This window comes from Pan paniscus, chromosome 3 (genome assembly GCF_029289425.2).
Source record: "Pan paniscus chromosome 3, NHGRI_mPanPan1-v2.0_pri, whole genome shotgun sequence".
In the NCBI taxonomy this organism is placed as follows: Eukaryota; Metazoa; Chordata; class Mammalia; order Primates; family Hominidae; genus Pan; species Pan paniscus.
Genome location: NC_073252.2, coordinates 90,257,388 through 90,329,476, shown reverse-complemented (window position 1 = coordinate 90,329,476; position 72,089 = coordinate 90,257,388). Strand labels below are relative to the sequence as shown.

The following is a 72,089-nucleotide window of genomic DNA, read 5'->3' as shown; positions in this document are numbered from 1 at the left end:
CCAGCCCAGTTCTTTTCATCTCACAGGTGACAGCTTCTCTGCTCCCCCAAAGATAAATTTTTAAATGGAGCAAATGTACATCCGGGAAAAAAAATATGGAAGATAAGAGTCAATTAAACTCCCTTTCCCCACACACTTAGAATCCCCCTGCAGTTCCCAGCACACACTCACACTCAGGTCAACTCGAGAGCCCCACGCATCCAGCCACATTCCACGAATCACCGCAAAACAACAGCACAAGTCAGTCGAGGTTCGAGCATCCACATCCTTTCAGAAAACTGAGCAAGTGTGAGGGAAGGGTAGCGGGAAGGGGCAATGAACTGAAGCCACCTCCAACAAGACACACAGAGGGCGGAGAGGGGGAAAGCGAAGGGGAAACATTTGAGAACTGAAACGGTAAAAGTAACCACGAGCTGCACCAACCCTTTCTTACCGATGTGAATGATCGAATCCGCATTCGCCGAGTCCCAGGTTCGAGACCACCAGACGAACAAAACCAAGAGAAAGGGGAAAACTTCCATCTCCTCCTATGCCGATTCTCTTGGAGGATGGATTTTCTTCCAATTTTTTTTTTCAAACAGTCCAAAGAGTTTGAGGTCACGGTGGAGTTTAGCGCAGCTTTTTCTTTTTTTCTAAATTCCTATTGCCAGAGCAAAGCCTTTTATCGTCGCCGAGAAAGGCAGAAGGGAATGACAGAAAGAGCCCAGCCTGAGGAAACCTCCTTCGCAAAGCCGTGTCACTTGGAGGGGAATTTTGGCATCGCCAGAGTTGTTTGCAGTTTGGCTTTTGAAAAATATATCCAGCCTCTACTGCTCTTGGGCAGGGGGAGAGGCTGGGGCTCAGATCAGACCCATCGCTGCGCGGGGGCCGCGGGTCTCCGGTCCCAGCTCCGCTGCAACTTCCAACACCCCCCTCACGCCGGATGTGCCCCCTTCCCCGCACCCTCCCGGACCAAAAAAGACCCCCGCCCCCGCCCCTACAGCCCGCAGAGAATCACTGGTCTTCGCTGCCAGAATCTAAGTGGAAAGGAAAGATTAGGAGATTCCAAACGGAGCAGCCAGATTCCACCAGGGAGGGGGGAAAAAGCCCTCTCCAAGAGGGGTAGAAAAAGTGAACTTCAAGGTAATGCAGATAGTAATGCAGAGAAAATTCCCTTTCTGCGTGAGGCGCGGAACGCAGCTTGGCGAGGCGGGCCCGGGGAGCCGGTTTGCTGGGGCGCGGTGGCGGGGGAGTTGCGCCGGGCGCGAGCAGCGGGGCCGGGCCAGAGGAGGGAAGCCGCCGCGGGCTGCAGGATGCTTTTGGAGCGTTTCGCCTGGCGGGATGCAGGAAGCAAGGAGCGAGCCTGGCAGCTTCAGCACCAGCCCCACGTTGCCTAGAAATGGATCACCTAGGAGAAGGAGCGAGCCTGCGAGAGAGCGGTGCTGTCAGGCGGAGAGAGGGGGAAACCAAGAGAGGAAGAGCTTCTCTCTAATAACCACCTCCTCCCCCTATCTGCAATACAAGGGAGAAACAAAATAGTGCTCTCATTTCCCATGGAATCTTCAACCGGGACTGAGAAAAAGGCAGGACTGTAAAAAGACATTGAAGCTTTTTTTTTCCTTTCTTTCTTTTACGAGGTTAAATGCAACCTAAAAAAGCCACCCCACTTATTTAACCTTGCTATTCTCTAACAGGTATCAGACTTTTTCTAGTCTTTGCCTGGAATTAGTCACATTGGTTGAAAACAAATTAGGGACACCTGGTCACTTAGGGAAATACAGACCTAGAAAGCTTTTAATGAGATTTCAATTATAAAGTTATAAAAAGGAGAGAACGTGCTAATTACCTTTTATACAATGATTTTTTTTTTCTGTCTCCAGTGTATTTTTTAGGCAATCAGGATAGAGAAAGGTTCCTGAAATCCTTTCTATCGATAGAAATTCTTCTCTATCAGGATAGAAAAGATCTTGAAATTAAAATAAAAAAGCAGAATAATTAAATAAAACAGAAAAATGTTTCATAAACATTTGGTCAAAATATTTCATTGAGTAGCTTAATAACCTATGTAGATAAATTCCGAATGAGGAAGTTGGGTACTCTCTTCCATGGAAAAAGCTGAGGAAGTCCTGAATGACAGCCTCTCAGTCTCCAGTGAAAGGATTTTCTGCAAGCTTATTCCTTAAGATAAAATCCTGATCATTGTGACTTCTTTTCTTATAATGATTGACTTATGTCAATCTGGCCTCATTGCAAACTGAAGATTTGTTAACACAATCAAGTGACTAGTCGAGGTCAGGTATTAATATCATAATATTGTTTCAGTTATAATTGGAATTCTTTAGGAATGTTGGATGTGTGGATGTCAAGCTCATTACACAACCTTTCAAAGCCTTACCTCCAAGTTTGGCAAACCTCTTTTCCTCCCGTTCCCTCACTTGAGCCCTTCTCTCTAGCCTTCTGAATTGGGTTACTATTTTTCCAGACACAGTTGTACATTCTCACTTCTGGCTGTTTTCATTCATCTTGTACACTTTTTCCTGAACATTCCAGAAAATGTTTTGCTGCCATATTTTTACTTATGTTAATATTTCTGCTTGGAAAGCACGTATTTGTCCTCCCAACCACTCTCCTTCACCATCTCAAGGGCTAGTTCAAATTCCTTTTGCCCATGAAGTAGTGTCCAGTCCTTTAATGTGGAATAAATCCATCTATCTTCTATGCTGTCGTAACACACCCTATTTTGTATTAGAGTTAGACAGAACTACTACTAAGTTAGATCATAAATGCCTTGAGAGTGAAAACCAAAGCTCATTCACATTTTATTCAACACAGCATTTTACAGAGAACCCCTTTGTTGACTTGAATTTCATCACTTCCTTCTGAATCTGGAACAAACCAGTGCTTCCAAGAAGCATTCACTGATTAATTACTCTCAATTTTGATCATTCTCTTATCTTTTGTTTCCATTAGTAGACATTGACTCAATATTGATTATATTAATGTTGGTGTTAATGTCATTTTACTTTATAAAGTGTTTTGATGCAATTCCATAGATTATACTTTGCTTATTCAGATAATGAATTGAAAGAAGAGATGCACTCCCCATAGCTTCCTTCAAATATTATTTACAGTGACATTCTAAAAATTGGTAAGTCATTATGTATTCTATCAAGAAAAATTATAACCACTTAACATGGAAAGAACACCATGATATCTTAGAATAAGATAACTAGGAAGAACTTCAGAGCATTAACTAGTCCAGTCCTGGCTAATGAGTATCTGTCCTGGAGAAAGTCAAATATTGTATAGTCATATTCATACTATTTCCCCTCTTGGAAATGTTTTAGTGTACTGTGAGCAAAGCATTTTCATTATTCCCAAATCCTCCAGTTTAGTAGTTTTCAAATGTAGATTCACTTTGAAATAATCTGAGAAGCTTTTTAAAATGGTCACTTAAGGCTAATTTAATCAGAATCTCTGGAGTTTGGGACACAGCCTGTAATATATTCTAAAAGCCTCTATAGAGGGCTCTGCTATGCAGCCATAGTTCAGAATCACTGTTCTAATACTCAGACATTTAAATGAGTCTGGGTGACACATCACAAAAAGCCCTTAAGGTATAATGACCACTCCTGCCAATCAGAAGAAACAGTAGAACAACAAGTTTTGGCTTTCCAAAAGTTACACAAGAAAGTTAGTATAAATTTAACATTGGCTGTTTGATTTTTCAAGAATAACAATCAGTCTTTTTACCGTTGAAATAATTTCTACATTCAATGATTCCTAATTAATAAATATATAATAAATATATATTAACTATATTTTCTACTATTTTAGAAAATTGTCTGTCATAATGTAATATGTAGTTAGCTGGATACAAATATTTATAATATGTGAGTTAGATGTTAAATTCCAGAAGAAAAAATATGAATTCACTAGCTGTGCATATTAAATGTTTTAATGACAGCTATCTGTTGGTCTCATTAAGGCTGCTTAACTTTAATTCAAGCCTTATTATATGGAAATAAGTGATGTACCTGGCCCACTGTACTTAAATTCAAACCTTGTGAAATTCTGGCATGTATTGGCAGGAAAATACCCTCATTAACTAAAGTTTTATAACAAATGATTAACTATTTAAAATAAAATGTAAGTAAATCATGTTTGTTGAGTTTATTCTTCCAAGGTGGAGACTGTTACTTCATTCAGGCATTGATCATGATTTGAACATCAATTATTTGAAGAAATGATAGATTATCTGAACTACCCCAAGATTTAAACTAATATGCCTATTTTTCTTTGAAAAACAGAATTTTTGAGAAAAACTGATTTGCATTGGTGGGGGAACTACAAATGCTGACTGCTTCAATCATGCACAATTGTGGAAAGAAAGCAAGGTAATAGAATAGAAATTCTTGGAACATATAATTATTTCATTTTCACTGTTAAAACTGCTAAGAATACCAATGCTTAAATTTTAAAAATCAGCTGCTCATTGTTATAACAGCAGTAAATCAACTTACATTGGTCAATTTTAACGAACTGTTCAATTATATTTTAATGACTCATGAGTTTTATTTTTAGTATAAAGATCTATGCATTTATGAGTCAACTTATTTGAAACTTAAAAGAGTTGGTTTTTAAAATAATATCATCAAAATGGGACACAATAAATTCTGATCATTATTTCTAATTCTTTATGATTATATTATTCATATTACAAATATGGCTAGTCACACAAAAGATTCCAAGTACATTTCAACCTTAATATGAACATGAAAGGAAAACTGTTAAAAGGCAAAGACTGATATCTATAGATGCAAGTAGTTGTGATAAATGGCTGTAAAATTGTAATTGGGATATTTATTTGCAGATGTGAAAACATAAATTCCCTTTGGTTGAGGGACTGAAAGAGTAACTTTTGTACTCAGCACATCAAAGAAGTTCAGAGCTCATTGAGGCTTCAGGGGCTTTCTCATTCAGTGTCTTGGTTTTCTAGACAATGATGGGAAAATTGAGTTCCAGAAGTTGTACTAATATTTGTTGGAAGGCTTAAACTTAGAAAGCACATGTTTTGACTTTTAAATAAGCTTTGAAAAAATACTTAAATTACATATTCCTGTATAACATATTTACACTGGCCTTATCTTGACCTCATTTTTTTCAGGTCAACTTCACACTGACTTACCACTTACCACTCTGTCAAACTATTTTGTCTGTGACACTAGTGGAAATCTTATCCTCAGTAATAGCTTATATCTCTCCCTTCCCTTCATTCGCCTTCCCTCCCCCCTCCCCTCCCCTCCCCTCCCTTCCTTCCTTCTTTCCTTCCTTCCTTCCTCTCTTCATCTCTCCCTTTCTTCTTCCCTTCCCTTCCTTTCCTTTTCCTTCCCTCTTCCCTCCCTTCTAAAATAAACTCATAATCTCTTTCTTCTTTTCAAAGCTTTCTGTAAATCTATGAAACTGTAAATCTATATGCCCTATCAGACAATGCCATATTATCTTCTAACTCAATTAGATATAAATTCTAATACAATTTTGCAATTTAAATGATTAATAAATATGAATGCTTTACCAAACTTATCTGTTATTAAGGTTGATTCAAGTGAAAAACTTCTAATTTTAAAGTTTTCTTACTGTCTATACATTGGCAATGATACTGAACTTTTAGAAACAGGGATTCATTAATAGTCCTTTTAGGTACCTTATCTTTTCTGTCCAAATGTTGACGTGGCATTTCAAGAGAAATGTTGATAAGCATCAAACAACTGATTGATGGAGAACAAATGATGACTTTAACCCAAAAGGGGCACATTATTGAGATTGGCCCCTCAATACATTATATCCTGTCCCCACAAGATGGCAGCCATGCTTGATGTAGATTTAATCAGCTTACTTTTTGAATGTCTCTACTTTTAACAATTTACAAGGATATTTTTAACTCATACTAATCAAATAGCTATAATGAAGCAAACTTTATATTTTAAGGTTTTTTTTGTTAACTTGAATTTCTGAAGTTTTATTTCTTCTGGTTCTCCTAAACCTTTCACATAGAAGTAATAGGTTTCTATTAGAAGGCTCCAATAAATATCTGTTTTATTCATATTTTCTCTAGTTTGATCACTTGCTTAGGAATTAAAGACCAATAGAACGATCTTTAATAATATGCCACTCACTCCTGAGTTAAAGGATGGTTAGAAAACTGAGACATTATTTTGTGATTCAAATTTCTGGTATAAATATTAAAGTTTCAAAAATGAGTTAATATAACTATTTGCTTTTTAAAGAATACATATCTTATATATCTTGAAATAAGAAATTACACTTTGCCATGGGAAAGAAATTTTCTGTCAATTATTTCACTGATCTTTTTCATGTGGCATATTAGTTGAGGCAAATGTCTGAGTATATCAAAAGCCAAAAACAATTGTATTATGTCAACTATAGTGTACATTAGCATTTTAAATCCTAAAAAAATCAAATTTTATTTTCTCATAATTAACTTTTATTTACAACATTTTTTGTAACATACTTGTCTAGACACATAAGTGGCTCCGTATAGAGTATACTTATGGAATATGCCACAGATAAACTGTACATTTTGGTATAAAATATATTGTATTTTATAGTAGCACAAGTCATGAAGAAAGTGTAAATAGAGAAACAAAAGCTTGATTTATATACATATGTATAATATATATATATTGACTTTGAAGATTTTAAAGGAGTCATAGAAAACATTTCATTTCTTAGTGGATAGCTACATAATTTATTTAGAATTAAATACAATAGATTCCTTATTCCTCATTGGTTCTGCAAACTGGTGGTGAATTTAAGCATTTAACAGATTATGAATAGATGAATGAATTAAGGAGTGAAGAAAAGGATAAAATAAAAATTTTTAAATATTGTGGAATATTACCCATGCGGCATTAATACAAAATCATCTTAATTCCAAAATAAACAGATAACTGAGGTATCAAAGTTTTCTGTTCATAAGATTATTTTGCCTATTTATCAGTCCCATAGTTTACAACACAAATAGTGGTTATTCATTTGGTCTAGAACAGATGGAAGATATTTTCAAAGGGTTCTTTGGAATATGTCAATAAAAATTATCTCAGCAATAGAAGCCAAAATATGAATCTCTGCCCAAATTTAACTTGAACTATTTGTAGTATGGTTTATGTGACTAAAGAGAATGCTGAGTTGGGGGTGGTTGGACACTAAATTTAGGGTTAGATTTCACAGAATTTACCTGAAGTTTGTTAATATAAAATTACATTGTCAACATTTTGTTTGCTCTCCTTTTTCTAAACTTTGCTGCTTTTTCACATTTTTTATTTCATCAAGAGAGTTTAACTATAATTAGACACAACAAAATCAAAATTGTGAAAATAAGACAATATTTAAACATTTTTAAATGCCAGTGTGTTTAAAAAATATCTAAACTAGCATTTCCCACATTGAGCTCTATGGAATACTGTTCATGGGAAAAATAAAAAAAAATAAAGGAGGCTTCGTGGTCACATAAGATTGTAAAGTGCTAAATAGATATTTTCTTCTCTTACAGATCTACAGTGCAAATTAATATATTAAAAGTCAAGAGAAGTCTACTAGGAAACAAATCATTAACCTGTATTTAACCTAGTATATCCCAAATGTTTTTAGCCCTCAATTTCCCTTTTTATAATACATACTGAACACTCTTTGTTACACTGTTGCAATGCATTTTCTAAATTCCAAAAGTAAAATTATTATTTTTGTTGTTGTTGTTGATTTCTCTTCTGTTTTTTGATATTTCTATTAGCCAGATCACAAATCTGTATGCTGGAATATCATATCTGGAGAGAAATTCTGGTTTGTGCTGTAATAGAAATTTCTAATCTCCGTTTTGAACTTCTGTGATGGAAGAAAGATCTATCACTAAGCAATAAACATGTTTTCATTTTAAAATGCTTTATAGATTTTTGCTTATGATTAGGATATAAAAATTTAAAAACATTGTTGTGATCCTAACAGTTAGAAAATACTGGATGATATATAAAAATATTATTTTTCTTAAACCCATCAGACAGCTGATGTAATGAGACAACAAAGTAAACTGAGTTCCAAGAAGTAGAAAGCACCTTGGATGTGAGACAGGACATTAAAATTGTTTCATTTTATCAGGGCACAGAAGGGGCTGCTGTAGAAGCACATAAGAAAAAAGCAACCCAAATTTTAATGAATTCCTAAAAGCTTAATGTGGATTACAAAAAAATTAAAACACCTGGGAACACAAACACAGGACATTTTCATTCAATTATAAACTAGTCTATAGATCTTCACAGGAGTTCATGGGAAAGAATGAGGACCAGGGAGGATCGCTAAATGCTAAAGGTATGATGGGGGTAGAATAGCTTCAAACTATAGTCCACTTTCCTGCACCCTTCACTGTAGGTAGAAAAAAGCTTTAAGCTGATTAGGGAGGAGCAACAAACTGTCTTATCCCCAGATCCCAGGCAAAGATCCAGTGCTCTGTGGATCAAAGCAAAACTCATCAGCTTCTGGAGAAGCGTTAGTGAACCTTTCTTTCTGACATCAAGCAAAGATCACTGTTTGGGGGAGAGGGAATGAATCAAAATTGTCTTATCTTATGAAAACTTTTATGGGTCAGGATACTATGATGATATAAAGCAGAGGTGTACTCTTGCTGGAGGCAAAGAGGGGAAAAAAGTATCTCTCCTGTTTCAGGTCCTTCAGAGACACAAGTCTGAATATAGTCCTCTTGGGGAGGAGAGAGACAAGAATAATAATAAAACCCTATTCCTGATACTCAGGCACATAGATGTTGTCTAAGACTGAACCTGCACCTGAAGAACCAAAAGTTTGCTTCCTGCCTCCGTAATGAGTTTAGGATTGAATAAAAAGCAACAGCAGTCTACTTAGAGAGGAAAGAGTATGGATATAGAGACCCTCTATTTGACACAGTCCTGCAATGGATTCTGAAAGAGAGGGAGCACAAAAACTGACAGAAGCCACCAACACCACAGTCCTCACTCAGTCATGTGGTTCAACCAGCCCACACTGAAAAAATTAGAAGACTGGCTGGCAATGAGGGTGAATATATAAAAACAAAGCCCAAACACAACTCAATTATTTACTACCACCCTAAGAGAGGAAGAGTTGTATACATTTCTGGCTATGAATGTTCTTCACCTCGGTCTTTATTGTTCTTGAATTCACAATGTTTAACATCACTCAAAAATTATAAGACAAACAAAATAGCAAGAAACAAACAAGCCATTTTCCAGAGCTAAAACAATCAATAGAAGGAGTTTGAGCTGTTAGTCAGATGTTAAAACTATCAGTCAGGGGATTTATAAAAACTATGATTTGCATATCTACTACTATCTGATCTTTGACAAACCTGACAAAAACAATAAATGGGGAAAGGATTCCCTATTTAATAAATGGTGCTGGGAAAACTGGCTAGCCATATGTAGAAAGCTCAAACTGGATCCCTTCCTTACACCTTATACAAAAATTAATTCAAGATGGATTAAAGACTTACATGTTAGACCTAAAACCATAAAAACCCTAGAAGAAAATCTAGGCATTACCATTCAGGACATAGGCATGAGCAAGGACTTCATGTCTAAAACACCTAAAGCAATGGCAACAAAAGCCAAAATTGACAAATGGGATCTAATTAAACTAAAGAGCTTCTGCACAGCAAAAGAAACTACCATCAGAGTGAACAGGCAACCTACAGAATGGGAGAAAATTTTTTCAATCTACTCATCTGACAAAGGGCTAACATCCAGAATCTACAATGAACTCAAATTTACAAGAAAAAAACAACCCCATCAAGAAGTGGGCGAAGGATATGAACAGACACTTCTCAAAAGAAGACATTTATGCAGCCAAAAAACACATGAAAAAATGCTCATCATCACTGGCCATCAGAGAAATGCAAATCAAAACTACAATGAGATACCATCTCACACCAGTTAGAATGGCGATCATTAAAAAGTCAGGTGCTGGAGAGGATGTGGAGAAATAGGAACATCTTTACACTGTTGGTGGGACTGTAAACTAGTTCAACCATTGTGGAAGTTGGTGTGGTGATTCCTCAGAGATCTAGAACTAGAAATACCATTTGACCCAGCCATCCCATTACTGGGTATATACCCAAAGGATTATAAAACATGCTGCTATAAAGACACATGCACACATATGTTTATTGTGGCACTATTCACAACAGCAAAGACTTGGAACCAGCCCAAATGTCCAGCAATGATAGACTGGATTAAGAAAATGTGGCACATATACACCATGGAATACTATGCAGCCATAAAAAATGATGAGTTCATGTCCTTTGTAGGGACATGGATGAAGCTGGAAATCATCATTCTCAGCAAACTATCACAAGGACAAAAAACCAAACACCGCATGTTCTCACTCATAGGTGGGAATTGAACAATGCGAACACATGGACACAGGAAGGGGAACATCACACACCGGGGCCTGTTGTGGGGTGGGGGAAGGGGGGAGGGATAGCATTAGGAGATATACCTAATGTTAAATGACGAGTTAATGGGTGCAGCACACCAACATGGCACATTTATACATATGTAACTAACCTGCACGTTGTGCACATATACTCTGAAACTTAAAGTATAATAACAAAAAAATATATATGTTAAATGATATAGTGGTAAAGGTTAAGAACATAAATGAAAAGACAGAGATTTCAACAAAAAGATGAAATCTATTCAAATGAATCAAACAAAAATCCCTGAAATTTAAAACAACAACAAATCATGATATCTAAATTGAAGAATTACTTTGAGGGGCTTGTCATTCCTGAGGAAGAAATTTGTGAAATTTAAAGTGGGTTGATATAAACTATCCAAAATAAAACCTAAATATAATTTTATTAAAAAGCTCCCCAGAGTATATAAGAGCTTTGAGACAACATCAAATAGCCAGACATGTGTGTGTAATTTGATTCATAGAGTAAAGAAGAGAATGAGAGAGAAGAAATACCAGAAACATTATAATGGAGGATAAGTTTCCAAATTTATAAAGAAGAAACCAGAGATCCACAAAGCTCAAATCATTTCAAGCAGGATTTTTGAAAAATACGAAAATAAACAAAAAGACTTTGGGAGATTGTGTGGGAAGGCATGATTGGTTTTGAAATGTGAGGACATGATACTTGGGAGGGACCGGGACAGAATGATATGGTTTGGCTTGTCCCCACCCAACTCTCATTAGGATGGTAGCTCCCATAATCCTCACATGTCATGGGAGGAGCCTGGTTGAAGGTAATTGAATCATGGGTCGGGTTTTTCCCGTGCTGTTCTTGTGATAGAGATTGAGTCTCACAAGACCTGAGGATGCCTTTGCTCCTCTTTTGCCTTCTGCCTTGATTGTGAGGCCTCCCCAGCCATGTGAAACTGTGAGAACATTAAACCTCTCTTTCCTTTATAAGTTACCCAGTCTTGGATATGTCTTTATCAGCAGTATGATAATGGAATAATACACCAGAAATCCACAAAGCCCAGATAATTTCAAGCAGGAATTTTTAAGAATACAAAAAAACAAACAAAAAGCACCTAAACACATCATAAACTTTGAAAAAAACAAAAATGAAGAGCCAATTTTGAGAGCAACCAGAGAAAAAATGAAATGCTGCATTACAGGCATAAAGATAAGAATTAGAGAATATTTACGATGAAAAACTATGCAAGGCAGAAGGCAGTGGAGTGACATCTATAAGGTGCTAAAAGGAAAAATAAATTCATCAATTATAACATTAAACCCAGCAAAAAAGTCTTTCATAGAAGAAGGTAACATGAAGGCTTTTCAGAAATTCAAAAGCTAACAGAATGTATGTCCAAAAAACTGCCACTATAAAAAATATGAAAGGTAGATCTATCCATCAAAGATGTATAATACCAAATGAAAATTTGGATTTACAGAAAGAAACAAAAAGCACCAGAGATAGTAAAATAGAAGGTGAATATAAATTAGACATATTTTCTCTTTTGTGATCATTTTAGAATACAATTGATTGCTTAAAGTAAAAAAGAAATGCAAGGCATTGAAGATCTATAACCATTGTCGAAGTGAAATGTGTGACAAAAACAGCACAAAAGATACGAGAGAGAAAATGAAAGCATAATATGTAAGGTAATTACACTATAAACTAAATAGTACAATATTATTCCAGGGTATATTGTGATAAATTAAGGTGTATATTATAAACCAAGAGCAAACAAAAGTATATACCATGAATAATCTAATATGGAGATAAAATAGAAGAATAAAAATATTCATTTAAAAAAATGTAAGAAAACAGAGAAAAACAACAAATGAGCTGATGTGGCAGTGTGGAAAAAAAACAACATTTTAATCTAATCACATCAATAATTACATTAAACATAAATGATCTGAACATTTTAATAAAACGTCTGAAATTGTCAGATTGGATAAAAATGCAAGACTCAACTGTATGCTGTATATGTGAAATCCACTTTAGATGTATAAATATGAATATGTTAAAAGGATCAAAAAATACATATCATGCAAAGATGAATCAAAAGAATGCTGGCGTGACTATACTAATACAAGAAAGTAGACTTCAGAACAAACTTGTTTACTAGTGATAAATAACACTATAGGAAAATAAAGGATTCATTCTTTAAAAAGACACAGCAAATATAAATTTGTATGAATCTCACAAGACATTATAATACATAAACAGAAAGTGATATTACTATAAAGTTCCATATGTTTTGATATGTTGTTTTTGTTTCCTTTCATTTTGAGGTTTTTTAAAATTTCAATATTTATTTATGTGGGATACAGAGTCTTGCTCTGTCACCCAGGGTGGAGTGCAGTGATGAGTTCTCGGCTCACTGCAACCTCTGCCTCCCGGGTTCAAGCGATTCTCCAGCCTCATCCTCCTGAGTAGCTGGGGTTACGGGCATGCGCCACCACGCTAATTTTATTTTTATTTTTATTTTTTGTATTTTTAGTAGAGATGGGTTTTGCCATGTTGGCCAGGCTGGTCTCGAACTCCTGACCCCAGGTGATCCACCCGCCCCAGTCTCCCAAGGTGCTGGGATTACAGGCATGAGCCATGGCACCCGGCCTAAATTCCTTTTTGATTTCCTCTTTGACCTAGTGGTTGTTCAAGAGTGTATTATGTAATTTTTATGCATGCATTAATTGTCCCATTGTCTTACTGTTATTGATTTCTAGATTCATTCCATTGGGGTCAGAAAAGCTATTTGTATAGTTGTGATCTTAAATTTCGTAAGACTTGTTTGTGGCCTAACATGTAATCTATCCTGGAAATGTTCCATGTGCACATGAGAAGAATGTATATTCTTCAGCTATTGGTGGAGAAGTTATGTATAGGTCTGCAGAGTCCATTAGGTCTAAAGTTTTGTGCAAGTCTGCTGTTTTTATTTTACTGGTTTTTGTCTGTATGTTCTATCTATTATTGAAAGTAGGATATTGAAATCTACATCTACATAGCAATTATATTGCTATCAATTTCTCCTTTCAAATCTGTCAATATTTGTTTTATATGGTTAGGTGGTCTAATGTCAATTGCTCACTTACGGGATATTGGAAAAGCAGTAATGGGAGTTTAACCCAAACAATCTAAATTTACATCTCAAGGAACTCAAAAGGATAAACAGACCAAACCCTACTTTAGCAAAAGTAATAAAATAATAAAGATGAAAGTAGACATAAGTCAACTACAGAATAGAAAAGGTATAGAATAAATCAACAAAATCAAGAGTTGCTTTTTTGAAAATAAAAACAAAATAGACAGGTATTTGGATAGACTACCAAAAAAATAAAGAAACTAAAATAAATATACATTGTACAATGGATGCCTCAGAAATAAAAAGTAGTACAGGGGACTATTATAAACAATTATATATTAACAAATTGGGTAACCTAAAGGAAATGGATAAATTCCAAGAAATATACAAGCTACTATGACTGAATCAAGAAGAATGAAAAGCCTGAAAAGACCAATTACTTTTTAAAAATTAAGTGGTAATCAAACCACCCCCCGTCCCACCAACAAAGACTGGGATCAGATGACTTTACAACTAAATTCTGCCAAAGTTTCTAAGAAAAAATGATTCCAATATTTCTTGAACTCTTATAAAAAATAGAAGTAGTGGGAATACTTCTAAACTCATTTAATGAAGCCAGCATCACCCGGATCCCAAAGCTGAACAAAAATGCTACCAAATAAATTTACAGGCTAAAATTTGTGATGAACATTGATGCAAAAGGCCTCAGTAAAATACTAGTAAACTGAATTCAACAATACATGAAAAAGATTATACACCATGTATGACCAAGTGGGATTTCTTCCAAGGATGCTAGGTTGGTTTAACACAGGCAATACAACCAATATGATACACCATATTAAAAGAATTAAAGATAGAAACCACATAATCATCTTAAGAGAAGCAGAAAAAGCAATTGACAGCATTCAACATTATTTCATGGTAAAAATTTTTAAAAATAGGTATTGAAGGAAATTTTCTTAACATAATAAAGGCCATTTATGAAAAGTTCACAGATAATATCAAAATCAAAGGAGAAACACCGATAGATTTTCCTCTAAGCTTCAGTATAAGGCAAAAATCCCATATTCATCACCTGTATTCAACATAGTACCAGAAGTATTAGCAAAAGCAATCAGACAAGAAAAAGAAAAAAAATGGCCTCCAAATTGGAAAGGAATAAGTAAAAATAGCTGTTTGCAGAAGACATGACTCCATATGAAGAGAACACTAAAGATCCCACCAAAAAAAACTGTTAGAAATAATAAATGAATTTGGTGAGGTAGCAGGATAAAAATCAATATACAAAATCAGTAGCATATTTTACAGCAATAACAATGTATCTGAAAAAGAAATCAAGAAAACAATTCCATTTATGATAACATCAAACATAATAAAATATTTAGGAAAAAAATAACCAAGGAAGTAAAAGGTCTGTACAGTGAAAATTATAAAACATGATTTAAAAAATTGGAGAAAGCACAAATAAAGGGAAATATATCCCATGTTAATAAATTAGAAGTATTAATTTTGTTAAAGTATGCTATCAAATGTGATAAATAGACTTAGTGAAAACCCTATCAAAATTCCAATGGAATTTTCACAGAAATAGAAAAAAATATATATATTTTTTGAGACAGAGTTTCGCTCTTGCTGCCCAGCCTGGAGTGCAGTGGTGGGATCCTGGCTCACTGCAACCTCTGCCTCCTGGGTTCAAGTAATTCTCCTGCCCCGGTCTCCAGAGTAGCTAGGATTACAGGTGCCCGCCACCACGCCCAGCTAATTTTTTGTATTTTTAGTAGAGATGGGTTTTCATCATGTTGGCCAGGCTGGTCTCCAACTCCTGACCTCAGGTGATCCACCCGCCTTGGCCTCCCAAAGTGCTGGGATTACAGGTGTGAGCCACTGAGACTGCCAGAAAAAAATAATGTTAACATTCTTATGGAACTACAAAAGACCCCAAATAGCTAAATAATCTGGAAGAAAAAATGTTGGAGACATCACATTTCCTTGTTTCAAAATATATTTTACAGGTATAGTAATCAAAACAGTATGGTAATGGCATAAGAAAACCACAAAGTAATGGGAAAATATAAAGAGCCCAGGAAATAAACCCAACCATATGCAGTCAATTAATTTTTAACAAGCCTGTCAAGAAGACATAATGCAGAAAGGAAGGTCTCTTCAATAAATGGGAAAATTGTATATCTACATGCCAATTAATTTAGTCAAATATAGATGCAATGCACAAATTTCTTTAAAGAAACGAACTGCCAAAGCTGTCTAAATATTAAGTAACCTGCATAGCTCATGTTTATTATAGAAGTGGAATTCATATTTTATTCTTCCCACAAAGAAAACTCCAGCAGAAAATGGTCAATTATACTAAAGATTTAACAAGACCAATTTTTCATAAATCTACCATGACACAAAGCAGGACATAACACTGTACCACTCAATTTATGAGGCCAGCATTATCCCAATACCAAAACAAAGGAAAATAATACAATAAGAAAAAAACTACATAGCAGTACTACCTATTAAAATATATACAAAAATCTTTAACAAAATAGTAGCAAATCAACCCAGAATACAAAGAAAAGGATTGTACGTTCCATCCAAGTGGGGTTTATCCATGAAATGAAAAGTCAGCTCAACAGTCAAAATCAACCACTATTACATACCTATAAGCAGATTTTTAAAAAAGGAAAACACATATGATTATTTCAATTAATTATTTCATTTGACAGAAATCAACATTCAGTCTTCACACACAAAAACAACCGCTCAGCAAAGAAGACTAGACTAATAAATCTTTATTCTTATCAAAGTCACCATTAAAAGCCCTACACCTAAAATTATTCTTGGTGGTGAAAGACTGAATGCTTTTTTCCAAATATTGCAAAGAGACAAGGATATTCCCTCTTCCCACTTGTATTCTACAGTGGTCTGGAGGATGTGGTTTGTGCAATAGAGCAAGCGAAAGATATAAGATGTATACAGATTGGAAAGAAAGAAAGAAAATTGGCTTAATTCATAAATATAATGATTATTTCTGTAGGAAATCACTGATGTATCTACAAGAATAGATACTAGAGCTAAAAGGAGGAGTAAGTAAGGTTACTGGACATAAGGTCAAGACACAAAAATCAATTGTATTTCCATAAACTGCCATTTGAAAAGTGAAATTAAATATACAATTTACAATAGAATTGAAAACATGAAGTTTTTAGATATAAGTCTAACAAATCCATGCAAATCTTTTACTATGAAAATTACAAAAGTTTAATGAGAGCAATTAAAGAACTAATTAAATAGAGTCATCTTGAATTCACGGATCAAACGACTCAGTATTCTTAAGATCTCACTTCTCCCAAAATTGATTAATAAAATCACGATTATCCCAAATAAAATCAAGGTAGACATTCTTATACATTGATAAGCTGATGAAAATATTTATGCTTAGTTCTCACTTATGAACTGGAGCTAAACACTGAGTACATATGGACACAAAGAAGGGAATAACAGACACTGGGGCCTACTTGAGTGTGGAGGTGGGAGGAGGGAGAGGATAAAAAAACTACCTATGAGGTACTATGCCTATTACTTGAGTGACAAAGTAATGCATACACCAAACCCATGCAACATGCAATTTATCTGTTTAACAACCTGTAGATGTACCCCTGAACCTAAATTAAAAGTTTTAAAAAAAGAATTGTAAAAAAAAAAAAAAAAAAAAGGAAAGAAAACAAAAAAAAGAAGGAAAGAAAATAAATTTTAAAACTCTCACTTTGCTTGATTGCCAGATTTACTATGGCACTCCAGTGAGCAAGATGCTATGTTGTTGGAGTAAGAATAGATGCATTCATCAATGGAACAGATTGGAGTCTAGAATTCAACTCCTACATAATGTTACAATTTATTTGAAAAGATGCTAATTCAATGGAGAAAAAAATAGTCTTTTCAAAAAATAATTCTGGAAAATTTGGACATCCATACTCCAAAAATAAAGACAACTCTTATCTTTAAACCCTTATCTTTAAAACAAAAGCTGTCCCAAATAAGTTATATGCCTAAATGTAAAACCTAAACCATAATACTTTCAGAAGAAAACAGAAAATATATCTGTGATCATGAGTTTGGCAAACATTCTTAGATAGGACACAAAATTCACAAACTTTAAAATGAAACCTTGATAAATCTGACTGCATTGAAATTAAAATTTTCTCTTTAAAAAACATTTTAAAATTAAAAGACAAATGGAAAGGCAAGCTACATCTGGAGAAAATATTTATAAAACAACAACTAATAAAGAACTTGTATTCTACATGTAGAATGAGCTTGTCTAATTAAAGACAAAAAAAAACCCTCAATTTTACAAATTACAAAATATGGCAAAATCCAGCTCACATTTATGATAAGAACTATCAGCAAAGTAGGAAAAGAAGAGAACTTCTTTAACTTGATAATGAATGCCTACCAAAAACCTATAGTTAGCATCATGTTTAATAGTTTGCTTTACCACTTCTTTTCAGCTTCATACTAGAAGTCCTAAGTGCACTATGACAAGAAAAGAAATGTTATACAAATTGAGAAGGAAGAAATAAAATTTTGTTCACAGGTAACTTTTTTTATGTAGAAAATCTGAAAGAATCAATAAAAAACCTCCTAGAACTGCTAAGCAATTACAGCAACATTGCAGGATACCTGATTCATATACCACAATCGATTCTTTCCTATATACCAGTAATGGACACATGGAAATTGAAATTAAAAACACAATACCATTTACATTAGCATGACCCCAAGATGAAATACATAGGTATTAATCTAAGAAAATATGTGCAAGATCCATCTGAGAGAAAATAAAAACTCTGATGAAAGAAATCAAAGAATAAATACATTGAGAGATATTTCATGCTCATGGATAGAAAGATTCAATATTATCAAGATGTCATTTCTACCCAATTTGATCTATAGATTAAATGCGATTCCAGTCAGTAACCAAACAAGTTATTTCATGGATATTGACGAAATTATTTTTTTCTGTTTATTTATTTTTTGTAATATTGTGTCACTTGTATTTTTGTAAATTTTAAGGTCTATTTTTAATTTTTATTTTTCTTTAAGTTCCAGGTTACATGTGCAGAACTTGCAAGTTTGTTACATAGGTTTATGCATGCCTTAGTGGTTTGCTGCACCTTTCAACCTGTCATCTAGGTTTTAAGCCCTACGTGCAATAGCTATTGGTCCTGATGCTCTCCCTCACCTCCCCCAACCAACAGGCCTCTGTGTGTGTTGTTCCTCTCTCTATGTTCATGTGTTCTCATTTTTCAACTCCCATTCATGAGGGAGAACATGCAGTGCTTGGTTTTCTGTTCCTGTGTTAGTTTGCTGAGGATGATGGTTTCCACCTTCATCCATGTCCTTGGAAAGGAGATGATCTCATTTTTCTATGGCTGCATGTATGACATTTTCTTTATCCATTCCATAATTGATGGGCATTTGTGTTGGTTCCAAGTCTTTGCTATGGTAAATAGTGCTGCAATAAACATGCATGTGCATATATCTTTATAGTAGAATAATTCATATTCCTCTGGGCATATACCCAGTAATGAGATTGCTGAGTCAAATGGTATTTCTGGTTCTAGATCTTTGAGGAATCGCCACACTGTCTTCCACAATGGTTGAACTAATTTTACATTCCCGCTAACAATGTAAAAGTGTCCTTATTTCTCTGCAGCCTCACCAGCATCTGTTGTTTCTTGGCTTTTTAATAATTGCCATTAATTGCCAATAATAATTGGCAATAATTTAATAATTGCCAATAATTGACTGACATGAGATGGTATCTCATTGTTGTTTTGATTTGCATTTCTCTAGTGATCAGTGATGTTGAGCTTTTTTCTTATATTTGTTGGCTGCATAAATGTCTTCTTTTGAGAAGTGTCTGTTCATATCCTTTGCCCACTTTGTGATGGGGTTGTTTGTTTTTTTCTTGTACAACTGTTGAAGTTCCTTGTAGATTCTGGATATTAGACCTTTGTCAGATGGGTAGATTGCACTAAAGGCAAGATCCATAAAAAAATTTGAAAAACAAGACAAACTTATAAACATAATTAAAATTAAGTATACCATCAAGAGACTAAGAAGACAAGCAACGAGTGAAGAAAAAGTATTTGCAAAAGACGCAACTGCTAAATAAATGTTATCCAAAATATACAAAAAAATTCCTAAATTCATCGATAAGAAGATGTACTATCCTATGGTAAAATTGGCAAAAGATCTGAACAGACACTTTACCAAAAAGATGAAGAAATGCCAAGTAAGCACTTAAAAAGATTTTAAACATCATGTGTAAATTACAACAACAGTGAAATATTATCACATACCTATTAGAATGGCAAAAATACTAAACACTGGCTAACATCAAGTGGTGGTGACGATATAAAGCAACAGGAGCTCTCATTTGTTGCTGGTGGGGATTTAAGACGGTCTAGCCATGCTGAAAGACAATTCTGTAATTTTCTACAAAACCAAACATCCTTTTTATCAAACAAACCAGCATCCTCTTATCACATGAACCTTGTATCATATAAACATCACTGTGCAGGTTTGGGTAGACCAAAATTTTGAAACATCATCTTTTCATATGAAACATCATTTTATCATATGTACCTTGTATTATATAAATATCACTGGACAGTTAAAAAAATTTGGGGGCATTTTGGGCAGTTAAAAATTTTTGTCTGCCCAAACCTGCACAGTGATGTTTATAGCAGCTCTATTCATAATTGACATAACTTGGAAGCAACTAAGATTTCCATTAGTAGATAAATGAATACATACCAGTTGTATGCCTGGACAATGGAATGTTATGAATGTGCTAAACAGAAACAAGATATCAAGATATGAAAATTCTTGGAAGAACCTAAATGCATATTATTAAATGAAAGAAGCCAATCTGAAAAGGCTATATAGAATGTTCAACTATGTAACTTTCTGGAAAATGCAAAACTGTGGAGATAGTAAAAAGATCAGTGGTTACCAAGGATTAAGGGATGGGAGTGATGAATAGGAAGAGTACAGAGGACTTTTAGGACAGTGAAACTGTTCTATATGACACTATAAATGGTGGGTCCATGTCATTATACGTTTGTCCAAAACTATGGAATGTATAAAACCAAGAGTGGACTCTGTTGTAAACTATGAACTTTGGTGATAATGATATGTAAAGGTAGGATCATCAATTGACAAACTTACTACCGTGGTATGGGATTTTGGCAGTAGGGGAGGCTGTGCCTTTGTGGAATAGGGGGCTTATAGGAACTTTCTGCACATTCTTCTCAATTTTGATAGGAACCTAAAACTGCTCTAAAATATAATATATTAAAAGGGCAAAATACTTAAAGATGCTTTACTATAGAGATGAATCGCAAATAAACACCTGAAAAGATGTTCATTATGATTTCTTTAAGGAAATGCAAAACAAGAATTGTATATTTCTCCACACCTATGAGAATGGTTCAAGTTAAAAGAAAAAAGACCATAAAAAGCACTGGCGAGGATGTGGAAGAAGCGGTAATGCCATATACTGTTGGCGGGAAGGCAAAGTGGGTGCCACCACTTTGCAAGAATTTAGCAATTCCTTATAAAGTTAAACATGCAATTACCATTAGATGTAGCATTCCTATTCCTATACGTACCCTAGACAAATGAAAGTACTTGTCCAAAATTAGACCTGTATATGAATATTTACAACTCCCTTATTTGCAGTTGCTTACAATTGAAAATGACCCAAATATCCAGCATCAATGAAGAGCTATACAAATTATTTTACATTCATATAAGTCAATATTACTCAGCAATAAAAAGTAACGAACTCTCAATACATGCAACAATACGGCTGAATCTCAAAAGCAAAGCATATTCAAAAAGAAAGAAGCTAGACACATAGAGTGCTTACTATATACTATATGCTCTGTTAACATTCAGGAGAAGGTGAAATTATAGATATGAACAGAAATTAGATCAGTGGTTTCCAGACACTAAGAGTAATAGAAGAGATTATCTACAAGGGGCATGAGAAATCTTTGGAGGGCAATGAAACTGTTCTTCCTTAATAGAGCAGTTATAAAACTGAATACATTTAAAAGAACTCATCAATTGTCCAGAGTGAGTTTTTCCATGTAACTTATATATAATAAACCTAACTTTAAAAGTGAAGTACAGTGCATGAAAACTCATGCCTTATTTTTACTGTAATATTCCAAAAACTTGAGAGTAAATAAAATGCCAAGTTAATTCAGTAAGCAATTTGCATATTCTAACCAGATCAACACTGCTTCTGATATAAGTTTGACTGATTTTTCTCTTTCATTAATTTTGATTAGTGTATCTTCCATATTTAAATAGCTAATTTGATCTAATTTTCTATTTTTCATTTACCAGAAAGGGCACTTTTACAAAACCTATTGAAGTCTGAATTTCAATTCACTATTCGCCCCATTTTCCCCAATGCAAAGCTACAGAAAAAGAAATGAAACATTTAACCAAACAACTCAATAAAGCCCTTCACTAATTAAATAGGCTTAAAAACTGTCACAACTTTGCTGAATATTTTAATACATTCTCAACATATCAATCTTTTACATTTCTTTTCCTTTAATTTTGCACCAGTCCCAAGAGTCATCAGAAAAAAATAAAATCAAAATTAGCCATCTAATTTTACTCCAGATCAAGTCATCAATCCTCCACACACATTTTGAAATAATAAATTTTGCCAAAGATTTCAGGCCTGTGGAAATAAATGTTGGGCTAAAATGTCCCTTTCTTCCCTAATCACAATTACAACCCACAGAAATTACTGAATTTCTGAAATGGCAACTTGGAAATGACTTATAACATATTAAACTATTACCATATATATTTTTTCAGCTATGATTATGATTATTCATTTATTTCCTCATAGTTGCATAGGCTTGAGTGCTTTCCATGCTTCAGTTGACTAACCCCCATATCAAAGTACAGAATAAATGTAAATGTTATAACGTCTCTGAAATATCATGATTTGATGCATTAAACATAATTTTCTCTTCTCAGAATTTGGATCCATAGTTTTTTTATCATAACAAACAGCATCATTATGGTTGACATTTTCTTTATTGTACAATATTTCCATCATAAATTAAGACAGAAGTATTAGATCTGATTATATGACTAGGAGGAAACAACTAACATGATAAATTATTTGTGATGGTTTTAAAGATAAATTCAATAAGGATGATATTGTTTATGTAGTAACCATAGTAAAAAAGCAATATTTTCCCTGTTGAAACAATTAAATTTTCAAAATAACATTCTCAAATCCCCCAGAGAAATGTTTCTATAGTATTATAAAATAATATCTTTTAATGACTTGTACTGATTTAATATAATTAAATACATTTTTAAACATATATTTTTAAAATGAGAAAAATTATTCAGATTTAAAAATGATCTCCTTAAAGATATCCTAATTATGACCTTTATGTCTACTTTGCTTAGAGAAATTTTCATTTCATTAGTAAAATTTGAAACTTTTTCATTTTGATTCAGGTGATTTTGAATTAAGGTTTTTACTGAAGAGGGAAAGAATCTTTCTCAAACGTTTGGAGATGTGGCTATTTAGTTTATAACACTTGTGCTTTCTCCTGGTCTTTTTTTTTTTTTTTTTTTTGTTATCCTTCAAGTTGCTACATAAACATAAACAAAATTGGATGACTATTTTGTTATCCTTCAAATTGCGACATAAACATATATATAATATATATATATATTATATATATACTTTTTTTTTTTTTTTTTTTTTTGAGATGGAGTCTCGCTCTGTCGCCCAGGCTGGAGTGCAGTGGCACGATCTCGGCTCACTGCAAGCTCCGCCGCCCACCCCCGCGCAACCCCGCCCCATTCATGCCATTCTCCTGCCTCAGCTTCCTGAGTAGCTGGGACTACAGGTGCCCGCCACCATGCCCGGCTAATTTTTCTTGTATTTTTAGTAGAGACAGGATGGTCTCTATTTTCTGACCTCGTGATCCGCCCGCCTCAGCCTCCCAAAGTGCTGGGATCACAGGCGTGAGCCACCGCGCCCAGCCTCTCCTGGTTTTTTCAGGCCAATAAATAATAATGACCAAAATCTGCAAGAACTCTAAGTGGGTCTGACGTATTTTTGACCAGGTGCTGTAGATCAAAGAATTGGCATCCACAGTTGAGACTGATTAATAATCAAGGTAAATTGTTTTAATGTGCAATTAATAGATTCCCTGTTTGGAGAGGTACATTTTTCTTCTCCCCCCTCCAATTGAAACAAAACTCCACTGTTTAGGTGTTTCTTAGCATATAAGGGTAAATTCACAAATATTAATAAATAAATGTGGAATGAATAAATATGTTTAGAATGGCAATTGATTCATAAAAGTCATTTTCAAAGGAAAAAAGAAGATTGATTACTAATACAATGACAAATATTGTTGTTGACTATAGTATGATTACCTAAAGGAGAATAATGATGAACATCTAAGCACATATAAAAATGATGTTACCTACCTGGAAAAATGAAATACCCTTATACTCTAGGTATAGTGGTATACTTATTAAAAAAAAATTCAGGGAAATAAATTTATCTAAATTGTATTAAAGTTTTCTATGAAAGCAATGAGTAACATTTAATAACAATGATGGAAAATCCTTTAATATAATTTCAGATACAGAATAATTTACTACCACGTTCACACACACACACACACACACAGCTACATAGAGTAAAACAAAGAAGTGTTATTGCTTAGCATGTTGCCACTGCTTGAAATAAATATAGGTGATTTTTTGGTTTTGGTGTTTCTATTTTTTTGAATTTTCCTTAATTAGCCCATGGTAATTTACCATAAATAGTAACAAAATAAAACAAGATCATATGAGAACTTTTTATTTTGTTTTCACCACTTACAGTAAAAGTTAGAATGACAAAATTATAAGAATAGGAGATCAAAAAATAAGCAAAGACTAAGTAATCTTCATTTAAAGATGTTATAGCTATTATTCAGTGAATGGTACCATAGAAACAATCACTAGAGCTTAGAATGACTGATTGAGTAAAAACAGGTATAAAAATCAACCAACATAGGCATAGTATATTTTCATGGCTACTTTTAAAGGCATCATTAATGCTTATTTTGTCCTGCTTTGGAATGGCAGTGGTTATTTATAATTCTAGTGATTTGAATTCACATGCTCTATTAAAAAAAGACAATATTTTTCACATATGAAAATTTGAGAGTCAAAGATGTCATTTGAGTTTTAAAAAATGTGGATATCATCATGATGGCTGACTAGAGGTGCCCAATGTTCAGAGGAGTTTACATGAGTGTACCTCAGGGCCTCAGAGCCAGCTACCTAGTGCCAGTTGACAGTGACCTCATTCTCTTGACTGGTGATTACTAAGAGCTGTGCATATCTCCCCCAAGGCTTGAGGACAGGCACATTTGGTGCCTACTGCTGCTGGTGAACCCACCTCCAGCAAAGCTGTGCCAATGCCTCCACAAAAGCCTGCAATTTAAGGCACAGGGGTACTCAAAGACATTGCTGATGTTGATTACACCAGAAATATTATACAAAGACTACATTACTGCTCTTACACAGAAACAAAAGCCAAAGCACTCTACTCAAGCAACATCACAAGTCACATCTTGTATTAGTCCATTTTCATACTGTTATAGAAAACTGCTCAAGTCTGGGTAATTTATAAAAGAAAGAGGTTTAACTGACTCACAGTTCAGCATGGCCGGGGAGGCCTCAGCAAACGTGCAATCATGTCAGAAGGCAAAGGGGAAGCAAGGCACCTTCTTCACAAAGCGGCAGGAAGAAGTGCCGAGCAAAAAGGGAAGAGGCCACCCTTATAAAACCATTTTAGATCTTCTGAGAACTCACTTACTATCAGGAGAACAGCATGGAAAAAACTGCCCCCATGATTTAATGACCTCCACCTGGTCTCTCCCTTGACACATGGGGATTATAGGGATTACAATTCAAGATGAGATTTGGGTAGAGATACAAAGCCTAACCATGTCATATCTACAAGAAAAAGTCTTTTCCTACAAAAGCTATTCTGTAAAATTGGAAGAGGTGACTGTTCCACCAGATGTGCAGATATCAAGATAGGGACATGAGATAAATAAAGAAGCAAGAAAACATGACACCTGCAAAATTTTTCAGCAACAGACCCCAAAGAAAAAGAAATAAAAAGAAAATTTAAAAAGTTTTTGAAACAAATGAAAATAGAATAACAATATATCAAAACCTATGAGACAGCAGCAAAAGCCATACTAAGAGGAAAGTTTGTAACAATAAATATCTACATCAAAAAAAGAAAATTTTCAAATAAACAACCTAACAAACACCTCAAGAAACTAGAAAAGCAAGAACAAACCAAGCTCCAAATTAGTAGAAAGCAAGAAACAATAAAGATGAGAGCAGAAATAAAATAGAGACTAAAAATACAACAGAACAATGAAACAAAGTTTTTTTTTTAAAAATGATAAAATTGACAAAGTGTTAGTAGTTAGCTAGACTGACAAAAAAAAGAGAAGGTTCAAATAAATAAAATAAGGAACCAAAAAAAATACATGACAATTGATACACAGAAATACAAAGGATCATGGAAAACCCAGAGGAAATGGATACATTCCTAGACACATATTACCCACCAAGATTGAACCAAGAAGAAATATAAAACATGAACAGGCCAATGACAAGTAATGAGATTCAATCAGTAATAAAAATTATCATAACAAAGGAAAACCTAAAAGCCAAAGATTTCACTGGTGAATTTTATCAAACTTTTAATGAACTAACACCAGTTCTCTATTTATTGCAAAAAAAAAAAAAAAAAATTGAAGAGGAGAGAATTCTTCCAAACTTCTTTTACAAGGCCAGAATTACCATGACACTGAAACCAGATGAGGACACAACAAAAAAGAAGGGTATAGGCCAATGTCCCTAATGAACACAGACACAAAAATCTAAAAAAACCAAACCAAAACAAAACAAAAACCAGGCAAACTGAATACAGCAACATATTAAAAAGCTCATTCACTAAGAGCAAGTTGGATTTATCACGTTATTTTAATACACAAAAAATGGACACACATACCATGTTTATGAATGGGAAAAATTAATATTGTTAAACTTACCATACTACCCAATGCAATCTTATTAAATTATCAATGCCATACTTTACAAAAATAGAAAATAAAAATCCTAAAATGTGTATGGAATAACAAAAAACTCCAAGTAGCCAATGCAATCCTGGGCAAAAAAAGACCAAAGCTGGGGGCATCAAACTACTTAACTTCAAATAGGCTACAAAGCTATAGTATCCATTAAAGCATGGTACTGGGATAAAAACCAACACATAAACCAAGGCATCAGAATAGAGAATCCAGTAGTAAATTTACATATTTCCAGCCAACTGATTTTCAACAAAGGTGACAAAAAAGTACACTGGGTGATATGGTTGGGATATGTCCCCACCCAAATCTCATCTTGAATTGTATCTCCCATAATTCCCATCTGGTGGGAGATAATTCAGTCATGAGGGTGGTTTCCTCCATACTTTTCTTGTGATAGTGAATAACACACAAGATCTGATGATTTTATAAGGGAAATGCCCTTTCACTTGGTTCTCTTTCTCTCTTCCCTCTGCTATGTAAAATGTAATTTGCTCTTCCTTGTCATCTGTCATAATTTTGAGGCCTCCCCAGCCATGTGGAACTGTGAGTCAATTAAACCTCTTTCCTTTATAAAGTACCTAGACTTGGGTACAGCTTCCTCAACAGTGTAAAAACAGACTTGTACAGTAAATTGGTACTGGTAGAGTGGGGGGGCTGCTGCAAAGATACCCAAAAATATGGAAGCGACTTTGGAATTGGGTAACAGGCAGAGGCTGGAACAGTTTTGAGGGCTCAGGAGAAGATAGAAAAATGTGGGAATGTTTGAAACTTCCTAGAGACTTGTAGTGCTCAAAAGACAGGAAGATGTGGGAAAGTTAGGAACTTCCTAGAGACTTGTCGAATGGCTTTGACCAAAATGCTGATAGTGATATGGACAATAAAGTCCAGGCTGACATGGTGTCAGTTGGAGATGTAGAACTTGTTGAGAACTAGTAGCAGTTTGCCCCTTCGTTAGAGATCTGCAGAACTTTTAACTTGAGAGAGATGATTAAAGGTGGTGTCTGGTGGAAGAAATTTCTAAGTAGTGAAGCATTCAAGAGGAAGAAGAGCATAAAAGTTTGGAAAATCTGCAGACTGATGATGTAATAGAAAGAAAAGAAAAAACCATTTTCAGGGGAGAAATTCAAGCCTGTTGCAGAAATTTGCATAAGTAACAAGGAGCCAAATGTTGATCTCCAAGACCATGGGAAAATGTCTCCAGGGCATGTCAGAGACATTTGTGGCAGGCCCTCCCATCACAGGCCTGGAGGCCTAAGAGGAAAAATGGTTTTGTAGGCCAGACTTAAGGACCTCCTACTTTGTGCAACCTTGGGACTTGGTGCCCTGCTTCCCAGCCACTGTAGCCATGGCTAAAAGGGGCCAAGGTACAACTTGGGCCATAGCTTCAGAAGATGCAAACCCCAAGCCTTGGCAGCTTCCATGTGGTGTTGAGCCTGTGAATTCACAGAAGTCAAGAATTGAGGTTTGGGAACTTCTGCCTGGATTTCAGAGGATGTATGGAAATGTCTAGATGCCCAGGCAGACATTTTCTGCAGTCAGGGCCCCCTGAAGCAAACTAGAACCCCTGCCAGGGCAGTGTAGAAGAGAAATGTGGGGTGGAAACCCCACACAGAGTCCCCACTGGGGCACAGCCTAGTGGAGCTGTGTGAAAAGGGCCACTGTCTTCCAGACTCCAGAATGGTAGATCCACTGATAGCTTGGACCGTGCACCTGGAAAAGCTGCAGACGCTCAATGCTAGCCCATGAAAGCAGCCAGGAGTAGAGGCTAAACCCTGCAAGGCCACATGGGTGGAGCTGCACAAGACCATGGGAACCCACCTCCTGCATCAGTGTGACCTGGATGTGAGACATGTAGTCAAAGGAGGTCATTTTGAAACTTTAAGATTTGACTGCCCCGCTGGATTTTGGACTTTCATGGGGCCTTTAGCCCCTTTGTTTTGGCCCATTTCTTCCATTTGGAATGGGTCTATTTATCCAATGCCTGTACTTCCATTGCATCTAGGAAGTAACTAACTTGCTTTTGACTTTACAGGCTCATAGGCAGAAGGGACTTGCCTTGTCTCAAATAAGACTCTGGACTGTGAACTTTTGAGTTAATACTGAAATGAGTTGACTTTGGGGGACTGTTGGGAAGGCATGATTGGTTTTGAAATGTGAGGACATGAGATTTGGGAGGGGCCAGGCATGAAATGATATGGTTTGGCTGTGTCCCTAACCAAATCTCATCTTGAATCGTACTCCCATAATTCCCATATGTTGTGAGAGGGATCTGGTGGAAGATAACTGAATCATGTGGGCAGTTTCCCTGATACTGTTCTCATCATAGTGAATAATTCTCACAAGATCTGATGGTTTTAGAAGGGGAACCCCATTTCTCTTGGCCCTCTTTCTTTCTTCCCTGCCACCATGTAAGATGTGACTTGCTCTTACTTGCCTTCTGCCATGAATGTGAGGCCTCATCAGCCATGTGGAACTGTGAGTAAACTGAACCTCTTTCCTTTATAAATTACCCAATCTCGAGTATGTCTTTATCAGCACTGTGAAAATGGACTAATACCCTGGGTAAAAGATAATAAATAAATGTTGCTGCAAAAACTAAACATCCATATGCAGAAGAATGAAAATAGACTCTCATATGCCACAATACAAAAAAAAAATCAATTCAAAATGTATTCAAGACTTAAATATCAGACTCAAAACTATGAAACTACCAGAAGAAAACATAGTGGAAATGGTTTAGGCCATATGCCTGCACAAAGATTTTAAAAATAAGACCTCAAAATCACAGGAAACAATAGGAAAAACAGGCAAATGGAATTGAATCAAACTAAGGAGCTTCTACATAGTAAATGAAATAATCAATGAAATGAAGAGACAACCTGTGAATGGGATAAAATATTTGCAAAATATTCATCTGACAAGGAAATAATATCCAGAATATCCAAAATCTTAAACAACTCAACAGCAAAAGACTAAATATAATAATACAGTTCAAATTGGGCAATTGATTTGAATAGACAATTCTCCAAAGAAGCCATACAAATGGCCATACAAAAAGAAATATATGAAAAAAATGGTCAGCATCACTAATCATCAGAGAAAGGCAAATCTGGATAAGATATTATCTCACCTTAGAAGGGCTATTATAAAAAAGACAAAAAATAACAAATGCTGGTGGTGATGCAGCATAAAAGGGAAATACTTATACATGGTTAGTGGGAATATAAGTTAGTTCGTTATGGAAAACAGTATGGAGGTTCCTCTAAATGTTAAAACTAGAGCTACCATATGATCAAGCAATCACCCTACTGGGTATATATCCAAAGGAAATAATATGTCAAATAGAAACCTGAACTCCTATGTCTATTACAGATTCTTCACAATAGCCAAGATACGTAATCAATCTAAATGTCCATCAACAGATGCATAGATAAGTAAATGTTACCCATGAACACAATGTCATACTATTCAGCCATAAAAAAGAATGAAATTCTGTCATTAATGGTAACACAAATTAGCCTGGAGGACATTATATTAAGTGAAATCAGCCAGGCACAGAAAGATGAAAATGACATGTTTTCACTCATATGTAGAAGCTAAAAATGTTGATCTCATAGAAGTAAAGATTAGAATAGTTGCTACTCTAGAGGCTGACAAGGAAGGGTAGGGGAGGTAGAGATAGGGAGAGGTTGGTTAATGTATACAAAATTAAAGCTAGATAGAAGGAACAAATTGTAGTGTTCTATAGCATTGTAAGGTGATATAGTAAATAATAATTTCTTGTATAATCTCAAAAAGTAGAAGACAGGATTTTGAATGTTTTCAATACAAAGAAATGATCAATGTTTGAGGTGATCCATGTGCTAATTACCCTATTTGGATCATTTCATACTGTATACATGTATTGAAATATCACTCTGTACCCCATACCTATGTCTAATTATCATGTCTATTAAAAATAATTTTTAAAAACTCAAAAAAGATATAATCATTGTATTCAATTAAGCTAAGAAGATTGGGGAAATAATTTATATTAATCAGCATGCTGAATAAAAGTATAAACCTTATTGACTTAAAGATATTACCTTCATCTTAAATCCATCTAGCTCAAATGTAACTAATTAATAAGGCAATAATACAAATTTAAATACTGCACTCTTATACAGAAGTTATAGCCTCTTATTCTACTGTCCTTGCTTTGATGATAGCATTTCCAAGAAAAAAAAAATATGGTACATTAGAAAAATAATGCATTTTCCACTTTTGGGCAGCCTAGAAATTTTAATTGGATGTATCAGTGACAGATATTGTGGGCTTCAACAAACCACTCAATACTTGTTTTCCTATCTTTATTTATAAAATGTGGATTTGAATAGATAATTTCCAACTGCATTATTGGGACCACTGAAAAATCAAGTTTGTTTTGCATGGTACACCAATGAGGTGATTAAAAACAGCACTTGAAGCATACGCACAAAACCACAAATAACTGGTATGCTTAGACCAAATCAGTGAAGATTATTGTTGTCTTTCTTCAATTCACCGTACATACGCAGTAGAGCCAACCTAAAAATCTACTTGAAAGATTTAAGGGAAACTTAAAAATAAAACTTTTTTAAAAAATGAAAAAAGATTAAGAGAGAGTTTTCCACCTTTTATAGTTGCATAAATTGTCACAGATACTATCCAATTTTAAGATGTGAACAATTTGCAATGGAAGTAAACTCAAGATAAAGGGAAATCACATGAATTAGCACAATACTGTATGAATCTATCCCTTACTTATTACATGTAGGAGGCTTGAGAAGAAAAAGTGCAGCTTAAAGACTTACTGAATACTGTGTACTAAAGAGGCAGGTACAAAAATATTAACAAGTCTACCACTTAGGGGCACAAATAGTTATGGTGGTATTATTATGTAGCCTGAAAAATGCATATCGACTCTGTCCAATCCATCTCCTCTTTTGTTGTTTTTTACATCATGACCTCTATATTAACTGGGGAAGTAAAGACTCATTTAAGTAAAATAATATATTCAAATAATGGATTTAATTTTGTCTTATCAAAAATCCAATTCAAAGTGAATAGAAAATGCAGCTAGGGGCCAGACGCAGTGGCTCATGCCTGTAATCCCAACACTTTAGGAGACCGAGGCAGGTGGATTATTTGAGTTCAGGAGTTCGAGACCAGCCTGGCCAATATGGTGAAACCCCCAACTCTACTAAAAATACAAAAATTAGCCAGGTATGGTGGCACATGCCTGTAATCCCAGCTACTCGGGAGGCTGAGGCAGGGGAATTGCTTGAACCTGGGAGGCAGAGGTTACAGTGAGCCGAGATGGGCCACTGCACTCTAGTCTGGGCAACAGAGCAAGACTCCATCTCAAAAAAAAAAAAAAAAAAAAAGATAAAAGAAAAAGAAAAGAAAATGCAGCTAGGGTATAGTATGTTTCATCTCATGATGGCAGAATTAAATTGGAAGATCACAGAATTTATTATTCCAGATATTTTTGTAATGGAAGATCACAGAATTTATTATTTCAGATATTTTTGTAATGCATTTATCCTCCTGCACTATTTTCATGGAGAAGTAGGGGGTGGTAGGCATGGGGGTAAAACTTTACCTGCAGAATTTAGCTCCAGTTTTTGTAGGTGATTTCTCACTAAGAGATTACTTGTTGAATGGTGATTTTACCACAACATGAACACTACTGTTGGAGACAACGAGGAAAGATTGCAGGAACAAGTTGATGAAAGAATAAAAGTTAATTTACAAATAGAAGTCAGTACTGACCAGGAGCAGGAATATCTCTCGTTTACACCAAAATAGTGTCTATGCCTGTATGATGAGATAGTAAAGGCACATCTCAAATGTGTACCTGATGCTGATGGAGAATTCTCTTCCTTCCTTTTACATAGCTGTCTTTATAATACATTCTGCCATGAAGGAGCTGTGTGACATTGGACAAAGCACATATCTGGTCTCCTGTTTTCCCTGTACCCCTGCTATCCCATGTGAAAGTTGAAGATAATAGGTTCATGTAATATTTTATACAATTAAGTATATGAACATATAAAGCACTTAAGACAGTGCACACATTAAGCATGACATGTTAGGTATCATTATGTTTTCTCTGTATTATTATACACATTTACTGTATTATGTATTATTTATAATAGAGTTATAGTATGATTTTGATAATTAAATACAAAAACATGTATAAAACATTTAGTGTACCCTTTAAGCATGCTATGTATTAGCTAAAATATGCATGTGTTATCTATCACTATTGTAATTTTGGTCAATTTGGTTGAGAGGAACTGCTTCTTGATTTTCCAGATCAACTTGATTTAGTCCCTACACTTCCCAGAAATACATGAAGATGAACATCTCTGTGATAGTAGGGTCACTGGGAGTGCTTCTCAGCTGAATGGAGCTGCCTCTTGGCTTCCTAGGTCAAACTGATCTAGCCCATTAGCTTCTCCAAAATGGGTGAAGACAGTTATCTCCCAGAGTGGTTAGAATGGGCTCTGAGGCTGAGCAGGTAGGCTAGCAATCTAGGAATTCAAGCTAGGTTGAACTGCCCACCATGCTTCTGAAGGTAATCACCTCAGCTTTGCAGGTGAGCCATGAGGTTGGCTGGTATCGGTTATCAAGCACCACAGCTGGCAGGAAAATAGAGGCACCAAGAAGATCCACATGTTGGTCAATATGATCTCTGTTTCCTTTCTTTGTTTCTATCTGATCCTGAGAAGTCTAGCTGTGCTGTTTTCCCTGGTGTTGCACTCTTGGTGAGACCACAGTGGGCTTCCTGGGAAGTGTCTCATAATGCTAGAAAAGCTGCACAAATACTTTTGGTGTTCTCTTCCCCATGTAGAAATGGTGGGCCCAGGGAAATTCTCTTCATCTGGCATTATACCAAATTAGGGAAAGGGGTTGTGTAGTATGGTCAGAGTGAGACCGTTATTCTTATCCTTCTAATTCAAACTTCATTTGGTTCTATGGACTACACAGGTGTCTCAGACTTGTTTCCAAGTGTTGAGCTTTTCCAAAGTATATTCTATTCTGAGGATAATTGCTGGTTGAACTTTCTTTCAGGGAGAGATAGGTAGTAGAATTTGAGACTTCCTATTCTGTATCTTGATGTCTATTTTTGAACTTTATATAAATGAAAACAGTTTTCTTTTGTGACTGGCTTCATTTGGTTTACATTTTGTTTATGTTTCATCTATGTTGTTGCATGTAGCATTCGCTCGTTCATTTTCAATGCTATAAATACTATCCTACTATGCAAATACACCATAATTAGCTTAATTCATTGTTATTATTATTGTTCTACTGGATAATATGGCCAAGATAATGTACATTAAACATGCTAATAGTGGGCATACTTTATCTAATTTTTCAATAATTTACCAATTCGCCATAAAGATGTCATTTGTTTTGAGATTATATAGATATTCCTTATCAGATTGATACATCTATTCTTACTTTTCTAGAAGTCTAGAAAATAGATATTATCTGTGATCAAATACTTTACTACATCTTTAGGAGGATTATAGGTAAGCAAAATATGCTACAGTAAAGTTTAAACTTTTATAATGATTTTAGAAAAATTATTGCTTACATGGATTTTGAAAGTCAGAAAAACAGGAAAATTATTCTGATTAGTAATCTCTATTTATAAATGGAGGAATAGTTCCAAATAAGCTGGTAAAATGGTTCTATGAAATTCAGTATGTGTGACTTTGAGAGAAAAACATAAAATCATGGCTCCCATCCATAAACAAAAAAGAATTTGTCTGTAAGGTACATAAAATATTAATTTTTCCTGATCTGAGACCAAGTACACCACAAAATGAAAGTATATGCTACCTATAAAATATCTGGTTTCATGTCATAACTTAAAGACAGTTTTACTATGCTCACCTAAATTCAGAATTCAGTATGATATTACATTTCTGCTTTGGGATTATAAAAGTAGGAAGGAATCTTTGATGAGAAAAAAAGTGAAAGCAGGCTAGAGTAGAGATTTCTTTGCAGAAAGTGAATGATCTCTTTGATAGGCAGGTGAAATTTATGTGTCTTCTTTTGGTTCAGGATTGTTCTTTACATTTTGTTTTCTTGGAAATATCATTGCACTATTCCAGTAATCTTTGTTCCCCCCTCCACTGAATACCCTAGATTTTGTTTTGTTTTTGAGATGGAGTCTCACTCTGTCGCCAGGCTAGAGTGCAGTGGCACAATCTCGGCTCACTGCAACCTCCGCCTCCTAGGTTCAAGCAATCCTCCTGCCTCAGCCTCCTGAGTAGCTGAGTCTACAAGCGTGGGCGCCACCATGCCCAGCTAATTTTTTGTATTTTTAGTAGAGACGGGGTTTGACCATGTTGGCCAGGACTGGTCTTAATCTCTTGAACTCGTGTTCCGCCCACCTCGGCCTCCCAAAGTGCTGGGATTACAGGCATGAGCCACCGCGCCTGGCCTGAATACTCTAGTTTTTTTAAAGCACCCAGTGGTGAGTAATTTCTTTATTCTATTCATGTCACTATGTGCCAAGCAGGGTGCCGAGCATTGAGGATATAGCCATAAAGACCCCTGCCTTCAAGGAGCTTTTATTCTAATGCATATGTATCCTAATACTCAGAATTCAAGTTTAACTGCAGAAAAATAATTTTAAAGATTGTTATGCTTTGAAGTCTGGAGAGAAACAAAACACCATGTGAAACCTTACAGGTTTTGGAAAAAAAAAAATTTATTAACTAATGTTTTTTTCTTTTGAAAATACGAGTGAGTGCAATCTGATATTATGGCCAAAGATTAAATGTTAAGTAATTTTTAAAGTACATTTTTAAATGTTGATAGCAATGCATGTGGTGAGAGCTTACCAGGATGGAAGGAACAGGCCTAGATAACAATCTAATGCTTTCTAGCTTTGTAAAGTCAAATCAAAAAAACTGGTGGTGAAAACCATAACATTCCTAAAACAATATGCATATGATTGGCAGACATCAAAGAAAACTCTCCCAAATCGATGCTTTGGCTTTCTGTGCTATTCATTATTGAGGAAATAAAACCCCATTATGCAAGAGATATATTGTTACTTTATGACATATATTGTTCTTTTCTTTTGCAGGATAGACATATGGCCATGTCTATATTTGGTTTCATATTTTAATAAAGCATTTGAGAAAATACATCTACCACTTCTTCATTTTCATGCTGTGTATTTCTTCTGGCAATCTCCCATCCTAAGACTAGTCAATAGCTTACCTATGAAGATGAAAAAAAAATAACTTTTAAAATATAGAAATAACTCTGGTAGGGCCTGGCAATGGCAGCTCACACCTGTAATCCCAGCACTTTGGGAGGCCAAGGCAGGTGGATCACGAAGTCATGAGTTCAAGACCAGCCTGGCCAACATGGTGAAACCCCCGTCTCTAGTAAAAATACAAAAATTAGCTGGATGTGGTGGCCTGTGCCTGTAATCTCAGCTACTTGGGAGGCTGAGGGAAGAGAATTGCTTGAACCTGGGAGGCTGAAGTTGCAGTGAGCCAAGATTGCGCCACTGTACTCCAGCCTGAATGACAGAGCAACACTCTGTTAAAAAAAAAAAAAAAAAAGAAAGAGAAAGAAAGAAAAGAAAAGAAAGGAAAAGAAAAGAAAGAAATAACTCTGCTAAACTTAAGATACATTTGGCAATTCATTTTGCAGAAGTAAAGACCGACTCATCTATGAAAACATATTGTCAAATGCTTTTATTCATTTACCCACATTATGTAAGTTCTTTTTTTAGTAACTTTCATATTTCCATCAAGAAGTCTTAGTTTTAAATTCCCTAAGCTTTTCCTTTTTCTTAAAAAAAGGCTTGGGAAAGAAATATATTTTTGTGATGTGACCTAAAGTTCTGTTTTAATACAGAGTGCTCAAATACCTGATCTATGAGATCAATCAGATTCACACCAGTCTTTCATTTTTGTCTACTACTTTTCTTTATACCATCTAATAGGGAATCAAAAATATCTTCCTAAGCCTCAGTAGAATATTGTCTTAAGCTGCACTTTTCTCTAACTCAGAATGTCTAGAAATATTTCCGTTTAAAAGAACCACTCAATCATGGGAGAAATGCTGTTGTAATCTAACTATTTTAATGTTTTACTGCCTTGAATCTTACTTTGCCTAGATTTTCCTGCAGTGAGTGAGTCTTATCTGTGTAAGATTTCTTAGATGGCTTGAATTTATACTCTAGCACTGAGAACTCTACCTACTTTAACAAGGGACTCAACTAGCCCTGCAGAAGTAGTTTAGAGATTTGTACCTTCTTTGAATATTCATTTCACATAGTTGCTGATTCTTAAGAATGTGGCATGCATACAATTTCTTGAAAGCTGTGCATGCAAAAGAATCTATTTCAGAACTGCATCATTACCATAGAAATGTAAACGCATCATTGTCTTTAGAAAGGAAAAATAAAGAATGTAAATTAGCATTTTCCTTAGTCCCACCATATTAAATTTCTGTAAAAAGTAAAATTATTAGAATCATTATTAAAGCATAGAAGCATTATTTTCCTACCATAAATGTTTATTCAAAATGATGAAATACAATTCCAAAACTTGTTACATGAAAAATATTAAATATTTAAACTTTTATATTGTGGAGACTTTAATGTTTGATTTCTCTGAAATAAAATAGGAATTTTAAGGCATTTCCTTGTCTAGTTAATTTTTCCTACAAGATCATATTTATAGTTTGTCTTCCAGTAATGGTGTTCTTCTGGGTACAATAGACGTAAGTAGGTTCTTCCTTCATTTCTGGCCAGTTGAGTTTCAGAACATGCTCTTTTGTACTAATTTACTATAAAAATTAACTTACTATTAAAATGATGGGATTTTTAATCAATGATATTTTTCAAATATTTATGAAACATAAAGAAATGATAAGGGAAAATGTTAGCAAGGTTTCATGATGCTTGAAATTTAAACCATTATTGATGATATTTAGTGAAATGTGGAGTTTTGAACTTACAATGTTGATTCTGAAATTTTGGTGGTCACTCAGATTTTTATTTTTATTTCTTTTAGAAAGAAAACAAAACAAAACTAGCTGTTTGTTTAACCAGAGATAGGCACCATTATAAACACCATTACTGACTTTATGAAAAGGCATTGGTGAAAAGATCTTTTCTTTGTTTGATGCATTGCTCCTCACTAAAGCTTTCCATGTAATAAAGCACATTTCAATATTCTATTCCTCAATCTTTATACTTTATATTAGAAGAGAAAAAAAGGAGAAATATCTTGCTTTTCTCTTCTTCACCTAAATATTTGTGACACCTACCTTCTAGTTAGCATGTGAATAACTGAATAATCTACAAAAATAATTTATTTCACTAAATGATGCATTTTGCAATCACTACCTTGTTTCATAAGTATATTTCGAGATAATTATTATAGAAACTTTTTTGAACTAAAAAAACAACTGTACATGCTCTTTGAATCTATTTAACCTGTTTTGACCAGAAGAGAATAAATTAAAATGATTTGTGGTGTGTGAGCGAAGTTTCTTCAAAACTACCAAAATAGTTATTACATTAAGAATGAAAAATAACATAGGCCATCAGTTTCCAACTAAAATCATGAGGTTAAAATGTTTTCCTCTCTATAGGAGATGATTTTGTTACTAACATTCTGAGACCATCAGAGTAATGAACAATTGCAGTTTTCCAGCTATATTGCTGGAAGGTTATAAACAATTTTTAGGACTGGAACCAAAATAGTAAATGCTATCTAAAAAGCTTCCTGACAGTTAAGAACAAAGCCTAGTTTTCTTATCATCTTAGTTTGTAGTCCCCTCAAAATACCATGATATAAAAACTTGGATACCAGTACTTTATTTAGTAGATGATTAAAAAAAAAAAAAAATAAAAGCCAGAGAATAGGAAAAGTGAGAGTGGAAGAAAGAAAAAGCCAGCATAGAATGTGTTAATGAGTGGATTGTTGGGACTCACTTCTGCTGAGTATCCTCTGACAAACTGTGATGAATATGCTTCTGGACAGTACTACTGAGAGATGGGCATTTTTTTCTCCACAATTCCAAGTGAAGACACAAGTAAGCCAAGGAAATATTGAGTGCTTTATCCATTGTGTTGGCTACCATCTACCTCTCGCACTGCTCAGATATGCTTACATCCAATACAGATTCTGTGAGGCCTCTGAGCCCAAGCCAAGCCATCATATCCCCTGTGACTTGCATGTATACACCCAGATGGCCTGAAGTAACTGAAGAATCACAAAAGAAGTGAATATGCCCTGCCCCACCTTAACTGATGACATACTACCACAAAAGAAGTGTAAATGGCCGGTCCTTGCCTTAAGTGATGACATTACCATGCAAAAGTCCTTTTCCTGGCTCATCCTGGCTCAAAAAGCACCCCCACTGAGCACCTTGCAACCCCCATTCCTGCCCGCCAGAGAACAAACCCCCTTTGACTGTAATTTTCCTTTACCTACCCAAATCCTATAAAACAGCCCCACCCTTATCTCTCTTTGCTGACTCTCTTTTCAGACTCAGCCAGCCTGAACCCAGGTGAAATAAACAGCCATGTTGCTCACACAAAGCCTGTTTGGTGGTCTCTTCACACAGACGTGCTTGAAATTTGGTGCCCTGACTCGGATCGGGAGACCTCCCTTGGGAGATCAATCCCCTATACTCCTGTTCTTTGCTCCATGAGAAAGATCCACCTATGACCTCAGGTCCTCAGACCAACCAGCACAAGGAACATCTCACCAATTTTAAATCAGGTAAGCGGCCTCTTCTTACTCTCTTCTCCAACCTCTCTCACTGTCCCTCAACCACTTTCTCCTTTTCACTCTTCAATCCCTCCCTTAATTTCAATTCCTTTCATTTTTCTGGGAGAGACAAAGGAGACACATTTTATCCGTGGACACAAAACTCCAGCGCCGGTCACAGACTGGGAAGGCAGCCTTCCCTTGGTGTTTAATCATTGCAGGGACACGTCTCTGATTATACACCCACGTTTCAAGGGTGTCAGACCACGCAGGAACGCCTGCCTTGGTCCTTCACCCTTAGCGGCAAGTCCCACTTTTCTGGGGAAGGGGCAAGTACCCCAGCCCCTTCTCTCCTTGTCTCTACCCCTTCTCTGCTTTTCTGAGAGAGGGGCAACTACCCCTCAACCCCTTCTCCTGCACCCTTAGCGGCAAGTCCTGCTTTTCTGGGAGAGGGGCAAGTATCCCTCAACCCCTTCTCCTTCACCCTTAGCGGCAAGTCCCGCTTTTCTACAGGGCAAGAACCCCCAATCCCTTATTTCCATGCCCCAACCTCTTATCTCTGTGCCCCAATCCCTTATTTCTGCACCCCAACCTCTTTTCTCTGTGCCCCAATCCCCGACCTCTTATCTCTGTGCCCCAATCCCTTATTTCTGCACCCCGACCTCTTATCTCTGTGCCCCAATCCCTTATTTCTGCACCCCAACCTCTTTTCTCTGTGCCCCAATCCCCGACCTCTTATCTCTGTGCCCCAATCCCTTATTTCTGCACCCCGACCTCTTATCTCTGTGCCCCAATCCCTTATTTCTGCACCCCAACCTCTTTTCTCTGTGCCCCAATCCCTTATTTCTGCACCCCAACCTCTTTTCTCTGTGCCCCAATCCCTTATTTCCGCACCCAGACCTCTTATCTCTGTGCCCCAATCCCTTATTTCTGCACCCCAACCCCTTTTCCCACTTTTCTGGAAGGTAAGAACCCCCAAACCCCTTCCCTCCGTTTTTCTACTCTCTCTTTTCTCTAGGCTTCCTTCCTTCACCATGGGCAACCTTCCACCCTCCATTCCTCCTTCTACTCCCTTGGCCTGTGTTCTCAAAAACTTAAAACCTCTTCAACTCACACCTGACCTAAAACCTAAATGCCTTATTTTCTTCTGCAATGCTGCCTGACCCCAATACAAACTCAACAGTAGTTCCAAATAGCCAGAAAATGGCACTTTGAATTTTTCCATCCTGCAAGATCTAAATAATTCTTGTCGTAAAATAGGCAAACGGTCTGAGGTGCCTGACGTCCAGGCATTCTTTTACACATCAGTCCCTTCCTAGTCTCTGTACCCACTGCAACTCGTCCCAAATCTTCCTTCTTTCCCTCCTGCCTGTCCCCCCAGTACCAACACCAAGCGTCGCTGAGTCTTTCTAATCTTCCTTTTCTACAGACCCATCTGACCTCTCCCTTCCTCCCCAGGCTGCTCCTCGCCAGGCCGAGCTAGGTCCCAATTCTTCCTCAGCCTCTGCTCCTCCACCCTATAATCTTTTTATCACCTCCCCTCCTCACACCTGGTCTGGCTTACAATTTCGTTCCGTGACTAGCCCTCCCCCACCTGCCCAGCAATTTACTCTTAAAAAGGTGGCTAAAGGCATAGTCAAGGTTAATGCTCCTTTTTCTTTATCTGAAATCAGATAGCGTTTAGGCTCTTTTTCATCAAATATAAAAACCCAGCCCAGTTCATGGCTCGTTCGGCAGCAACCCTGAGACGCTTTACAGCCCTAGACCCTAAAAGGTCAAAAGGCCGTCTTATTCTCAATATACATTTTATTACCCAATCTGCTCCCAACATTAAATAAAACTCCAAAAACTGGAATTTGGCCCTCAAACCCCACAACAGGACTTAATTAACCTCACCTTCAAGGTGTGCAATAACAGAAAAAAGTTGCAATTCCTTGCCTCCACTGTGAGACAAACCCCAGCCACATCTCCAGCACACAAGAATTTCCAAACGCCTGAACCATAGCAGCCAGGCGTTCCTCCAGAACCTCCTCCCCCAGGAGCTTGCTACAAGTGCCAGAAATCTGATCACCAGGCCAAGGAATGCCTGCAGCCCAGGATTCCTCCTAAGCCGTGTCCCATCTGTGTGGGACCCCACTGGAAATCGGACTGTTCAACTCACCTGGCAGCCACTCCCAGAGCCCCTGGAACTCTGGCCCAAGGCTCTCTGACTGACTCCTTCTTGGCTTGCCGGCTGAAGACCGATGCTGCCTGATCACCTCAGAAGCCCTGTAGACCATCACGGATGCCGAGCTTTAGGTAACTCACAGTGGAGGATAAGTCCGTCCCCTTCTTAATCAATACGGAGGCTACCCACTCCACATTACCTTCTTTTCAAGGGCCTGTTCCCTTGCCCCCATAACTGTTGTGGGTATTGACAGCCAGGCTTCTAAACCTCTTAAAACTCCCCCACTCTGGTGCCAACTTACACAACACCCTTTTATGCACTCTTTTTTAGTTATCTCCACCTGCCCAGTTCCCTTATTAGGCCGAGATATTTTAACCAAATTATCTGCTTCCCTGACTACTCCTGGACTACAGCCACATCTCATTGCCGCCCTTCTCCACAACCCAAAGCCTCCTTCGAGTCTTCCTCTCATATCCCCCCACCTTAACCCGCAAGTATAGGATATCTCTACTCCTTCCCTGGCAACTGATCACAGGCCCATTACCATCCCATTAAAACCTAATCACCCTTACCCCACTCAATGCCAATATCCCATCCCACAGCACGCTTTGAAAGGATTAAAGCCTGTTAACACTCGCCTGCTACAGCATGGCCTTTTAAAGCCTATAAACTCTCCTTACTTTTCCCCCATTTTACCTGTCCTAAAACCAGACAAGGTTTACAAGTTAGTTCAGAATCTGCGCCTTATCAACCAAATTGTTTTGCCTATCCACCCCGTGGTGCCAAACCCATATACTCTCCTATCCTCAATACCTCCCTCTACTACCCATTATTCTGTTCTAGATCTCAAACATGCTTTCTTTACTATTCCTTTGCACCCTTCATCCCAGCCTCTCTTTGCTTTCGCTTAGACTGACCCTGACACCCATTAGGCTCAGCAAATTAGCTGGGCTGTACTGCCACAAGGCTTCACAGACAGCCCCCATTACTTCAATCAAGCCCAAATTTCATCCTCATCTGTTACCTATCTCGGCATAATTCTCATAAAAACACATGTGCTTTCCCTGCTCAATCTCCCAAACCTCAATCCCTTACAAAACAACAACTCCTTTCCTTCCTAGGCATGGTTAGTGTGGTCAGAATTCTTACACAAGAGCCAGGACCGCACCCTGTAGCCTTTCTGTCCAAACAATTTGTCCTTACTGTTTTAGCCTAGCCCTCATGTCTGCGTGCAGAGGCTGCCGCTGCTTTAATACTTTTAGAGGCCCTAAAAATCACAAACTATGCTCAACTCACTCTCTACATTTCTCATAACTTCCAAAATATATTTTCTTCCTCATATCTGACGCATATACTTTCTGCTTCCCGGCTCCTTCAGCTATACTCACTCTTTGTTAAGTCCCACAATTGTTCCTGGCCGGGACTTCAATCTGGCCTCCCACATTATTCCTGATACCACACCTGACCCCCATGACTGTATCTCTCTGATCCACCTGATATTCACCCCATTTCCCCATATTTCCTTCTTTCCTGTTCCTCACCCTGATCACGCTTGATTTATTGATGGCAGTTCCACCAGGCCTAATTGCCACATACCAGCAAAGGCAGGCTATGCTATAGTACAAGCCACTAGCCCACCTCTTAGAACCTCCATTTCCTTTCCATCGTGTAAATCTATCCCCAAGGAAATAACTTCTCAGTGTTCCATCTGCTATTCTACTACTCCTCAGGGATTATTCAGGCCCCCTCCCTTCCCTACACGTCAAGCTCGAGGATTTGCCCTCACCCAGGACTGGCAAATTAGCTTTACTCAACATGCCCAAGTCAGGAAACTAAAATACCTCTTAGTCTAAATAAACACTTTCACTGAATAAGTAAAGGCCTTTCCTACAGGGTCTGAGAAGGCCACCACAGTCATTTCTTCCCTTCTGTCAGACATAATTCCTCAGTTTAGCCTTCCCACCTCTATACAGTCTGATAACAGACGAGCCTTTATTAGTCAAATCAGCCAATTAGTTTTTCAGGCTCTTAGTGTTCAGTGAAACCTTTATATCCCTTACGGTCCTCCGTCTTCAAGAAAAGTAGAACGGACTAAAGGTCTTTTAAAAACACATCTCACTAAGCTCAGCCACCAACTTAAAAAGGACTGGACAATACTTTTACCACTTTTATTTCTCAGAATTCAGGCCTGTCCTCAGAATGCTACAAGGTACAGCCCATTTATCTCCTGTATAGATGCTCCTTTTTATTAGGCCCCAGTCTCATTCGACACCAGACCAACTTAGACTGTGCCCCAAAAAAACTTGTCATCCCTACTATCTTTTGTCCAGTCATACTCCTATTCACCGTTCTCAACTACTCATACATGCCCTGCTCTTGTTTTCACTGCTGGTTTACACTGTTTCTCCAAGCCATCACTGCTGATATCTCCTGGTGCTATCCCCAAACTGCCACTCTTAACTCTTGAAGTAAATAAATAATCTTTGCTGGCAGGACTATGCTGAATCTCCTTAGGCACTCTTTAATCAGATATCCTGAGTCATCCCAATTCTTAAACCTTTTATACCTGTTTTTCTCCTTCTGTTATTCCATTTTGTTTTTCAATTCATACAAAACCATATCCAGGCCATCACCAATCATTCTATATGACAAATGTTTCTTCTAACATCCCCACAATATCACCCCTTACCACAAGATCTCCCTTCAGCTTAATCTCTCCCACTCTAGGTTCCCACGCCACCCCTAATCCCACTTGAAGCAGCCCTGAGAAACATCGCCCATTCTCTCTCCATACCACCCCCCAAAAATTTTCGCCGCCCCAACACTTCAACACTATTTTGTTTTATTTTTCTTATTAATATAAGAAGGCAGGAATGTTAGGCCTCTGAGCCCAAGCCAAGCCATCACATCCCCTGTGACTTGCATGTATATGCCCAGATGGCCTGAAGTAACTGAAGAATCACAAAAGTGTATATGCCCTGCCCCACCTTAACTGGTGACATTCCACCACAAAAGAAGTGTAAATGGCCAGTCCTTGCCTTAAGTGATGACATTACCGTGCGAAAGTCCTTTTCCTGGCTCATCCTGGCTCAAAAAGCACCCCCACTGAGCACCTTGTGACCCCCACTCCTGCCCGCCAGAGAACAAACCCCCTTTGACTGTAATTTTCCTTTACCTACCCAAATCCTGTAAAACGGCCCCACCCTTATTTCCCTTTGCTGACTCTCTTTTCGGACTCAGCCTGCCTGCACCCAGGTGAAATAAACAGCCATGTTGCTCACACAAAGCCTGTTTGGTGGTCTCTTCACACGGACGCGCATGAAAGATTCCACTCTGTCGCTGGCATTTCAAAATAGTGGCTGTACTCAGTATCTAAAATAAGAGCTTAAATTAAGATTGTTAGTGAAATGTATCTGCTGCTACAGATTAGATGCCATAATCTATATTCAACCTATATTCAACGTCTTTCTCTACTTCCCATTTCGGAGACCATTCATCTTAGTGGGGATTGTTACTGTCTAGGTCCATTTCCTCGTGGGCACAGATCTTCGTTCCTGAGGTTTCTACGCCTCTCAATACCTTGGTGTTCTCAGTCCATGATTGCTAAAAATGCTCACTTACTCTCATCACAGAGAAAGAAGCACTAGGGGATATCCCAGTGAATTTCTCACATTCCAGACTCATGCCCTCCATGCCCTGATTCAGGAACAGCAACTCTAGCACCTCATTGTGGCAGTTATGAGTTGCAGAGTTGCAGAGATCTGCAGAGTTGCAGATCTCTGCAGGTGCATTTAATTGTCTGAGCTCTGAAATTAAGTCCATGCTTCCCATGGACTATTCCCAGCCAATAATTTACCAAGTAAAGAATACTAAGGTAAATCTAGTCATAGGAGGTAGAGGACTCCTCTGACAAGCAAATTTGATTCAAGGACTCCCTAACAGCCTTGCCAATCTCTATTATAATTGTGTTGAATCTGAGATGCTTCTACCCAATCTTCTCTCTCCTTTAACTAGGATTAGATCTTCATCAAAGTGTCATAGCATTGCCAACTTCCTTCTTACTCTTTCCCAATTTCCCTCACAATTATGGCGAATTTAAATATATGGCAAATGGCTAATCCTCTCTTGGTGTCTTTTTCTTGGAGGACCTGACACAACATAAGTGATACTATGACAGCAAACTTTATAGAAGATTCCATAGCAAAGATAGAGGAGGGTGACTGTTTAAAGCAGCAGTATTGAACACTTGCTGCACTTATGAGCATCTCCAGAAGGCCATCTGAACTTCAGAACTCCCACTGCTCCAGTTTTTTGAGGTCCTTTTTGCAACCTAATCATCACAATTCAACTTCTTCCTTTTTTCAGTTCTGCACTGTCATGGCCTTTCTGGTGTAGTTCCTGATAGCACTCTCCAATCAACCCCCTGTAAGGCAATCTCATTCTGGGAAACCCAACCTATGACTGCAATGCAAACATTCTTTTCTACCTTTGTTATAGAATCTTTTATTAAATTGACATTGCTCATGAATGCTTTTAAGATGATTTTTTTTTTCAAAATTTGAAAAAGCGTTGAACTTCAGATTTGTGTTTAGGCCACACAGACAAAGCCCTAAAGGAGCCCTGAAGAGAAAAAGATCCTTTGAGAATTAGTGTTTGTGAATTTGCACAAATTGATGAAGCTTAGGGTTTCCCCAGTCATAGGCTTTGGAAGGGGTTGAGGAAAGAATATTATGGTCAAAGGAGTCCTCAAAAGACATCAGACTATAATAATTTTATGATAATAAATCTATTATGTTAAATTGTTAGGGGATCTATCGAAATATTGTTATGTGTTTGGAGCCAGAACACCACTGGGAAATTAAGGCTAAAGTTTAGGCTTGGATATTTTCTACTTGGAGATTGGAGTTGAGGCCATAAAAAGGAAAATATGCTTTGAAAGAAAATACTTAGTTCTAAATTTCTGACAACCTTCTCTACATTTGCAACCCTAAACTTGCTCTGACATTCTTCACTTTTCCTTACTGCTTTGTTATCATATTTTGTACTTTTTACCATGTAACCTATTGTATATTTTAGTTATTAATCTTGTATATTTTTTGTCTACCTCATCTATAATGTAGTTTCAAAAAGGGCAAGGTTTTCTCTTTATATCACTATGAAATTCCCAGAACCTGGAATAATATCTGGCTCATATTTGGTTCTTAATAATTTCATGAGAATAAATGAATATGAATGAATAAACGAATTTCAAAAGAGTTTAGATAAGAGAGTTATATAACAGAAGCCAGCCTTTTTACTGAAGTAAAATGAAATTTATTTTTCTAAGAAAAAGGATTACTGTACCCTGATCTGGAATTTAAGTAAGAAAGATGAGTTTTACTCTTGCTTATATGTGAAATATACTAAGACAGTGCTTTTAAAACTTCATTGCACTTACAAGGCAATCTTGCTAAAATGTGTACTCTATTCCAGTTTTTCAAGTGGTACCTGAGATTCAGCACTTCTAAAAAGCTCCAAGGTGATGAAGGTGCTGCTATTTGGAGGCCATACTTTGAGTTGCCAGATGCTAAAAATTCAACAGATGGGGTATGTAAGCAGATAGTGTAGCATATTGAAAACAACTCTCAGTTTGAATCAGAAGCCTGGGTCTGTGATATTATGACACTAACTAGCTTAATATTTTGTGGATTATTGTGCATGAAATATATCCATTTAAATATCATACTTTCAATTTAAATTATGGGTTTCAACTTTGCCAGGCAAATATAATCAACAATATATTCAATAGTATGCCACAGCTAAAGACACAAATGAAAACAATGATCTCAGACTTTTGATCCAGGTGCCAAGTTAGAAAAAGAAGTTAAAACAGTGTAGTTTATTTCTGTTCAATGTCCTGTATAGGTGGAAACTAATTTCAGGGTTAATTTTTGGTTAAACAACTAGCTTGGAAATTTATAATTATTTGGGATTGAGGACCAAACAAGGTGAGGCACGATAAAGAAATTAGAAGGGGATCGCTATGAAAATCAAGATGAATAAAACGAAGGGAGTGTTTACGGCAAAGTAAAAAAAGGGGCATCAAATTTTAATTCACTGCTGCAAAGTAGAGCTCTTATATCTATTGCTGATGTAAGGAGACAATCTGGATTATACTGTGAGAAGGAAAGCATAACAAACAACAATCCTTGACAGTATTCAGATTAACAACCTTGTAGTTGAGGTTGTTGGTACAACCAGTTAAATGAAGAAAAATTAGGTGAGACATGGATATATATTAAGTATAAGACACAAAGTTAGAAAAAATATACTGTCTTTTTTCTCTTTTTATCTGAATATGTAACTATTCTAATCTGAAGCAGATTACATGGTCATAGTTGATTTAAGACTAGAAGCATAAATTTTCTCTTTTGAATTCCGTTAGAGTCTACTCTGGCATTCCCTCCTATGTACGCAAGGGTTTGTAGGTAAAGATTGAGGGCGCTTAACAAACTAAGTAAAAAGAAACACATGTTACTGTGTATGTAAATTATTATTTTTAGAAGATATTCTTAATAGGTTCTTCTTAATACTTGTTAGTAATTATCAAAGGGCATTTTTCCAATTTTCCACCTTCCCAATTTATTAGAATTTTGACTTGTTTCAATGATTTTACACCCAGAAGTATAGCCTATAAGACAAAATAAATATTTTAATTTATTCATGGTCACTATTTCTTATCTGCAAATTATTCCTTACTCCTCTTCCTTAACTTTTTAGTTATATTTTATATGTTAATGAGAAAGCAAAATACAAATATTTTCTGCATTACAATGCAGATGTCTTGCTACTTTTGCTCTATGACTATGAATTTTGAAATCTCATCAAAATTTGAATTTGTTTTTCTTATTTTATAATCCTGATTAAAACACAGAATAAATAAGCACTCCCAAGAACATTTGATGTCATTTTCTTTACTTATTCGGCCTGATTGCCTTTAGGAGAGTGATGTCAAATAAGAATCGAACTTTGAAAGTCTTAAAGCAAACATATACAAGTAACATGATTATGAGATTGCATTTTTTAGGTTGGCAATGCAGATTCTGGTGGTTAAAGATCCTGAAGTTTTTCACAGACAATTTGGCACCTCTGAAAGAGATAACAGGTTGCTTCAAAGCTTTGATTGTCTGTGATAGAGAAATTAGAAAATTGAGCACCACTTGATGAAACAGCTGAACCAATTTTATGTTTCCAATTCATTTTCTCACAAAAAATGCTTGAAATTAAGGGCATAAATAAGTAAAAAATGAGCCAAATTGTTTTTACATTTATTTAAAAAAATAGAAATTGAGAAGTGAGTTACTTCTTTAATGAACAGCTCTGTACTGGGAGAAAATTTCTGTTTAAGAAACTTAACGGAAGTGTGTAATGAAATTATCTTACCACCTTTCAGTGAAAATATCCTTAAATTATTTTGCCCAGCAAAATCCTTTGACAGGGACAGAAGAATGACAAGTAGTTTGCTCCCCTCCCTCTCTGCCCTTTGGTAATTTTAATTTTTCTACTCTACATTTCAGTGGAGCAGGTTAATATCTTAAAAATTAATTTATAGTTAAAAATGGTTATTTATATTATTTCTTCATCTCTGAATTTGAAAAATTCTGAGGTATTATTTGAAATTTTGATAAGATCCTAAATAAGATTCAACTCTTGCACAAAAGAATTAGAAATATTTGTTTTATGTCTTAGCACAGTAAAAAAAACTTCCTGATTGAATTAAGTGGCTTCCTGGGTCACACCTGATTGCCTGTATATGTTAGTACATCTCTAAGTTTAGTGATTCTAAATATTTGAAGCATATGACAAAGATAAAAGTCATTATCAGTGATTCTCATTAGTTTACTCTTTAATGTCAAAGTATAATTATCAAAAACGTAAAGCATGACTGTCATACAAATATACAGTGATCACATTTCAAAGATTTTGTTCAACACATAAAGGAGGAAGCCAGTGAGATGAAAAATCTGATCCAAACGAGAATTAGAAAAACAAAGATTATATAGTACAGACTTTACATAAGTTCAACAAGATAGTTAGTGTCCTACAGGGCAATAAAACCATAACTTTTGTGATGGTATTTAGCAGAAGAAAAAATTCAGACAAGTTCTACAAATTAGTATGTAAATTTGAAGTGTCCGAGGTCTTAACTTTTTAGTAAATTTCAAAGTCACATGAAAGTAAATTCCTTTGGAAAATTAAGTATTCTTTGGGTGATCCTGTTAAACAGCTTTTCAGTATGATAATGAAATGAAATGCTGAAATATCTTATAATAACATTTCTAAGTTTTAGATAATTTCTTAATACTAATTTCTAAACCAAACTTTAAAATGTGATTAAATTAAAAATCTTATGTGTATAGATTTCTGTGTGTATTTATTTATGTGGGAGTATAAAAAATACCTGATTTTTGATATTTGAATTTGAGAGAAACAGTGTTTGTGGATAAATTAATCATAGAAAATTAGAGCCTTGCTTGAAAGAAAATGACATGATTACACATCCTGTGGAAAAAAAACTTCCAACATAAACTAAAAATTTAAAAGCAAAAATATAAAAGTTGATTGAGATATTTATTTAAATATCATTGGACTTAAATCATGTGAATGGGGCAGACCCTAATATTCTTTCCCATCAGCCACTCCCTCTTTTTCCCTGTCAAGTCTGTAATTTGGTTGAAGAATTCAAAGATACTGTGGTCAGGGCATTTCAGTTCCTTCTCAGGCCCAGGAAAATAATGAAGAATTGGTCAGAGTCTTAAATGGTATTCCCATTTCTTTTTGCTAATGATTGCTGTAGGAGTGGCCAGGAAGATGTGTGAAATGAATTGTTTGAAAAGTTCCTCCCCCAAATGAAAGAAATGCTAAAGCAAAAATAACATTTTTGTCTTCCACATTACTTTGTGATCTGTGATACTTGAATAGCAATCCTTTGGCCATAAGGCAGAAGAGCATCAGGATAAAAACCAGCATGCTCAGGATGGCAGAACAGAAAGTTGTAAGAATCTGAGTTTTCATGAAATAATTGTGCTAACCTTCCAACTTTGTTTTATGAAAATAATATTTCTTGTTTACGTCAATTTAGTGTTCTGTTATTTGCAAATATTAGTATTCAAATTGATGTTAATATTTTTAAACAGTATATGAGTATAAATAATAATATGAGATATTGGTATTTAATAAAACAAATATTTAGAAAAATAATTGTAGCATACAATTCTTAACTCCACTTAATTATTTTCCCCAAAATAAAGGCAGTTACTTGGCCACATCTGCTGAATAAATGTAATGCAGATGGAAGTTACTATTTGGAGTTATCATCATGTAATCTGGATAAATCTTATCTATAAATCTCATTTATTATTTAATTAAATGTTGGCACATTATTCTTTTCGCATGAACCAGATCATTGTTCAATGTTACTTTTGTTGCATTTTTTTCCATGTAAGCAGTTGAGAAACTTGAGACCTTGGCCTGAGCTTAATTCTTTATTTCTCTTTGTTAAGTGGAGACTTGACCTTAACCTCTGTTTCTAAATACAGCATTGTTTTTTCTTTCCATGGCCATGATTTTATTTACTGGAAAAAATAGAACCCTAGGAAAAAAGGGAAGGAGAAAATTGAGACTGAGCAAGTTGTAGAGCATTGATTCTAAGTGCCAGGGATGGCTTATAATCAGTATAGTTGTTGTGGTTTCTGGATGCTTATTTAATGTTCTCTTATCAAAAGAATAATTCTCTCATGTGTAGTTTCTGAAATGTGACAGCACTCCAGCACTTTGTTTTAAAGCAAGGATAGTCTTCTCTCCCCACAGAATGGTTTATTATTGTCATCATCATCATCATCATCATCACCATTACCATCTCAATTATTTAAAATATTTTCCACTTTACTAAAATTTATATGAAGTGCTGAATATATAATTTCCTCTTTAAGTACCCATTTTATGATTTTGATTTCTAAAGCAATTTCTCCTGATCTTTTACTTACATTTTCTTCTACAAAGAGGCAAAGTTTAATTTTTTCTCTCATGTGAAATACACTCCAATCTATATTTAGTAGAAGGTAGCTGTGGAAACATTAGCTATGAATGTTTTGATTCTTGTAAATTATAAAATAAAATTATAATAATGTAGGCTTATTCTTTAAGTTCCACTGGGGAGAGATTTTTGGTTTAATATTTTAGAGGTGTTTAATTTCTAATAGAGGAAAATACTTGAAGAGAGGGGAGGTTGTAATACATTTATCTGCATGTATCTTCTTGTTAGCTGTGATGAAATATTATAACAGGACCAATATAATTATTTAAAGGTATGATCATAAATCACTCATAACAGAGCAGCATCCAGCAGGCTAAACATCAAGTGAGGGATTATTCTTATTTGCTAGTGATTCATTTTAACAAGAAGGTAAACTGGTAGCTATTCCAGAGAGAAGTGGGATTAACTTGCTTACTTATAGAAGGGTCCAGTATTCTCTTAGGAGGAAGCCTGCAGAAATACTGGTCTATCATAAAAATTTCATGAGGGCAACATAAACATATTTCATTACTGTAGACTTTTTTTTTGCCAATTTGACATTCAATAATTAAATCATTTGTGTCTCTTTTAGATCTCCACAGTAAAACTGAGCTTATAGATATTCTTAACTAACAATTTCAATTGTCCTAATTGATAAAGAATTTGCATGAATAATACAATTATGCAAAAATAACATTTTTGTTTATAAAAATATGTCACCCTTCACTCAATAATTCTTTAAGCATACACTGTCATTAGCCCACAAATTGCAGGGCTGGACTGTATTTTTTTTAATATTGTGGTAGAGAAGTTTGAAAAGAATACAGAAAACTCAGTGAATGAATAGAAGCAAAGTTTCTAAATAAGGACAGGCACTAACATCTACCTATTTATACCTATCAGGTTGAGAGGTATTTTTTATAAAAAGAGGCTGAGGTATAGAATAATGGGACTAGACCATCAACTCTGAAAATTTCTACTCCACCAGATAGATTTACAACATGATCCTACCAGGAAGTGTGAGGTCCTAGAAAGAAGGCTTCTTACTTCCTTCAACATCAGAGTATTTTCCTGTTGCTATAGTTGTACTGTATGCCAAAATGGTAGGCCAAAGAAATATTGTTCCTTATGGGTGATTTACATTTGGAAAAATTAATGCCTTTATTGTTTAAAAATTGATCATAATATGAGATACTTATCTACAGAAAACATTCCACTGTATCTGATGGGGCTTACGCCATCATTCAACTTGATGAGTTCAAGAAACATTTGTAAAATCATTATTACCAAATTAAAATACAAGTAAAAGAGAAGCCAATGGACAAATCCTTAATGTCTCACGGTCTCACGAAATTTTTTTCTTTAATTCCTGTATATTGTTTTGAATATGAAATTTCTATTTTTCCTCTTTATCCAGAGTAGGATTTAATGGCATCAAGATTACAGCAAGAGTGTCGTCAATGTCTGAGAGAAAAGGCACAGGACAATTCATGTAATCTACTTTTTAACTCCTCACTATGCCAGCAGCACACTTGGAGAGGAATGTTATAATGGAAGAAGCTGCCCAGTCACTGATTAAAATGTAAGAAACTGTGCTCCATTGCAGACATCTCCTGTTATGTGTTCATGAGCATATATGTGTTCTAGTATGTGTAACCTTTAAGACAATGATGGAATTTGAACCATGCTTTAGGACTGACACAGGTAAGAGAGTCTTGTATTAATAAGCTTCAAAATATTTTATTGTAACTTAAATTACCTCAGCAATGATACTGGGGTAGTCAGAAAAAAAATTCACCTAATTTTGAACTGATTTTTTTTAAACTTTAGTAGCTTTGTGTTAGACAGATAATGTAATCTCTGAGTTTCAATTAACTTATTTATGGTATGGTAGTAAAACTACCCTCTATACAGTGCTCTTGATAGAGTTTTTAGATATAAATAGTTTCTGTGGTGGAAGGATTTGTTTTTCCAGTTGAGTCACATGTAATGTTTGACAAACATAAGAAGATATTTGAGATGAAAAAATGACGTTATATAAAGGCACAGAAAGAGAAAATACAAGTTTGATTGAAGTAGAGGGCTTATAAAAGGAAAATAAGTGTTAAAAGTGAGCTTTGGGGCAGATTGTGGAGTGCTTCATACAGATTGGGATCTACAGGAGTCTAACTGGCTACTAGACTTCTTGAGACATAAAATGATTGATTTAACTGGAAGCAATATGCATGTTAGAAAGGAGAAAAAACTCCTAATGGAGGTAGCAGTTCAATTAGGAAGCTATTATTGTGGTAAATGCAGCACTGGATTGCAAGTGTTAGCTCTTAGTGTATTTTTGACAATGATTGGTCTCTCAAGACTTTAGTTTCTTTGACTATTAAGTAAAAGCATTTACATTAGATGAATTCTATAATTTGGTATGACTTCTAGATATGACTCCTCCATGATATGGACTTGAATTTGAGTAGTGACAATCCAAAGAGAATGGGAGATAAAAATGAAAAGCAAATACTTTTGTTATAGCAAGCAAACAGCAGCAAAAAAACACATGGTAAACTTGGTTACTTACTGGGTATATGTTTTTGTCATTTCACAAGATATTTTAAAGCCAATACTTAGCTCATAAATTATTGTTAATTTCTAAATATATTTCTGATATTTTCAGTTTTTCCTTTTTCCTCTGCTTTCTTTTTCTTCTTTTTAATATCATGTTTCCTCTCAAAATTTCTTTCTGAACTATAAACCAATTTTGAAAAAAATCTTAAAGTTTGCCTTTGGGCTGTGACTAGTAATACAGGAGAATTTTTCAGAAGTTTATGAGAAGTGAAAAAGGGGTAAAAAGAACGAAAAATAACAGACCTTACATCCTCACCAAGTACTCCTGGGATTTCATGCAATATAAAATAATGTTATAAGGGAAAAGCACGGAAGCATTTATAAAAGTTACAAAATAGTATTTTTGAGGAAGGATGATAAAAATTTTACAATAGTTCTTTTATTTCATGTGAATTCTTTCTCATTCAGAATTTTGATAACCTAAAGATGATTGTATATTTTGGCTTAATCTCTGTAAATGTAAACTCAGCCAGGTAAAATATATATCCTTTCACATAAGCGTAGCCTCCCTTAAATTTAGAATATTTATTGTAAAGAAATATCAGAAGTAAATAGAATTTCTTTTCTAGAATAAAGAATACAGAGATGGAGTGAAGTAAGTACAAAGTGCATGAGTGAATGAAGGATGGAGACCATTTTTTAAAAAAATGTGTAAGAGTGATATCTTTCACCTATCCTTGGGGGAAAAAAGTGAAGAGAGGTGCTTGAGTGGTAGTATGGTAGCTTTTTCTCTTGCCATCACCAGCACAAGTGAAGAAAAGCCACAGTGTGTGTAACTGCTCTCTTAAGACTCTATTCTCAGAAACTAAGATTAGTTTACAATGTAATGCTTATCAGTTTCTCTGTTTCCAACTTAAAACAAAGTAGAACTTAAAGAGACAATTCTGGATAATTAACGTTATTCTCTGGTGTAGAGCTTGATACTTTTGCCTAATTTTGAGAAAGTATTGTTTGCCTTTTTCTCTTTCTTTCTCTAGGTCCTTCACTGATTCATTCTGGCAATATCAGCCTGAGGTATATGTTTTTCTGTCCTACAATTCAGGCATTTGGTAAAATTGTGGAACTCAGTGTTATTCCATTTTTTTCCTTAATAGATATTTTTTCAGTTTTTGCTATGTGCCAAGCACTGTATAGGTGCTAGAAATACAAAGGAAAAAGAAAGAAGGCATCTCTTTTCTCAGCAGGATTAACATTCTAAAGGGTGAGACTGAATCCAAGGAAGAATTTTGTTGATGAAAACACAAAATGAAAATTAAATAGAATCAAAATTAACTAGTAAATTATTATTATTTTTAAGATATTTTAAAGCAAACACAATATATAGCACATATATAAAATATTTTAAAGCATAGATATATTGCATATTGCTTTATACATATTTTAAAACAAATATGTATACAATTTCAGACCAAAGCGTCTCCTGATTAATGAGAGAAACAGAGTTTAACTGATACATATATATTCCAGAGAAGAGTCTATATATGTAGTAAGCAAAAACAGAATGAAACAATAAAATAATGCAATTTAGAAAAATGTAACAGAAGAAAAATGCACACATAAGAACTCTAACTTCCCTCCTTTTTTTCACTTTGTACTACCCTGCCTTTCTTTCCTCCCTCCTTTACTTCTAACTACTTATTTTATTTTAAAAAATATTTGAGATAACTGCATTGAGTTAAATTAACTAATGAGAAGGTTTTAATTTTTATATCTCAATCATTAATATATTGGATGGTTATTCTTAAATTCAACAGTGTACTCATGCATAACGCTCTCTCCTATTGGAAAGCAAATTCTTATTATAGTTAATATAATCTATCTTTATGAGAGTCCCTACAACAGATATAGTGTCAATTTAATATGGCTATATCTTGTAACATTCCTTAATTTAGGCCAATGGTGGTTTGCCATAGCATCCCACTTACCTTTTAAATTTGAACATTTAAAATGAATGAAATCCTGGGACTTCTGCTGAGAATAAGAACAAAGAGGGCTAAAATATACCCTTCCACCCAAAGTGTTTGAACATCTTGCAGTGTTCTGGTGATTCTATCACTTTACACTGATTTTCTTCCAGCACAATTTTCAATTCAAAAGTAACATGTGCAGAGAGGTAAGAAGTCAAAGAGACAGTAGCTGCTAAGAGGCAGAGAAGCTTTTCAAAGTCACACTGGACTGGGGGGACAAACTTGAAAAGTTATCTACCACTGTAAGCAGACTTGCAGGACTATAGTTTGGAGATGAGAGTAGAATAATGAAGCCCAGCATACAGAATTTATTGTTTCTTTAATGGCGATCATTAAAAAGTCAGGAAACAACAGGTGTTGGAGAGGATGTGGAGAAATAGGAACACTTTTACACGTTGGTGGGACTGTAAACTAATTCAACCATTGTGCAAGACAGTGTGGTGATTCCTCAAGGATCTAAAACTAGAAATGCCATTTGACCCAGCCATCCCATTACTGGGTATATACCCAAAGGATTATAAATCATGCTGCTGTAAAGACACATGCACACGTATGTTTATTGCGGCACTATTCACAATAGCAAAGACTTGGAACCAACCCAAATGTCCAACAATGATAGACTGGATTAAGAAAATGTGGCACATATACACCATGGAATACTATGCAGCCATAAAACAGGATGAGTTCATGTCCTTTGTAGGGACATGGATGAAGCTGGAAACCATCATTCTGAGCAAACTATCACAAGGACAGAAAACCAAACACCACATGTTCTCATGCATAGGTGGGAATTGAACAATGAGAACACTTGGACACAGAGTGGGGAACATCACACACTGGGGCCTGTTGTGGGGTGGGGAGCTGGGGGAGGGATAGCATTAGGAGATATAACTAATGTAAATGACGAGTTAACGGGTGCAGCACACAAACATGGCACATGTATACATATGTAACAAACGTGCACGTTGTGCACATGTACCTTAGAACTTAAAGTATATTTAAAAAAAAGACTTCCTTTTATAGGCAGATCAAGCTGGGAGGTAGAGAAGGCAAACAGAAAGCTGTTGATAAAATTCTAAATATCTAACAAAAATTATTGGTGGTGCTATAGTTCTGGGAAGGAAAAATTGGCATTTAGAGGCTGATAGTGAATGGTCTTATTAAACAGCCCATAAATTTATTCTAAACTTCTGAAATTCCAAATTCTAAAAGTACCAGATAATCAGAAATTAGATGGTCTCCCAAAAATCTAAAGCTGATCTGCAAATTACTTTAGTTCCTGACAAGATTAAGGTTATTTTCTCCTACTCTCAGTGACTACCAAGACCAGCAAAACAATTGTTTCTTGAGGAAGATCACATCAAAAGATTCCATACCTTTCCTCATGCAGTTTCTGTCATCCAATTAAAAGTAATAAGGCAAAACTTTCATTTTATACCATGATGCCATATACTGGGCCTAAGTTCAGCTTTTGATGTACTTTGGATAGTTGTCCCAGCCCAAATCTCATGTTGAATTGTAATCCCCAATGCTGGAAGTGTATCCTGGTGGGAGGTGTTTGGATCATGAGGGTGGGTCTCATGGATTAGCACTGTCTTTGTGATAGAGAGTTCTTGGAAAATCTGGTCATTTAAAAGTGTGTGACACTTTCCCCCTACTCCCTCTCTTGTTCCTGTTTTCACCATGTGAAGTACCTGCTCCCACTTCACCTTTTGCCATGTGTAGAAGTTCCCTGAGGCCTCCCCAGAAGCTGAGCAAATGCCACCACCACGCTTCCTGTATAGCTTACAGAACTGTGAGCCAATTAAACATATTTTCTTTGTAAATTACCCAGTCTATATATTTTTGATAGCAATACAGGAACAGCCTAATATACCCTTCCACTGATAAACAATTAGAAAACAGGATTAAATATATGGCAGAGCTGTTTTCAGAGATTGGACAAAGACATGGGTTTTGATCCAACAGGATGTATATACCTTAGAGAAAAAAAATAAATTTATGTGTACAGTATTAAAAAAATGTGAATTATCACAGACTACTCATCAGAAAAAAAACAATGTACATGTGAAGGATACAATGGAAAGTCACTTAAACTAAGATGAAAGGGAAAAAAACACAAAAAAACTTGTTCACTTATAATTCTATATCCAGGTTTACTGAAACCTTTTCTCCAGACAAAATGTGACAAAATCTGATAGAATTTGTTGTCAGCAGACGAACATAACAGGAAATGTTAAAAGAAGTTCCTCCCTGAAGATGAAGAAAAATGAAGCCAGATGGAAAATTGAATTTACACAAGGAATGACAGTGTCTAGAATGGTAAATATGTGCATGAATATAAAACACTTTGAAATTTTAATTTTTAATACCTTTAAAATATAATTAAGTAAAATGAATTATTTTGAGGTCTATAACCCTGATGTAAGTAAAATGTATAACAACAAAGCACAAAAATCAGTTCGGAGGAAATAAAATTAAATGTTACATGAAGCAGAGTAATATTATTTGAAGGTAGACTGGAAAAAGCAGAAGTATGGCCGCTAGCAGTGAATAGCATTAAAATTTCATCAGATAATTTAAGTGCATAAAAATATTATATTTTTATATAATATTGTATATAATAAATATTAAAGATGAGTGACTAGGGACATTGAATACCCACCCTGTCCAAAAGGAAGAATCAAAATTATGAATAGATAATTGTACCTGGAACAGAACATCTAGGAGAGAACACTAGAGTCCAACAGAAAAGCCACAAGAAACACCTGGGGCATAGAAGAAGAAAGTGAGTGGTCAGCTCAGTTGAGATCGGGATCAACTGGGAGCCCAGGGGTGCTCAGTGTTGTAAGGAAAAGGTAAGGGAGAGAACTTCAGCAGTCCACATCTCCAGCATGGACTGCTGCAATCCTAACCATGGGAGAAGTCCTGTACTCACACAAACACTAGTGTAGGCTCCAAACACTAGTGATTTGGAGAACCCATGAGGGCACTGAACCAGACAGGGAACTCAAACTGGGTCACTCACCCCATTGAGACCTAAGTGGCTACAGCAAGGTACCAATGTGAGAACACAGCCATGACAAGACTGCTTCCTGCCCTGGGAACCATAGCTCCCATATCTCCACAACTTGGGAGCCCCCACTGACATCCCCTAGTGCCTACCCAAAGAGCTACAGTGTCATCGTGCTGTCTGGACCGAAAGGTGTTGTGGAATCCCCAGTATTCTAGCCCACAGGGATTACTACTCTCCAGAAAAAAAGGATAGTTCAGATCACCAAAAAGGCAGCACCACTTAGGACAAAGGAAACAAAAGCACATGCTTTCTGGGCTGAGAGCTTTCTGTTTGGGGATGTGAGAAGTGACCCTGCTCCAAGCAGTGGCACAAACTGTGCTCAGCCTTGCAAACAGAGTGATATCCCTTCCCACTGGCAGAGTGGCTTCTACACTTGGACCGACACATAGAAAATGGAATCCCTTCTCCTGCCCCTTGCACTTCTGTAGGCACAGCTGCTGTTGCTACCGCAGGAGGCTGGGGCAGTAGAGCTGAATGGCTGCCTTTTTGGGGCTGTTAGTTGTGAGTGTACCCCCACATGTGGTGTGGCCTCCATGCATGGACTGTCCCATGAAAGATGGGTGTCCTCACCCTGTGCAGTGCTGCTGCTACTGAGAGTGGCAAGGCTGGGAGCTGCATGTCTGAGACTGTGGGTGTCAACCCCTTACCACGTCACCACCAACACCAGTGTACACCACTCAGGGCCAAGAGAGTCATCCTGCTGCTGCTATCTATCACCTATATACCATGCTTCTATCACCCATATACCATGCAAACTGCTCAGGACCCAAGAATCCGCTCACCTACCTAGATGAATGTTGCCACTCAGGCCATCTGAGCAAGCTATCTGGAGGCTCAAGAATCAGTCCATCTGATTCCATTAACATTGATGACAGTGTATGCTACCCTGGAGCACAAAAACAGGCATGTTTACCCACTGCTGCCACCATGGGGGTCTGAAAACTGGCCTACCTGGCATCCTTGTTTGCCGCAAAATTTTACCATAGCCTCCACTAATAACTGCACCCTGAACAACCTGAGGAAATAACAGATACCACTCAGGCTGTCACAGCTGAAAAATCATTCAGGGATTACACTGTCTCATGCACCCAGAATAAAAGCTAAAAGGTCTTACCCAACCAACACTATTGATATATTTTCAGGAAAAAGTACCCCCCTCCAAAAGAAAATTTGAAAAAAAAATTAAAAAGCAAGAAAATGTGATACCTACAAAAGGACATAATAAGTCCAGCAACAGATCACAATATAAAAGAAATTCATGAAATTCCAAAAAAAGAATTCAAAATTATGATATAAAAGAAGCTCAGTGAAATACAAAAGAATTCTGAAAAACAATACGAGGAAATCAGAAAAACAATCCAAGACATGAATGATAAATTTACCAAAGAGATAGATATCATAACAAAGAACCAAGCAGAAATTCTAGAATAAAGAACTCCATGAATGAAATACAAAATATATTTGAAAGCTTCAAAGACAGGCTAGATGAAGCAGAAGAATATCAGAACTTAAAGACATGTCTCTTGAAATAACCCAGTCTGAAAACAATAAAGAAAAAAAGAGTTTTAAAAGTATAAAAAGTATAAGTCAGACAACAATCAAAAAAAAAATTTTAAAAGTATAAATAGTGGGCCAAATGGCTTACTATAAACAGCTGCCGTTACAGGTTCCCACCAAGAAGAACCAAAATAGCATGTGAATCCTGCACTGGGAACTGAGGTATCCATGTTCTATCATCAGGACTGACTAGTAGGTTGACATGACCCATGGAGAGCAAAGAAAAGAGAGGTGATGTGATGGCTCACCTGAGAGCCACACCTGGCAAGGGGAGCCGCAACCGCCAGCCAAGGGAGGCAGTGAGTGATTGTGCTACCCAGCTTGGTAAACCATGCTTTTTCAATGGATCTGTGCAACCCGTGGATAGGGAGATCATACTCATGAACCCATCCCACCAGGGCATTCGGTCCCAACCACAGAGTCACACAGATTCTCAATAGCCACTTGGCTGGAGACTGCCTAAGACTACTGAGCTCCCAGGGGAAGGGGAGGCCATCATCACTGCTGCTGCCTGCTGCCTTAGAAAACTGAGCACCCCAGGTGAGGGACGGCAGCCATCACTGCAGCTGCCTGCTGCCTAAGATGACTGAACTCCTGGCGGTGGGGGTAGGGCAGCAGCCACCCCTGCAGCTTCAGTCCGCTGTTTTTCCCCTGCAATGCCAGGGAGACTGAATGGTTTGGACTTAAGAGGTATTCCCCACAGGATAGCACACTGGCTGTGGCAGATCGTAGACATACTGCATCTTTAGGCCAAACTCTTCCCCATGCCTCCTGGGCAGGCCATCCCTCCAGGAACTTCAGCAACTCCAGCCAGAGGCTTAGGGACAAAACTCTGATCTCCATGGACCTGAGCCCTAGGGAGTGGGGTGGATGTGGTCTCTGAGGACCAACAGACTTAGTCTTTCCCCCTGCTAGTTCTGAGGAATCCAGGCAGCCCAGACCAGTGGGTTTCCCCCAAGTGCAGAACACCCCCTCCACAAAGGGACAGCCAGAGTGCTTTGTTAAGTTGGTCCCAGATCCTGTGCCCCTGACGGGTGAGATACCCCAACAGGAGTCACCAGACACCTTATACAGGAGCATTCCTGCTGACATCAGGTTGGTGCTCCTCAAAGACAGAGCTCTCAGAGGAAGAAGCAGCCACCACCTTTGCTGTTCTTCAGCCTCTTCAAGTGACATCTACAGGCGTGGGAGGGACCCAGGTGAATAGGGCCTGAAGTGAACCATCAGCAAATCACAGCAGCCCTACAGAAGAGTAGCCTGACTGTTAAAAGGAAAACAAACACACAGAAAGCTACCACAACAGCATTAACAAAAATGTCCCCACAAAAACCCCATCCGAAGATCAGCAGCCTCAAAGACCAAGACAATGGGGAAAATGTCTCCAGCACATATCAAAGTTCTTCATGGCAGCCACTCTCGTCACAGGCCTGGAAGACTAGGAGGAAAAAGTGGTTTTGTGGGCTGGGCCCAGGGTCCCCATGCTATGTGCAGCCTAGGGACTTGGTGCCCTGTGTCCCAGCCACTCCAGTCATGGCTGAAAGGGGCCAATCTAGAGCTCAGGCTGTGGCTTCAGAGAGTGCAAGCCTCAAGCCTTGGCAGTGTCCACTTGATATTGAGCTTGCCAGTAAACAGAAGTCAAGAATTGGGGTTTGGGAACCTCCTTCTATATTTCAGAAGATGTATGGAAATGCCTGGATGTCCAGGCAGAATTTGCTGGAGGGGTGGGGCTCTGGTGGAGAACTACTGCTAGTGCAGTGCAGAAGGGAAATGTGGGGTCAGAGCCCCTACACAGAGTCCATACTGGGGCACCTCCTGGTGGAGCTGTGAGAAGAGGGCCACCATCCTCCAGACCCGAGAATGGTAGAGCCACTGACAGCTTGTACTGTGCATCTGGAAAAGACGTGGACACTCAATGCCAGTCTGTGAAAGCAGCCAGAAGGGAGGCTGTACCCTGCAAAGCCACAGGGACAGAGCTATCCCACACCATGGGAATCCACCTCTTGCATCGGCATCATCTGGATTTGAGACATGGAATCAAGTAGATCACTTTGGAACTTTAAGATTTGAGTGCCCTGCTGGATTTTTTACTTGCATGGGGCTGTAACTCTTTAGTTCTGGCCAATTTCTCCCATTTGGAATGGCTGTATTTACCCAATGCCTGTACCCCTATTGTATCTAGGAAGTAACTAACCTGCTTGTGATTTTACAGGCTCATAGATGGAAGGGACTTGCCTTATCTAGGATGAGACTTTGGACTGTGGACTTTTGAGTTAATGCTGAAATGAGTTAAAACTTTGGGGGACTGTTGGGAAGACATGATAGGTTTTGAAATGTGAGTACATGAGATTTGGAAGGGGACAGGGGAGGAATGATATGGTTTGGCTGTGTCCCCACCCAAATCTCATCTTGAATTCCCATATGTTGTGGGAGGACCGGGTGGGAGGTAATTGAATCATGGGGACAAGTCTTTCCCATGCTATACTCACGATAGTGAATAAGTCTCGTGATCTGATGGCTTTAAAAATGGGAGTCTCCCTGCACAACTCTCTCATTGCTTGCTGTCATCTACGTAAGATATGACTTGCCCCTCCTTGCCTTCTGCCATGATTGTGGGACCTCCTCAGCCATGTAGAACTGTAAGTCCAATAAACTTTTCTTTTGTAAATTGACCAGTCTCATGTATATCTTTATTAGCAGTGTGAAAACAGACTAATACAAATCACCTCTATGCAAATAAACTAGAAAATTTAGAAGAAATGGATAAATTCCTGTACACATACATCCTTTCAAGACTAAGCCACAAAAAAGTCAAATTTTTGAATAGACCAATAACAAGTTCTCAAATTGAGGCAGTAATAAATAGCCTACCAATAAAAAAAAGCCCAGGACCAGAGAGATTTACAACTGAATTCTACCAGAGGTACAAAGAGGAACTGGTACCATTCCTTTTGAAACTATTCCAAACAATTGGAAAGGAGGGACTTCTTCCTAACTCATTTTATGAGGCCAGCATCATCCTGATACCAAAACTTGGTGGAGATTCAGCAGAAAAAGAAATCTTCAGGCCAGGCTTCCTGATGATGAACATAAATGCAAAAATCCTCAGTGAAATACTGACAAACAAAATTCAGCAGCACATCAAAAAGCTTATTCACCATGAACAAGTAGGCTTCATCCCTGGGATACAAGGCTGGCTCAAAATACACAAATCAATAAATATAATTTATCACATAAACAGAACTAAAGACAAAAACCACATGATTATCTCAATAAAAACAGAAAAAGCTTTGATAAAATTCAACATCCCTTCATGTTAAAAACTCTCAATGAACTAGGTGTTGATGGAACATAACTCAAAATATAACAGCCAGTTATGACAAACACACAGCCAACATCATACTGAATGGGCAACAGCTGGAAGCATTCCCCTTGAAAACCAGCACAAGATGAGGAGGCCCTCTGTCACCACTGTAATTCAAAATAGTATTAGAAGTTTAGGCCAGGGCAAGATAAAGAAATAAAGGATATTCAAATAAGAAGAGAGGAAATGAAACTGTCTCTCTTTGCAGACAACACAATTCTATATCTAGAAAACCCATTGTCTAAGTCCAAAAGCTCCTTAAGCTATAAGCAACTTCAGCAGTGTCTCAGGATACAAAATCAACATGCAAAAACCACAAGCATTCCTATACATCAACAATAGACAAGCAGATAACCAAATCATGAATTAACTCCCATTCACAAATGCTACAAAGAGAATAAAATATCTAGTAATACAGCTAACAAGGGATGTGACGGACCTCTTCAAGGAGAACTACAAACCACTTCTTAAGGACATAAGAGAGGACACAAATGGAAAAACATTCCACGCTCGTGGATAGGAAGAACAAATATTGTGAAAAATGGCCATACTGCCCAAAGTAATTTATAGATTCAATGCTATTCCCACTAAACTACCATTGACATTCTTCACAGTATTGGGAAAAAAAAACTACTTTAAAATTCATATGGAACCATAAAAGAGCCCATATAGCCAAAACAATCCTATGCAAAAAGAACAAAGCTGGAGGCATCATGCTATCTGACTTCTAACTATACTGTAAGCCTACAGTAACCAAAACAGCATGGTACTGGTACAAAACCAGACACATAGACCAATGGAACAGAATAAAGATCTCAGAAGTAAGCTCAAACATCTGCAACCATCTGATTTTTGAGAAACCTGACAAAAACAAGCAGTGAGGAAAGGATTCCCTGTTTAATAAATATTTCTGGTAAAATGGCTAGCCACATGCAGAAAATTGAAATTGGACCCCTTCCTTACACCTTATACAAATATTAACTCAAGATGGATTAAAGGCTTAAATGTAAAACCCAAACTAAAAAAACCCTAGAAGAAAATCTAGGCAATACCATTGAGGACATAGTCACAGGCAAAGATTTCATGACAAAAGCCTCAAAAGCAATGGCACCAAAAGCTAAAATTAACAAATGGCACCTAGTTACACTAAAGAGCTTCTGCACAGCAGAAAAAACTATCATCAGAGTGAACAGACAACCTACAGAATGGGAGAAAATTTTTGCAATCTTTCCATTCGACAAAGGTCTAATATCCAGAATCTACAAGGAACTTAAACAAATTTATAAGAAAAGAAAACCCATAAAAAAGTGGGCAAAGGACACGAATAGACACTTCTCAAAAGAAGACATTCATGTGGCCAACAAACATGAAAAAAGAGCTCAACATCACTGATCATTAGAGAAATACAAATCAAAACCACAATGAGATACCATCTCATGCCAGTCAGAATGGCAATTATTAGTAAGTCAACAAACAGCAGATGCTGGTTTGGTTGTGTAGAAATAAAAACTCTTTTACACTGTTGGTGGGAATATAAATTAGTTCAACCATTGTGGAAGGCTGTGTGGCAATTCCTCAAAGATCTAGAACCAGAAATACCATTTGACCCAGCAATCCCATTACTGGGTATATACCCAAAGGAATATAAATCCTTCTATTATAAAGATACATATACTCATATGTTCATTGCAGCACTATTCACAATAGCAAAGACATGGAATCAACCCAAATGCCCATCAATTATAGACTGGATAAAAAAATGTGGCATATATAACCTATGAAATACTATGCAGTCATAAAAAAATGAGACCATGTCCTTTGTAGGTACATGTTTAGAGCTGGAAGCCATTATTCTCAGCAAACTAACACAGGAACAGAAAACCAAACAGCACATATTCTCACTTATAAGCAGGAGCTGAAAATGACAACACATGGACACAAAGAAGGAAACAACACACACTGGGGCCTGTCACAGTGGTGGTGGGAGGAAAAGCATCAGGTTAAATAGCTAATGAATGTGGGGCTTAATACCTAGATGATGGGTTGATAGGTGCAGCAAACCACCATGGCACAACTCTACCTATGTAACAAACCTGAATGCCCTGCATGTGTATTCCAGAACTTAAAATAAAATAAAATAAAACTGAACAGAAAGAAAAAAATTTAATTATAAACAAAGTCTTCATGATATATGGAACACCATTTCTCAATATTCCAGAAGGCAAAAAGATAATGAAACAGTTTTTAAAAAATCTATGTAATAATATAATCAATGAAAATTTTCTAAGTCTACGAAAATAATTTAAACATTCAGATATTGGAAGTTCAGTCATCCATTCCCAAACAGATAGAAAGCAAAAAAATCTTCTTCATGCCACATTATAGTCCAACAGTCTGAAGTCAATGGAAAAGAGAAAATTCTAAAAACAGCAAGAACAAAGCATCTAGTCAGATATAAAGGAGCCCTCATCTGACTGACAGCAGATTTCTCAGTAGAAATCTTACAGGCCCAGAGTGAATGCGAGGATATATTCAAAGTGCTAGAGACAAAAATTTGTCACCCAAAGATACTATTCCAACAAAATTATCTTTCATAAGTAGTTACGCAACCCCATTTCAGAGGGTAGGAGGGAAATAGGAAATATCACCAAATCTGTAGAGAGTCAACAAATGATTACCAGGGAGAATAAATGAATGGGGAGAACAGAGATTTGCTTGTATGTGGTTCTCTTTGGCAACTAAATGAGCCTGAGAGACTCATTATTTAGTAAAAACCAATGGACCTTATCTGGTTACTTTCTTGATATTCTTTCCTACAATAGAAAATGAGACAACATGAAGAGGAAAGAAAAACCATTGTTTTTCTTGATTGATCTTTCCAGCCTTTATGTAGATAAGAGAAAAGTCTGTTCTAAGGCCTGTCAATCTCTAAGGGTAGATATCCATATTAATTTTACCAGGCAGACATATTTTGGAGTAAATTTCCTGTGCTCCTTCAACAGCAATAAAGTCCTACATCAAGAAAATCCAGAAAGTTTTAAAGTAAACAATCTAACAATATACCTCCAGAAACTAGAAGAGCTACAAACCAAACCTCAAATTAGCAAAAAATAATAATAATATCAGAGCAGAAATAAAAAATGGAGACAAAACAGTACAAATAATCAACAAAATGAAATATTAGTTCCTCTAAAAGATAAACGAATTGGTGAACCACTAACTAGACTAACCAAGAAAAGAAGAAAGAAGATGCAAATACACTAAATCTGAAATGAAAAAAAAAAGAGGCATTACAAGTGATACCACAGAAATACAATACATTATCACAGATTATTATGAACAACTATATGCTAGTACACTGGAAAATCTAGAGGAAATGAGTGAATTCTGGGAATGTTACAACCTACCAAGATTGGATCAGAAAGTAATAGAAAACCTGAACAGTCCAATAACGAATAGTGAAATTGATTCAGTAATAATGTCTCACAACAAAGGAAAGTGCAGAATTGGATAGGTTCATGGTTGAATAGTACCAACTGTATAAAGAAGAACTGCTACTAATTCTCCTCAAACTTTTCCAAAATATTGAAGAGGAGAGAATCTTCTCTAACTCTTTCTGTTAAGTTTGTGCAAAAATAATAGCAGTTTTTGGCATTACTTTTAAAACCGTAGTTGCTTTTGCACCAACCTAATACAAGGTCAGCATTACCTTGATATCAGAACCAGGCAATGAAAAACAGCAGAAAACTGAAGGCCAATATCCCTGATGAACATAGATGCAAAAATCCTCAACAAAATACTAGCAAACTCAATCCAACAGCACATCAGAAAGGTAATATACCATAATCAAGTGGGTTTTACATAAGAGGTGCAAGAATAGTTCAACATACAAAAATCAATATACGTGGTGCATTACATCAACAGAATAAAGGACAAAAATATGATTATCTTAATAGATGCAGAGGAAACATTTGATAAAATCTAACACCTTCATGACAAAAAACACAAAACTCCTGCCAAACTAGGTGGAGAAAGATGATACCTCAAAATAATAAAGGTCATAGTGAATAGGGAAAAATTGAAAGCCTTTTTTTTTCAGAACTGGAATAAGACTTGGGTTCTTCTTTCACCACTCCAATTCAACATAGTACTGGAAGTACTAGCCAGAGCAATCAGAACAGAAAATGAAATAAAAGACATCAAAATTGGAAAAGATAAAACTATATTGCCACTTCGCAGATGTCAAGATCTTATATCTGGAAATATATTGCCCATCAGAATATTAAATATTAAAGAAAGGGAAACTATAGACCTGTTATGTTCCTCATAAATATTAGATGTAAAAAATATATTAAAAAGAAGTAAAATATTTAACCTATAGAGCTACACAAGGGAAATACATCATTATTAATTTGGATTCATATAGGTAATCCAAGGATGCATAGATATTCAAAAACCAATTTATTTCACCACATTAGGAGATTAAAAACACAATATTATGCTCACTTTAACAGATGCATGTACTCCCTCCTTCATAAAAACTATAACAAGTTATGAATAGTAGAAACATTATTTGTAAAGGGTAACAAAAAGTCAAAAACAAAAAAATAACAAAAACTACAGAAAACATTGTAGATATCCATAAAATATTGAAAGCCTATGTAATGAGATAAAAAATGAGACAAGAATAGTTACTATCATTCATTTTCAACATTGTATTGAGTTTCTGACTCTGAGCAACAACTCAAGAAAGGATAATAAGAAATATATAGAAAACAAGAAAATTCAACTGTGATTATTTGCAGAAACTATGTTTACTTGGAAAAATCACAAAGAATCAACAGATAAGCTATTTTTTGTAACTAATAAGCTAATTTAGCAAGATTACCTGATAAAAGGTAATTTTTTAACTAATAAGCTAATTTAGCAAGATTACCTGATAAAAGGTCAGTGATTAATTATATATTGATAACACTTTGAAAATTAATTTCAAAAAATAATACAATTGTCTTTAGTGAAATAAATCATCAATAACCTAGGACTGTATTTACCAGGAAATTTCAAGCACTTTACACCAATCACATTACAATAAGAAATTAATGAACTAAATAAGTGGGAGGGGGTATACAATGTTTGACATAGAAGATTCAATATGATTACTATGTTGATAATTATCTCCATATATATCATATATTAAATTCATTCCAATTAGAACCTCAGCAAGACTGTTTTTGAAATTTTGAAAATTTTATGTGAAGGCTGGTCTTGGTGGTTTATGCCTGTAATCCCAGCACTTTGGGAGGCCAAGGTGGGAGGATCACTTGAGGCAAGGAGTTCAAGACCAGCCTAGGCAACAAAGTGATACCCTGTCTCTAAAACAACTTTTTAAAAATTAGCCAGGTGTTGTGGCATGTGCCTATAGTTCCAACTACTCAGGAAGCTGAGAGAGGAGGATCACTTGAGCCCAAAATGTTAAGACTGCAGTGAGCCATGATCATGCCACTGCACTCCAGCCTGGGTGACAGAGCAAAACTCTGTCTTTAAAAGATAAATAAATAAATAAATAAATAAATAAATAAATAAAGTGGAAATGGAACTGGCCCAAACTAACAGAATTGAGGGCTCTGATCACCACATATCAAAAGATGCTAAAAGAGATAGTAAAAGGTCAGTGTATTATTGGTGGAATAATACGATATAGGTTCTTGGAACAGAATAAAGAGCTCAAAAATGTCCATCTCATATTAGATCACTTGAGTAAGTATAAAGGATCCATAGAAGCACTGTAGAGAAAGGATGTACCTTTTAATATATGGGTCAACTGAATAATCATATGGTATAAAATGGATATTGACTCCTGCTTAACACCATATAAAAAATTAGTTAAAAGCATATTGTTGATTAAATGTAAAATGTAAATCAATACACCTTCTAGAAAGCACTGTCCAATAGAAATATAATGTGGCCCACACATGCAATTGATTTTATCATATAATTTATTTAATGTCATATATACATGATATTATCATTTCAACATTTAGTCAATATAAAAAATATTGAAATATGTTACATTCTTGTTTTCAAACCAATTCTTTGAAATCTGGTGTATATTTTCCACTTACATCACTTCTCAGTTTTGAATAGCCTTATTTCAAGTGCTTAAAAAGCACATGTGACTAGTTGCTACTGTATTAGACAGTGCAACACTAGGAGATACAAAGGACAGTATCTTCATGATCTTGTAGTAGGCAAAGATCTTTTCAATAAACACTGAGAATATTAACTATTAACAACAAAATATTACCTTAAATTTAAGAACTTCTATCCAATAAACAAACAATTAAAGTGAAAAGTAAATCCCTAAGTGGAAGATTTTATATATTTTGCTAAATATAATACAATATATGTTATATTTTAATTATACACACACACAAATTTCAGAGTTTCTCCACCTTGGCACTATGGACATTTTGAACCAGATGTTCTTTGTAGTTTGTAGGCTACCTTGTGTGTTTAGGATCCCAGCATCCCTGGTCCCTGCTCATTGGATGCTCATAGCACCCTTCCAGTCCTGACAAACAAAATTATCTTTAGACATTGACAAATGTGGTCTGGGGGATAAAATCAATCACAATTGAGAACTACTGATATATAAGGAAGATGTAAATCAATAAAATATGACAGATTCATATAATCTAATAGAAAACATGAGGAAACTATTTGAATAGGCACTTTTCAAAAAAAAGATTTTCAAATACTTCAAAAGACAAAAATATATTGACATTCTTAGCCTAATAATTCATTTAGAAAATGCAAATTAAAACAACAATGTGATATGACTACACAACCAAAAGAATTGCTAATATATACACAATAACAAGTGGAGCAAACAGAAGTTCTCTGGAACAGCCGAAAATTTTTTAAATTGCTGGTGGGGAGCCTATTTGTACAATTACTTTGGGAAACTCTCAGTATCTTCTAAAGCTGAACATATGATACCCAATTACCCAGCATTTCATACTTAAGTGTATTCTACCACAGATATTTGTACAAATACGTACTAACACATGAGTACAAAGATGTTTATAGCAGCATTGTGCATAATAGCAAACATTTGAAAACAAACCAAATGGATAAAAATAATGGTCAAATATTCTTACAATGGAATGCTGCCTATAGCAATGGAAATGAATGAACTACTGCTATTTGCAATACCTTGGATCAAACATAATTATAAAGTTGAGCAAATAAATCACACATAGTAAAATATACAGTGTGATTCCATTAACAAAGTACAAAGCCAGGTAAATGCAATTTATGGGAGGAGGAAACATCATATTTGGGGAGAAGAGATCAAATAGTGTCTGGAATGGATGGGGCACTGGGTGCATTTAATGGGACTGATAACTCCTCTGGGGGATGGCTATTCTGGTGTGATCACTTTCTGAAAATTCACAAAGCTGTGCACTTATAGTTTGTTCATTATTTTTATTAAAAATTTTAAATTGATTCTTCTGAATAGCATCATGTAAGAAGGAAGCACATCCTTTTTGATAAATTATAAACTGCTATGTCTAACTGATCACTCTAAATATTTATAAAAATCACTTTATAAAAAGATACACAGAGTACAAGATAGGTTTCTAGAAATTGAACAAATATCTTATTTT

The 72,089-nt window shown here is 36.1% G+C and overlaps 1 protein-coding gene and 1 long non-coding RNA gene across 10 annotated transcripts in view; one reads left to right on the top strand and one right to left on the bottom strand.

Moving 5' to 3' along the window:
• The window catches only part of GRID2 (glutamate ionotropic receptor delta type subunit 2), a 1,507,251-nt gene extending 1,506,680 nt beyond the window's left edge, over positions 1 to 571 (bottom strand). For all 3 annotated transcript variants that reach the window (XM_034958923.3, XM_055111628.2, XM_003829901.5), the window contains exon 1: positions 434 to 571. In XM_034958923.3, the coding sequence (XP_034814814.1) occupies positions 434 to 521 (88 nt within the window). In that variant the 5' untranslated portion in view covers positions 522 to 571. The remainder of the gene's footprint in view (positions 1 to 433) is intronic.
• Positions 572 to 38,379: 37,808 nt separating this feature from the next.
• Positions 38,380 to 63,684, top strand: LOC117980011 (uncharacterized). Of its 7 annotated transcripts, XR_008625185.2 has the most exons (6): positions 38,380 to 39,326; positions 39,479 to 39,636; positions 47,264 to 47,377; positions 53,263 to 53,427; positions 55,436 to 55,472; positions 58,117 to 63,684. It is a non-coding gene; the product is annotated as an uncharacterized LOC117980011 (long non-coding RNA). The 7 variants fall into 7 exon arrangements; XR_004671136.3 differs by lacking the exon at positions 38,380 to 39,326 and having other exon boundaries at positions 39,360 to 39,636; positions 58,643 to 63,684; XR_004671134.3 differs by lacking the exon at positions 38,380 to 39,326 and having other exon boundaries at positions 39,360 to 39,636; positions 58,580 to 63,684.
• The last annotated feature ends 8,405 nt before the right edge of the window (positions 63,685 to 72,089 follow it).